This window comes from Pholis gunnellus, assembly GCF_910591455.1.
Source record: "Pholis gunnellus genome assembly, chromosome: 18".
Taxonomy (NCBI): domain Eukaryota; kingdom Metazoa; phylum Chordata; class Actinopteri; order Perciformes; family Pholidae; genus Pholis; species Pholis gunnellus.
Window position 1 is genome coordinate 15,341,137 of NC_136545.1, and position 64,574 is coordinate 15,405,710.

Sequence of the window (64,574 nt, forward strand, 5' to 3'; positions counted from 1 at the left end):
TCCTGGAAAACTCACCTTCTGTGTGGACCCTGCAAAGGGTCCCAAGATAAATCTGACAGGTCTCAGGATTTTTAAAACAAATCAAATAGAAAGAAATCGGTATTTCTCTTGCACAATGATGTATTTATGTTTTTTCTCCCTTTATGCTAATTTATGCTTGATTTTTTTATAAAGTTCTGGATACTTCAGGCCATAAATCACCATCAACTGTGACTAGGTGTGGCAAGTCAACGAGCCAAAAAGGTTGGGAACCACTGGTCTAGATGGCTAGAAAGATGGTGATATTGTTATTGCTGCGGCTGCAAATGTGCCATCAATGCCGAATGTACGATTCTGATCACTTATGTCAGGTGTAGCTCCAGAGTAGCGGTTAAACACGCGAAACAAAAGTGGAGAAAGGTTATCGTGCACCTTGACCAGATAAGGCGCCAGAAAACCTTCTGAAAGGAGAAAAGCATCCGTATTAAGCTTTGAACAGATTTATGTACTGCTGCTGCCACTTTGATCAATCATTTGACAAATGCTGATAGAAGGTCCAAGTGTAATGTTGACCTCACTCCTGCCTGTAGATCAAACAGATCAATAGATAATGTGTTGAGCCTGACCCAACCACCCCGATAACCCAACCAGGTTGGAATCACATCACAATACACACACCACCCATTTACAATCTCATATGTTTGTGAGTCTGTAGATAAACTGAATCTCATCCTGGTGATTTGATTTTGAGGAAGTCATTATTGTTGACACATCAGCCACCTCCTACATAGATTGGAATTTCCCTCCCTTGTTAGTAATGAGTACATTTTCCAGGGCCAGGTGCTTGTGGGACACATTGAGGTTGTGTGAGGCTTCTGCATCTGTCTTGTTGCGATAATGCAAAGTGTACCATTCATGTTTCAGTATATTATAGATAGGAAAATTTACTTTAGTGGTGAATATGCTAATTTTTTATTTTTATGTCTTCGCTAAAACAACATAGAAAATAACCCCTCTCTTCCAACCTTTTCATTTTTTATACAGTTCTTTCTTTCCTGCAACTTTTCTGAGCTTTATAATTACACATAAAAACCTGATTTTCATTTTTACAGCTTCCATGACAACCGTGCGCTGGAATCTAAACGAGGGAAACATTTTTTCATTTTATTTGCCTGCTCTCCCGTCATAAATCAATAGTCTAGGTCTGGTGATTAAGCAGGTTGTGAGGAGTCGGTAAAGGAGCCTAATGATTGCATGATTGAACTCTGGAATGCACTACACATGTCAGAATGTAAAAGTAACTGTGAATTCCTCACATCCATGACCGCAGTGTAAAAGATTTGATATTGTCTCCATTTATTACACGCGTTATTTTTGTACATAGCACACAAAATGAGAAATGCTCTTCTTCAGAAGGAACCACTGCGGGACTATGGAATAGAAAGACATTTTAGACCACTCCCACGTAAACAAGATGCACTTTCCACTGGTGTGTATACAGCTGGGCTTGCACCAAAGTGTCATTAAATAAATGTTTGTCGAGCTGCAAGCACGCAGTCATTTGTATACGACATCTTGAAGACGCCCTAAAACTGGGGCAGCTTTCTGTGTTTGTATGTGAAATTACTCACAGATGATTTATGGGGAAACTCATGATTTATGTTCCACAAAATGAACTATAGGAAACTTTGGGAATTTCTCGGCTGTTAACATTTTGAAAAGAGTGGAACACAATGTGAGAGTTTTAAAAAACTGCCAGTTGCTTGTGTGCAATCTGAAATACAAGAGACATTCAGCCGCACTGCTGGAGCTGCTCAGTCAGAGAGCTCTCATCTTGAGACTTCCTAAAACATGCTCACACACACACACACACACGCGCACACACACACACACACACTTCCCCCTCCCTCTCTCCTCCCTCCTCCTCTAACCAACATACACAGTGTTCTCAGACTGAGTGTGAGTGTCTCACCAGCCAGGATGACTGGAGGAGTTGGGTCTGCATAGGCTGCAGTGTTAGGGGAGAGTGTGTGTGTGTGTATGTGTGTGTGAGTGTGTTTGTGTGTGAGTGAGCGCATGTGTGGGTGTGCATGTGTCTGGGAGGGACTCCTGCTGTAACGCTGCCCCGTGTGTGACTGTGCTGACCGCGAAAGCCATCCTGTTCTCAGCGGAGACTTTCTCAGCATGCAGATGGTGTGAGCAGTCAGGGGAAAAGTTTCGAACGGCTCGTCTGAGCCTCAACTAACTCAATCCACTCTGCATACACTGAGTTGGTTTAGTGTGGTGGTGGTGGTGGGGGAGCAGCAGCAGAAGCAGCAGCTGAGCTGAAGTGCAACTTCTCGCTCGTGTCTTAGCAGGATCTATGTTGACTGATTACCTGACACTGGATTGGATACCACAGGTGTGCATCACCGCACGTCAGAGCTGAGGGATTCAACAAGGCTGTGTGTTTGAAAGGTGAGTCTGCTCTTTGAGTTCCACGGTATGCTTTTTGCCTCTGAGGTGTTGTTATATTATGTGGCAATGTCCCCATCGTTCTTGAGATCTCTACTCACTTTGGCACGGAAGAGGAGTGTGAAGATGCTGTCGGCAAATCGTCTGACTCACCGGTCCAAACCTTAGAGGGGTTGATTGACACTTTAAGTTATGTAATTCCTTTTCTAAGCAGGTATGACTGGAGCATGAACTTCATATGAAATTGCAGAAGTAACACCACATTCTCAAGCATAGAGCAGTGTTTGGCAGTTGCGATGACATTTGCGATGACACTATGGTAAGACACGTCTGTGCTTTTGGTGACACGCACACTTCCAGACATTTCTAATGGATTTGATCACTAATGGTTCGTTTAATGTGATTCATCTCCACTGTGTAGTCACACAACTCCTCCAGCTGTGTCGTAACTGTCCTGAGACTGGAGTAGAGATGCACCAGAGGAAATAAGTTATTTATAGATGTGTCACACCTGGGTGGGCCTGCTGGGGATCTGAGAAACATACGGAGGAAAAAATACTCATTGCTGCCATCTTCATCAAGTATATTAGTGTCTGAAGCAGCATAACTGAAACAGCGATTTACTATAAGTCACCATAGCAATAACTGTTGGACAGCTGGATAGCATCAATTTTCTCTACTTTTCAGGGTTTTAGTCATGCAATTAAAATGCAGTGCACTCATTGTGCTGCTGCTCTGTTACACTAGCATTTTGTAATTCTAATACAGGACAATAAAAGGATGGAATCGAAAAAGGTGGTTGGTAAAATGGCAGGGAGGACAGAAAAGACATCTCTGCAACTTGTGTCCCCCACCTGCTGTGTTAATGGAATAGGACGATGTGAAAGCAAACAAGGCATGAGCTGAGGTAGAAGCGGGGAAGATATGATGACCCCCGAGTGCCAGGAATGTCTGCAGTGCACAAGCTGTGCTGCTGGAAAGACCAGGGATCAGGTTCCCCGTGTCAGCTGCTGCACTCCACCTTTTCCCCGGTTTAACTCTGTGATATCTGTTTATTGAGACGGAGAGGAAGGGATGGAGACGAGGAGGACTGAAACTGCAGCAGAACTGGAGTTGAGATGCAATCAGTCTTTTCATTTAACTTTCCGCCGGAGTGAATTAGCGTGAAAATGTGTCACTTTAACATCTGCTAGTTCACAAAGAGAATCCATAGTAAGGTGACATTTATGAAGGTTAAAATGCAGAGTCAGCTTTCCCCAAACTGCAATAACAACAACAACAACCATAACACCTCTGGGGAAAATGACAACGATCACTGAGTGATTTTCAGTTCGCCCTCTCACTTTGTGACCGGAGCATCTTGTATCTTGTTTTGTCCGGAAGATACGTCCCTGTATTCACCTTTCCTGCATGACAAAGGGCAGCCACATCAGCGGTATCGTTCACTCAGTTGTAGCAGTGTGTCAAGCACATGTAGATTGAGTCAGCGGCCGACGCGAAGGCTTCTGTCCCGTTTCTCCACAGGGCCGCTGCTCAGTTTACCAGACATACGGTGACACATGGCGCGGAGGAAAATGGAGAGGGAGGGGCGGCGATGCTGGTGATGGGGTAGCGAGCGTATCATACCAAAAGGGCTGCATTGTAGACTATGAAGGGGGGGGGGGGGACACACACACATATGGCGTCTAAATCTGTGTGGAGACAAAATAGACACTGACTCATTACATTGATTCACACAGGAAAGCCAGGGAGTTTACTTGGCGTTTCAGCAGCGGGAGGGAAAAGGAGAATTTATCTCTGAGAACCAATCCTTCTGTGTTTGTGATTCATTACATCGCCCACCTTCCCCACCCGTCTACTCTTCCTGCTTTCATCCATCCACCTTCGTGACTCACAGAGGGTTGAGTGGGTTAGAGACCGATGGTGGACTACCCCATGATGAAGGATAGCTTCTCAGATCGTGACCTCACCTCAACCCCCTTCAGCATCATAAATCATAACAGACCTGACTTGTGCGTGTGTTGGACGGATCAATGGATCATTTTTTTTGTTCATGTGTGTGTGAGTACTTCCATCTGTGAGCACTCAGAAGCCCTTCCTCTTTCACATCCTATCCAACGACTAGCACACCAACAGCACAGAAAGAAACATGCCCTCCTCTCACCTCACTGGCTATTCAGCAGGAGTCTAACAGAAGCAGACTGCTCTCGAGGTAGCAGCTTTGCTAGCGGAGGGTTATATTTGTCTTTAACACATGTGGGTCATTGAGGCCTTAATGTGCAGACTTTAAGGGGCAATGTTGCTTCGGGTTATTAAAAGGGTTGACATCAGTGGCTGGCAAATAGAAGTTCATGTTTCCTCTGTTGCATTTCTTTAGATACATGCACAAACAAATGAGAATCCCTCTGTCTATGAAGTGAACACGGACTTTGTCAAATTCGATCTGAATTAGCCTCGGAGAGATGGTCGCTAATGAGACCATCTTTATCAGACTTGATCAGAATAACCGGTAGTACTGTTTTGACCCTCCATTGTGACTTTTCTGCTCAATGCACCATTGACCTTTGCATCATCCAAGAAAGGTTGGCACTGGCTTTACTGGCAAGCACCGGGCCCAATGTGGAGTACAGCAGCTGCTGAACATGCAGAAAAGACTGGAGACTGAAGACAGACAGATGGTAATGGCATTGTTTGCCACATGTTACAGGACAAGAATAAATGTCTGCTATTCATCAGTGAATCATTAAGCCTTCAGACGGAAGATTATTTCCATCACTGTGAACATTGAAAACATTTATCATGAACACAAATTGCACATTACTTTGAGTTTTTCATCAACAACATGTTTTGGAAAAATGTGATTTGTTATAAATCATCAGCAACAATTTACTAAACCGCTCTTCCCCAAAGAGCTATTGTCCAATCAGGATTTAGCTTGTTACATGTTGAAGGGGTGTGCATGGGGCTGTATAGCAAGAAGGCTAACATTAGCTAGCAAGCTATCATTTCAGCCGATGAATCAACTCTCTGAAAGGACGCATTGCTCCGAAGATTACTTAAAATGTACATGATGTCTGTAAAATTCATTTAGCACATTCATGTTTACCATTTTGGCCTGTGATGGTTTAGAGCAACCACAGGATCTAAGTCGGCTGAGTGCAGTTTTCTCTGGACAGAGCGCTCCGTTGCGGCTGTTTGTGACCGGCCACTTCCTGTGGTCCCAGAAGATTTCCTGCCACTGTCCCTACCCGACACCAACGTTTTTTTTTTTTGCAGTTTGGGCAACAGCCTGTAAAATCCCAACTATGGGGATTGAATGCTCTTCTTTATGCAGGCCAAAATGTATGATTTAGGTAACTCTGTTGTATTTTTACTTCCCCAAAAAATCTTCCCTGGCACAACTTTAATTTCCCAAAGGATGAGCCAGACTCAATATGCTTTCCTCCAAAGCAGCCCAATTCAAACAAAGACGTGTCAAACAGCAGTTCAGGCTTTCTGTGTGCGGAAAGCTTCAGTACTTAACCATATGGGGAACAAACACAAACCTCCTGATGCTGTGAGACAAGTCCTGTATGGACAAGAAGGTCTGCATTTCATAGATTTTACAATGTCATCAAACTTCTCTTCTTGTTCAGATCTCTAGATATCCTTTTTTCCTCTGTGTACGGGTATAAGGTTACTCGTGATGCAGCCAACATATGGTGCTTCTGGCATCAATTACACATGAGAAAAAAGACTTCACTGATGTGTAAAGGTTGCTATCACTGCATGCTGAATTATGCCAAACAGTTTATCATGCCACACCACTCGACAAAACCCAGAACCCCCGTTTTCATCATGCATAGGTTCATCATCACAAGTATCAGTTTACATCAAATGGCTGTGTCGCAGGAAACAATCTAAAAAGGATTTATCATACAATTCAGTGCCTTCTCGGCTGTTCTGAGAACAGCTTTCATCACTAAAGACACGTCCAGTAGCTGTATTTTATGGGTGCACTGACAGATGCATATTTTCAAAGCAGCAAGAACGTGTCCCTGATCCCGAGACGGCCTGGCTCAGCATCCATTATACTGACGGACACAGACTGACAGAATACTAATACCAGTGCCAAAATGGAAACAAAAAGATTTGCACCCCTCATAGAAAGTCACACCATCCATTTTATTCTTTTACTATTTTATTCTTTTTTTATTCCACTACCGCAAAGCCACAAATACATTGCATCCTGCTAAGAAATTACAGTGCATGCATGCCACAAAACCTTAGGGGGCTGATTCGTGACTATCTTCGTGTTGTCCTTTTGAGTGTTTGTGGTGTGTGTAAGTGCGTATGTGTGTGTGTGTGTGTGTGGCTGTCTGTGCTGTATACTGAGCCGTTGTTTAGTTTTTTGTAGTGAAGGTCAGGGTGTCTCTTCCCACTGACGTCTTTGCATGGTCAAAGTTCTCAGACGTGCGGTGAGAAAATTCTGCGATATTCTTGAACTGAAGAGACAGAATCAAGTATTACGAGACAAGAGCAGATGGTAACGTAGAGCGTTAATTGCCGCTTTAGAAATGAAACGCTCAATCATGCTGCCATTTTTCTAGAGATCAGACTTGATGTCATCACCAAACTTAAAGAAGAAAATTGGGCTCTCAATTTTGAATACACTTCTTGCTTGATTAGCAGTTTAACATGCATGTATGGATATTTTTTAACAAGCATCTCGAGGCATCTGTTTTTAAATAGATTCCACTAGAAATCTTTCATCTGTCTTGTAAAGTTATATTTCTTTGTTTTAAGTGTTCCCTTTTCAACCTCGTTGTTATGATGAGGAAATGTTATATATCTGCTTATTTTGGAGACTGAGGCGCAAGGGACAGCTCACACTACTAGCCGCACACATAGAGTACACACACCTGCACACACAGGTGCTTTACAGGGACACAGACTACACCTCTGGGAGGCTGTTTTCAATGTGCTGAATGGACGAAAACAGTCTAGTAGTGATCTTGTTCTTGCAGAGACTTTGCAGTTGCATCATAAATGTGCTCACAACCGTATCTGGCATCTTCAGGGGGTTCACTGGAGAATTGTCTGCGAAAAGAATGGCATCATAAAAAATCCAGGTTTGAAAAATAGATCAGCTACCATGACTTTAGCCCTGATTGGGTTGTTCCTCACACTAATCAGGTACATTCATCTATAGACAAATCAATTTGCTTTACTAACTAGATCACTGGGGGTGGGGGCAGTTAATAAAACACTTATTTTTCTTTTCTTGTTTTTGGCAAAAAGTAAACATCCAGAGTACCTCTGTATAGCTCAACCAACCCTCCTCTATTTACATTAAACGGTATTTTCTAGCAGAGTATCGTTGGAGCATTTTCTCTCAGCTTTGGGGTTAAAAAAAATGGAAAGAAAGACCGGAGAAAAGTAATTGCGACAGTCTGTCACCCACTTTTATATATAGAAAAGTGGGTGTAGTTTGTGTGTGGGGGGAATTAACCTGTTGACTTCGTCCATAATGTTTACATTTTGCTCTTCTTTTTGCCGACATTTAATTTATGCAGGCAAACTTTTAGCAAGATATTCATACCAAATCAGTTGTCCTTGTCCCTGTCTGGTGCCAGGCCCAAGTACAGGTGCAGCTTTATGTAGCAGTCCTGTATCCCAATTTGTAATGGTGTTATTACAAATGGGATGATATTATAATAGCACATTTCTTATAGAGGGTGTCAGTCTTCAAAAGCATCAAACATTGTATTTCACTGTTTGCAGAATGTTGCTTGCATGTCTGCACAGTGTTATATTTTCACAGCTCACCGTCACTAAATTGGACCGCAAGAGAGTCACGAGCCTGCAAAGGTAGAGTTATTTAAAGTTTGAATGAGTCAATGGTGGAGGTGTGGACCAGAGTGGTGGACAGACCGATCCACACCACTTGCTTGCCCAAAAGACCAAAAGTGAAATAAAAAGGTCTGATATATCTTCTCCGGTTTGTCATCTTCCAATGCCTGTTTGAAAGCAGTTGCTTATTCCACCATATAGTTCATCTTCATATCGTTCATAAGATAAATGATTCATTCAAGATTCATTACTTTATGGCTGTTGTTAACACATAATTTCCCTATGATTCTTCTGTTTCGTGATATTTCTGCTTGAACTCACAGTGGGAACATAATGTTTATAATGAGTAACTTTCTAAAGGTCACAATTCATCATGCCGTTCCTGCGTCGGCCAAGAAACGCTAACTTTTCTGCTAATCTTTTTCTACTTGTCTGTTGATTTATAGATTTATAGATGATTATGCTTCCTGTCCCTGTGTGGCAATTTATTACCACTCGACTAGACCACAGTGTAATGTACATTTTAAATGGTGTTTCTACTCTTATAGCTCCAAGTTATTCACATTACGAAACCCCTGAGTTATTTACCATTTCACTTTGTAGCAGCACAATCCAGTCCTAGCAGTGCTGTTAACTAGGCCCTGTGCTGGAGGCATGACATTTTAAAGGGGCTGTGGCACCTGATTGGCAGCACGGCAGGTGACTCCATCAACGGATCGTGTATCTAGACTGTGATTTATGCTGTGTGTGTGTGTGTGTTAAGGCTAAGAGAATCAAATGTGTAAGAGGCAGTAGGGATACAGAGGTTATTCCCTCTAATATAAGTGTTAACTGCCCACAAAATGAAGAATTTTCCATAGCTCAGATGATAACTTTCACCGCTGTTGTAATGAAAGCACTGCACACTTTTTTCCCCTCGTAGATCCAGCATTAAAGTGGCGCAAAGATGATGTAGAGAAGGACAAAACACTATTGGGTTAAGGCCTTCATAATGCAAAACAAGTGAAAAACTGCTATTTTTCTTCAAGCAGAGTGGTGAGCGTGTCTGTGCATGCACATGCGTGCAGGACCCGCTTACTTGGACTGTGTGCATGCAGAGAAAGTTTTGGAATCGCAACAGCAGCCCTGCTGCACTTGCCCCAGTGCTGCCTGGAACACTGCTGGGCTGCATCTGGTCCTCATCTGGACCTGTGGGCTGTTTGGACTTCCACCAAGGCAAGCTCAGCCAGAGCCACTGACAACATGGCAATGCTTAACGCTGACAGTGGCAGTCCGTAGCAGTGGTAGCATGTGTCACTTTATGACGCAGAGATTTAAACAATCTATTATGCGTGTGGAAACAACACGTGTAGGGTGATTTAGTGCATGCGCGGTGTTGTTTCAGAGTGCACTCATGTTTGTACTGCGTGCATATGTGTGAAGATTTTATGTATAGCCAATGATATTTGTTCTTTAGGTGACCACTCTGTTGTGGAAAGGGAAATGCAAAAACAGGACGTCCATTTGGAGGACTAATGACGAAACAAGTTATTTTCAAGTCGTCTTTTTTTAACCTCTATTTACAGCCTACTGCACAGTAAACACTGTTCATCAGTTACTGCAACCATGGATATTTTATAGCCATCTTGTGCTGTGGGTTTGACTTTGACAACTCATTTTGACAATGTTAGCAAGCTTCTGCAAAGCAAGCTTAATATCTATCTGGTTCACCATCTTAGTTTAATGTTTTAGCGTGCTCATATTTGCTATTCATAGGCACTAAACCTAAAGTACAACCCACTGCAATGTGCAGCGGTTTGACTGGGAGCTGGGGTGCCTGTCAGAGTTTTGTTAATGCACCAGTCAACCCTACAAAGCCTCTCAGTACATGAGCCCTTGAACAACAATCAACCAGATATTAAAGGCACCAGCAAGTTTGAGTTTATAGTAGAAACCCAAAATACAAGTATGAATCTCAAAAAGAGCACGTTAGGTCCCCTTTAACAAATTAATTTTAGTCGCTTAAACATAACTATACATACTTACCATACAGTATGACTCCAGATCAGATTTCATCACTTGAATATTAAATATTTGTCATATTAAAACTTCAAAACAGTTAAAAAGATCGAAGGGTTCAAAGAGACTGAGAGACAAAATGCTACACAGAGACGAGAAAGACTTGCGGGCCAACATGTGTAGGTGGGTGACACAAGATAAAAGAGATTAGAGATTGGGTCTGTGGTCTTGTTATCTGGTTTATGAATTCCTCCTCACACACTTCCCCTTCTGTTCTTGTCTCTTTGCACTCAACACTCAGTGTGCCTCAAGTTTCACAACACCCCATGACCATGTCTGTTGTAAATATTCGTATTGAATTTGAAAATAAAGCATTTACGAATTCTGCAGCATCTGTTTGTAATATGTTGTATTTGTTTATCTTATGTTCATCTTTTGCCTACTTGGAACGTACAACTTGTGCAAACCTAAACAGATTTCTTTGGCTTTTCTAATTCAATTTTTTTACAGATTAAAGTCGCTGCAATGGACGACCAGTGCGTGTCCCACGGCAGTCCCCAGCGCAGTGGAGGTCAGGCCAGCACGGAGACCCAGAGGCAGGGACGGCCGAGTGTCATCAGGTGTGGGTGGCTCAGGAAGCAAGGGGGTTTCGTCAAGACATGGCACAGTCGCTGGTTTGTTCTGCGAGGGGACCAGCTCCACTATTACAAAGACGAGGAGGAGACCAAGGTCCTGGTAAGGCTGCAAACACACTGAAAGACTAAACTCAACTTATTTTGAGATTATGCCATCACATACAACACATTTCACTGACTGCAGTGTCTAACGACAACAATTATGAAGTCCTTTAATCATGCAGGAACATACATAATGGAACATGTATTAGTGCTATTGTAATGTAATTTATTCATATTAATTAATTGTGCATTATCAAATACCAGAAGTAAGTAAATATAATTGCACAAAAACTGCTATACAACTATGTACTGTCTCAATAAATGAATTTAATCTCTTCTGAGCTGATCAAGCCGGCAAATTGATGTGGTTCCAGCAGTCAACTCACTTGTTAGCTTATAAAACATGATGAATGTGCAGACATTCACTATGAGCAGCTGATCAGATCAGGACGGTGCACGCTGCAGGGGATAATATTTGGGAGTCGTTTGGCTCCCACGCACTGTGTCGGCTGCTGCACCTGTTCCTAGTCAGGCTATTTGATTTTGAACAAGTTAAGCATGCTTGACTATTGCCACAGAGAGACACAAGAGGGAAAGAGTCACATCTGGACACAAAGCCCTTTGCCCAGTCCAGCAGATGGACAGATGTTAATTAGCCTGGCATTTATTGAAGGTTAGGAAGTCCGGTAATTGGGGCAAAATTGTTATCATTATTAGAACTATTGATTCCTATGGACATGTCCAGACATCAGTTTGAAAATATCTACAGAAAAAATGTTGGTATGGAATATATGGAAGTTTGTAAACCAAAAATATATTTCGAAAATATGTTTCATATCATCCTCATGTCATTCTTGCAGAAACGCGCAATGCCTCATGGTTAACGTTGTGAAAGTTTGGTTAGGTTTAGGCATCAAAACTACTTGGTTAGGAAGAAAATCAAGATTTGTGATTAAATGTTAACATAAAAACGTAATATAACAACGTAACTAGTGTCAATAAATAACAAACGTCCTTAGTGGACTTTCTTAGCTAACGTAACGTAGCAAGCAGAAAGTCCTCGTTGACTTTTGGTTTCACTCGGGTGAACAGCGGTCTCCTGCGTGAAAGTCCAGTGTTTCCTGGACCCGTCACTGGTTACACTTGTAAGTATTTCATAGCAGGCAACCTTAAATAATGGACATGGGGGGTTTACAGAGCAGATGCATCTCACAGCCAAATGAGAAGAAAACAAGATCCAACTCTGATCAAATGAGACGGGTTGCTTCGACTGTGTGACTGTAAGTCAAAGTAAACTCTGGTGAGCTTGTTGTCACTGAAGTCAGCACACAAAGCTAGCCTGAAAGAAGAAGAGGAGACAATGAGTGATGCAGACAATAAGGCCGTCTCTAACGTTACTGTAGCCGGGCAGCCTCTCTCACTGAGCATGTGCAGACCGAACAAAGAGGCAGACAGACAGACTTTTCATTCTCATTACAAAGAAAAATCACAGACATGTGGAAGAGAAGGGATAAATGAGTCATTTCAAAGTTGAACTTACAACTGGGACTCGGAGAAATTAGAATGTGTTGTCATTGATTTATGTTACTTCTGTTTTAAGGCTGTTCAGGGATCAGTTGGCTGGGATTGAGTGTCGGGGAGCCAGGCACAACTGAATACAGATTACAAGTGATGTTAAAGGAGGAGTCCATCTTGGGGAAAAGGCTTATTTGATTTCTTGCAGAGAGAGAGATGAGGCTCCCATGATTTTTGATCGAAATTTATTCGAAATCAACCTTATTTGAATAAATTAGCTGTTAATTCCTGATCACTGGGGACTACTCAGTTATTTAGAGTGTTACCCTGTTGCAATAGGCCCTTTTCACAGCAGCCACTTTGACACGTGATAGCAGAATAAACACAGGTGTAAATGATCAAATTAATTATGGCCCCCATTCTAATTAGCGAGTCACAGTCGTTCCAGTGAGCCAGCATGCACAATACCAGGAACCTGACCAACCTAAATGGATCAGGGCCATAATCAACGTTATTAATTACACCTGTGTTTACCCTGCAATGACTTGTCAAAAAAGGCTGCTGTGAAAATAGTGGAATCCAGCTGTTTCACACCAGAAGCTCTGTTCTTTGTCTGCACAAAAAAAAAAAGAACACACAGAGGACCACAACCATTTCTAGTATATTACCCACCCAAACAATATCCTCTTTTTCCAGAGGAATCTTGAACACTTGAGCACAACCCAAAATCTTCATTCTGCTCCTCTACCCACACGTCTTTGTCTGGCTGATTTCCCAGCACGCTCAGCTCGGCCAAACCCAAAGCCACACCATGCAGCAGCAGAAGTCTCGGAAGGTTAAAGATCCAGACCTGAAGGCGGGCCACTGGCCAGATACGTGGAGAGGAGATACTCTTCACTGCTATTTCTGGGTAGCTCCGGTTCTTAAGTTAAAACAGGAGCACCAAGTTGTTTTGCCTTAGTTGTTGGTGCTGTAAATATCCCGAGGAAATGATGCTAATGATGTGGAGCAGTTCTTTATAATAATTTACAGACACTGACAGGAAGCAATTTGTTTCCCTTTTAAATAGTCTTGCCATCTATATTTACCCACACAGATATTATTCATTAATGTCCCTAATGTACCTAACTTCAGTTACTCTTTGATATGTTGTCTATTCTCTCCTACTTATAAAACAAAGCCAACATAGATTTCAGAATCCTCAAACTGCTACTTTTTGGCAGAGAAAGGTAAATTACAATACAACTAGGTCAGGCACAGAGCAGTGTGTTCAAAGTCCTTAAATCTTTGTGACCTCCAAAGCAGCGCAGCATGGATATAGCACAAAAACAACACCCTATCAAGACACGGTACCCAGCACGGTACAAGATTACCAGTCTGGAGTTTCCTACGTCCCGACAGAAAGAATACATGCAGGACAAATAGGACAGAGAGCTGAAGTTGTTCCCATAACCTTTAACACTGACGTTCAAGATCAGGGGAACGAGGTACGTCTCTTACCTCAGCGTGTGTTCAGTGGAGTTAAATCACAGTGGTGTGAAGCCATATCTGGATCAGCTATTAATTAGTTCTCTCACGTGCTGTGAAGTCTCCATTTGTTACCTGTCACATTAGCCTAATTGCTGCTTCCTCAGTGGGAGCAGGAACATCTGGCCCTCCCTGTTGCCCATGGAAACACAGATGCTGATTAGACATGAACAGTCACATGCTTAAACACCAAGGCCACATTTTCTTTTCCTGATAAGTTACCCCTTGTGGTCTGACCCTCCCTACTTATTACCCATTTAAAAAGTAATACTATTTCTTTAATTACTTGGTTTGAAAAGTAATACTTACATTTCTGTTTATATTATATTACTCACCTGTTTCTGATGACTATAAGTCAAATGTCCACCCTTAGCTCTGTTTTTGGTCTCCACCAACTCATGAGGGAAATATCTGTCTCTTTAGCAGCTAAATGCTACACTGTGTTCTATTTTTTTATAGCTTTTTTTTGTTGAAAACAGCGACTACTCCTAACAGTTATGAGTGAACCAAAACAGTAAAAGTACAACAGATACAACCAACACAAATGGCTGAACGAAGCTGTTAGGTCAACCCTCTATGGGTTCGTAGCTACTAACATCATTAGTAATTTGATTACTATTAACGATAGCCGCTTTAACCTAACAAGAAAATAACCTAACAATGAAAATCAGTTGAACCAGTGATGGTATTTGTTGTAGGAATGCTTTATTGGCCAGATGTTCATTAGGTTGTTGCGTCCACCATTTGTGTGTTCATGTGCAATACACATTAAACAGTAGTTATACTGTTCTGAACTTGTCCTCGTAAAATAAAGGAGGCAGTACTGGCACTAATAATGTAATACAGACATAAGATGAGATTTAGTTTTCAATGCTGCTGCTCAGAGGAATGCTGATGTTTGCAGATAACATTATTAGAAAGAGTGCATTATTATTGTCAGCATGGGACCATGTTGTGTCCGATACAGTCTGGCCAAACCTCTCTGAGCAACGCCTGGAATCTGAAGAACGGGAGTCAAAAGGAGGTGAAGGGTCACCGAAAAGCATGCGTAGGGTACGGCACGTGTGGGCTTAGCGTCAACATGCCATCTGCCTGCCCTTACTCGCCCGTGGAGATGTATGCACGCACGCACAAGCATGCATGTACTCGGTCACATTCTGACACACACACACACACACACACACACACACACACACACACACACACACACACACACACACACACACACAGACACACAGATGCATGCTCTCAGATTTCATCTGACTGAGCCATAAACAAAGAGGATTCATTCAGTGGGTGAAATAGTTTTGATTATTGTAATTTAAACCACTTAGCATTAAATCTGTATTCCGGTGAAGTAAGCGAGGTAACATTATGAATGAATGAATGAGAGAATTGTGAATGAATACATTGAACCAATTTTATTATATTATAATGTAAGAGATAAAACACATATTAAAATGTAATTAGGACATTACGATTCTAGTCACAAGTCTTACAAGTTAGTTGATAAATATTCATCGCGCCAGATCTGAACTCAGACAAAATGATCTGAAGGAAAGTACTTTAATGAGAAATTGCAATAAATCAATAATGCAACAGCGCAATAATGCACTGAAAATCCTTTGTTTTCCCCGCTTGAGCTGCAAACCGTTTGACCTTGGCATTTAACGGGAGTAAATAAAATGCCACTGCGATTCCGTTATTATTCATACTGCAAGAGTGTCGTCTTGCTGCCTTCTTGAGGAAACATTAACACTGTACCATTTGTCTGACCTTCGCTGCTGCAGTTGCTCCGTAGTCTCTTTTGACACTGACAAAAACAGACGATAGTTACACTTGTGACTTCTACATTATCGTCCGATCATGTAACAGAAAAACGTGTACTTGTGTGGGTACTTTTATGGTGTGAAGGTTTCAGTGAGTCACGTCACATCCAGGCGTGATCTGACTTGAATGTCAGAGGAATGTGGACAATAATGTGGACATTATCCAAACACCCCCTCTTGTGTACGTCACTAAACGCACCCCTGACATCATCTTCTGGTTACAGATCCAAACACAAACTTTACGTCTAAGTGTTACATTAAGTCTGTGTGCACATGTTTGGGGCTGGGTCACAAAGGTCAGCATGAGTGTCTTCTCTTCTCTTATTCCCGACAAGAATATTTAGGAACAGCCATTTTCTTCAGCAGGATTAATACATTAGAGCAAGAATGAAATTCTTGAAAATCTTAAGACAGTTCTGGCTGTCAGTATTTCTAGTACGTAGGCTTAATACAGAGACTACTCCCTGTTTGGTGTCTAATGTATTGATGGATGGAAAGGTCTCTCACTGGACATGCAAGAAGTTCCTGCAAGCTCAGTTTTCTGAGCACTTTCTCTGTCCTTTATACCTTAGCTGGTGTTAGAGTACTACTATATATTCTAGGTATGTGCAGGTGTTGATGTATTTGTACAAGTGTGGGAGCACATTTCATCACAATAAGTGAGTGTGCAGCTGGTGCAGGAGCTTCTCTGGAATTACATCAAAATTCTTCACACACAACAGGGTTTTCAGTTGGTATCCCCGGGCAAAAGACCAAGTCTGACTTACAATACTTCACTTTCAAATGGATACATGTATTAGCCTGTGTATTATCCCACAGAATATAATTAAGTGTTGTTTATTGTCTTTAGCTTTGCGACATTTAACTGTAAGCGGCTATAATCAATTCATTTTTAATTTGAGAAAGGATAACATGGCAACTTGTATGTGAAAAGGGACTTGACTCACAGTTTTGGCGGTTCTCTCTACTGAATCATTTTAAGATTTAGCTTTCAGAAAGGGATCGTTCAGATGTGTCTGGCATAATGTGGTACCAGTTACTAACCTGTAATGATATTAATAAATAAAAAATGAGCTGAGGAGAGATTACAAGTCTTCTAATATCCTAATTCAGCTGATGATTTGCCAAATGTTTCATAACAAATGTGGACAAGCTAACAGAGACTTTAAAGGTACTAACTGGTTATTACTTTGTGTGGCCGCCAGGTCACTGCTCAGTCTGCAACAGAAATGAACTGTCAGACAAAAATGTGTATCAGTAGTATCAGTTTATGCCATATAATCCATTCCACTGTGTCCTCTCAGACGCCCTGGAGGAAGAGCTGAGAGCAGAAGCGGGCATCAGAAATACACAAAAGATATCTGTTATAATTATGTAGTCATCTTCATTTCTGTTTGCTGGGGAACATTAAATCAAAGCCATGCTTGAGGTTTTATAGCACGAGTATAGCGTGTCTCAGCGAGCTGCTCCAAAGCTTTAGAGAGAGCTTAATGGGTAGCAGGAAGGAAAGAGTTTAAATTATTACTAAGGGTACATCAAGGGAGAGCACATGTGCAAAGGGACATATCCAATACACACTGTATGCACACACGCAAACAACAAATGCACACAAACACATAGAAAACGGGCAGTCACAATGCACAATACACAAATGTAATCCATCAAATAAATCCAAAGATGTTTTGAAGGTAACTCAACATGTGACCTTGCTGTGTGGCAATACACCCATGCAAAAGTCCTGGGTCATAAAACTTAAATATTTCTGTTGCAAAGGGATTACATGTGCTGTGAACAACAACTGAAGTACAGCAGGAACTCTATACTGATACAAAGTAGTGTACCAAATTACTATCGCTGCTTTCTGGGATTTTGTTGCATCCATGTTTTTTTTGTAAAATGTATTCTTCTCACACAACCACAAGGTGACTTTTTATTTAAGCTATAGATCTTTGCAAAATGGTGTTATAACTGATGGTGTTATTCTGGCGACTGTACACAGATATTCATCCAAGACTATAAAATATGATGCATTCGTCCGACATACAAATCTTGTTTCAATCTGTTTCATTCCTGTTCTTGAGATTTCAGATGAGCTAAATGTCATATTATCACTTCAGAAGACATATCAAGACTTGATTCTAGTGCTACTTTCTTCTTCTTGGTAGCCGGTTATCTTTGTTGTTTGTCATCTAAGGCTCCAGGCAGTCTGCTTTGAGATGTCACACAAACAGAATGGGACACGACCACACTACAGCGGTAGAATAGTAAATGAACATGAAAGAGAAGTATGGCTTCTCTCGGTTCCCTGTGTAGCTGTGCTTCAGTTTTAAAGGTGGGACTATACTTTAACCAAGGGTCCAGCTGAACCGGCTGCACACTAATTTAACTGGAAAATAGCTGCTGCGCAGGAATATGCCTCCTGCCTGTTCTGTGGTGGGTTATTTGTATACTTTGCAAGGCAAAGTAGTGACACCTCCTGCAGCTGTGCTCTAGTTTTAAAGGTGTAGATCTATACTGGAAGTTCAGCTGGATATGCCATAGATTAATTTCACAGAAAACATGTGAACTCATATCTTGAATTAAGTGCATGTACAAACAGTATTGTACAGTGCTTTACATAAAAGGGTATACACATGCTTAAGCTTGCACATTTGCAAAGTGAAATGTCATCAACTGTCACAGTATTTTTGATAAAACACCTTTTTACGTCAGTCACAGATTATACCAACATAAAACTCATCATCATCAGTATGCAGTATGGTATATGATACAGTATGATATAGTATGATACAGTATGCCTTTGAATTGACACAGCACTCTGAACATGTTTATTATTAGCTTTATTATTATAAGATTAATCTATAAAACGCAAAGTCAAGGGAGCCCTCGGACTTTAATAAGGTTAAATAAAGACATAGAGTATACGCACTGCACACAAGGAACCTTTATTAGTGAGATAGTATGTGTATCATTAGAGTGTACATTGTGTAATACTTCTCCATACAGTATTGTATATAACACGCATGTCATGTAATACGTTGTCAAAATATAAGCGTGAATGAGTTCATGTGTCTCACAAGGTCAAAAATGATCTACTATTTGTTTTAATGAATTGGAGCAGAGATAGTGACAACTACATTTCATTAACATTATTGAACCATTTCATTCATCTTCTGTTAAGGTTTTTTTTATTTGGACTGTGTACCCTTCGATCTCTTTTATTTTATCTTTATAAGTTTTCAAAGTAATTGCTTTGGCAAATACAAATAAAAACGTTATTTCTTAAATCTTTCCTTACATTTCATGATTTGAGAAAGCTCAGATTTAGGGAGTTTTTTTTATGGGAGCTTTTCTCGGAGGACGATAAAAGATGTCTGTATCAGGCCGGCAGCAACAGCAGCAGCAGTGATAGGTATTCCTGCAAGAGAGTAACAGGACATCGGGTGTTTTCCAGCTGCTTGCACATAAATCGCTGTAGGCTTTCTTATTTTGTTTTTGTCTTAGGGATGTAGTTTTTGATGGATTTGCTGTGTGAGTCAAAGAAGCTTGCATTCTTGTCCTTGTCGTCTGCATCTTTGAATCCTTGTCCCGGATCCTGTTGCACATTAGTTGTTTGCAAGAAGGTCCAGCGGTATCTTCATAAAGTCTGCCTGCACTAAAAAGCCTGATTGTGATAATTCATCCAAAACACCCAGAAAGATAGAAATGTAATGATCATTTTACGCTGGTTAGGTTACTGTCTGCTACTCTCTGTTTTTAGCAAACACTTCACATACTCTGCTCAAGGGTTACAGCCTTGTTTTGTGGTGTAACTTTTTAATTCCCCTCTTGTGAATTTAAGTCGTCGCTGTATCATCTTCTCATGGTTTATCATGGATAACTTCTCACGTCGTTAACACCCACAATAAATCCACCAAGTCAATAAAAAATGTACGGAGAAATCCTCTATTTTTTCCACCCTATTGTGTTTGACTGGCAAATAAATTTTTGTAGTGAATGTTATGCCGTCGTAGCTGTGGGTTTACTGAGATTCTTTACTGTGGCTTTTGAACAAGGCTCAGCCAGTCAGAGCTGTAGATCAGAGCTACCTGTTTTATAACTGTGAAATAATGATGACATTTATTGGATTGATGGACTCAGTGGAGTGATCAGAGCAGAACAACCGCTTGTAACTCTTTGCCACTTGAGTAGACAGGTCTTATAGTGGAGACTCGAATAGTGAAAAGAATGAAAAAAAAAAGGCAGACAGATGTACTTACACGCTTACTAGTCCACACAGGGGAAAAAAAATATAGGTAACGTCTCAATGGTCTCCCACTGAGTCTGACTTCCTGTGTCTGAGAGGTCACTGACGCTGGAGAACAGTAATTATTGGATGAAAGGGCCGCTGATCAACCAGCCAAGGTTTAACGAGCGCTTAAATGACCTGTTACACCAATAACTTCTGCTTAATTGACTTCAGTGTGAGCATTTATCTGTTCGCAATCTAAAATCAATTTCTGCTACGCAATATATTTCTCTGTATTTCATTATTGTGTCACATAGCCTGTTTCCTACAGTCATTCATCAAACCAGATCGTTAACAAAACCAGGGTTATCTCTCAATTTAAACATCATACTTGCTTAATTTGATTTAGTAGCCCGCTGCTAGAGACACAGTCTCCAGGAGAAATTCCAGTGGGGCAGTCGTTTTTATTCTTAAAGCGGCTATAATCAATGTGTTTATATTAACAATTGATTTACTTATATGGAGAGGGGGTAGCTGACAGTGATGAATGCCCAGAGAATTATCACACATTCAGTTCACCTTGTAGCAGTTTTGAGCTCATGCATTTCTGATCTACAATATCACTGTATTGGTTCACTCTTATCATCATTTTCTGTTTCAGCAGGCTCACTACCTGCTCATAACTAAAAGGACACACAACGTTAGCAACTGTTGAACATTAGCGTTTAGTAACTAAAGAGCCAGATATTTCCTTCAGGAGTTGGTGGAGACCAAAAACAAAGCTAAAAGGAGAGTGAATATTGGACTTACATTTATCAAGTTGCCAGAAACACCACTCCAAATGAATGATTATGTTGCTCTGTACATGCTGGTTGAGCAAAACTTTAATTTTACACAAGTCATTACAAATGACCGTTGCAGATGAAGGTAAACTTGCTTGATAGATTAGATTAGGTATCCGACTCACCCATGAGCACATCTTCTTTATCATGCAGAGGACACAATGTTAAAGGTATTCTTAACTCATTAAAAGATGTAGGCATTGATAGCGGATAGCCTATCATATGTCACGGTGTACAAGCTGGTTCCACTGTGTCTTCCTATCATTTTATTGAGAAAGCCAACATGACCTATTATTAAAACATCCAAAGCTGCAGATAACAACACTACGACATCCACTATAACTGTCAATATACTCCAAACAAACTTCAGAAACAAATATCTGGTTCATGACCAAAACTGGCTTCACATTTGGATTTAATTGCCACAGTGTGTGCAGGTTTTCTGGTATTTGCCTGCAGTCTGAGGAACCCCTCCAAATTTGATTTCATTTGGAGCGTACTGTTGGACACGGCCTCGGAAGCAGCCTTCCTGACAGGCTGGGCTGCTGCTTACAAACCTGAGCCTCCTGCTGTCGCTTTCCTCAGACAGAATCCTCTGAGCCTCCTCCGTCCCAATTGTGTGTGTGCACAGCTTTCTGGTTGAGAACAAAAGATAAGTGGGTTTGTGTCATTGCAGCTTTTCCAAAAGAATGACCTCATCATTGTTAACAACAATATAAAAATGCAGAGAACACCCCAAAGTAGTTTTATTTTTTATTTTTTGTGCCCCGTTGGGCTGGGCCAGGCTACCGGACTCTTTGCTCGCTAAATATTACTCTGTCTGTGGTTTGGGTTTGTCTGCAGCAAACAACAGACCACCAGGGAGGATGTCGGTATGGAAAGTGTGGCTGTGGCTTAGAAACAGAGGGAAGGAATATCACACTGGTGTTGTGGCTGTACAATATAGAGGGACTACACAGTTCTTTTTTAAGAAAGCACAAGTCCAAACGTTACATAGTCTATCTCACCCACACACGTTTCATTCAAGTCATCTCCCGTTTCCCTGGAATCAGTACATGACGAAAGAAATTTGCTTTTTCACTGAAAAAAAAACTTCTTAAAGAAGCTTTTAATCCCAAGATACTGACGCTGAGCAGATTCTGTCGCTGACAACAACATCAAACAAGATTTCTCTCCCTCATTCCTCCAGTTCGGAGCATGTCTGTCCCGTCTTTATAACCCCTTTGAAAGCACTTCATCATGGGGCTTCAGGTAGGGTTTCTACTTCCTGGATGTCACAGTTATGGCTCATTAAAGGGCTCTCTTTTTCAGCAGGAAGGAAACCGACTCCCTTCAGATCCTGTTAATGTGTGTCTGTCCTTAATACTTGTGCTGTCACCGATGCACATCTTGTCTGCGTTAACATTAGCCCAGATAGAGGGCACTCTAATGGCTGTCAGATGCTGCGTTGTGGCTCTGACGTCCAAGTTGTTAATCAGGGGAAAAGTCACAGTTTGAATGCATAAATGGTCTCTTGGTAATTCTTTTCAACACACGCAAGCACTTGGTAAGGTTGTCACAATGCTGAGTTTATAAATATGTAGTCTCCCACTAATATTCAGATCCTTTACTTTAGTATGGTTGCAACTAATGATTAGTTTCATTATCAACCAATCATTGTGTGACCAATAGTCTAAAACCTAAACAGTTTGCTATCATAAAATACTAATAAAACAACCAAATACTCATATTTGAGCAGATGGAATCAGAGTTTAGAGCTTAAATAAATGCATTTCACAATGAATTAATTTCGGTTAATCAGTTGAAAGATTCATTAATCGAGCGTGCCTGTAAAAAGCAGCAAAACCACAATGAAAATAGCACTTTTACTCTATTACAAATAAAAGTCAGACATTCATAATTTCACTGAAATAAAAAGCTAAATATACTTAAAAGTGACAAAAGTAAAAGTAATAATTAGGCAGCTGAATGGCTCTTATATGATTAATATATATATATATATATATATATATATATATATATATATATATATATATATATATATATATATATTTATTTTTTTACTACTGATGCAGCTGGTTGAAGTGGACATTTTAACTGCTTTATATCGTGTTGGGTAATTTAATAAATAACAATGTATCATATTTCATAATGTGACCATGTGTTTTGTGGGTAAAATGTTAATCAGCAAAGTAACACCGCTCTCACTAATATGACCCTAAAATGATCTCTGCAGTCAGTGAGTGCTTCGGTGTCTTATGATGCTCTTTGACGACTACACACACAGATGTGGCTCACAGCCTTTCTATCAGACAGGAAATCTCACCGGTAAGGTTATTGAGAGGTTGACTTTGGAAAAAGCTGATGCTGATGCTCCTGCTATTTAAAGAAGAGAATCGTTGGCCTTCAGTGTCACACAGATGATGTATCATTGTGGACAGAGCTGAGCAGTGAGACGGCGGTCCTCGATGCTCAATGCTGCCACTTTGCCACATTTTATAACTGCTGAGCTCCATCATCCGGACCCGTCCCCTGGTGATCTTGACAATGCAAAGTCCTTTAACAAACATGTCAGTGTTTTAAAGATACTTCTCCTGTGATAATGTGGGAGAGTTGGTGTGCTGCTGAGTTTAGGAACAAGAGAACAGGACGGTTGTGCAAAAATAATCTGTACCATACAGTGAAAATAAATATTCCTTACTGAAAAATATCAACAAAACAGATTTACTTTCCGAAAGACAGTCAGTGTGACTCAGCATTCAGTCCTAAATATTTGAACTAAAAATACTCTGTTTGGGATATTGCATCTGATCAGTTTGCTCTTTCTTCTCCACAGGGAGCCATTTTATTACCTGGAAACAAAGTTACAGAGCATCCAACCAGCGGCGATGAAGGGGGGAAATTTCTCTTCGAGGTCATTCCAGGTAGGAAAAGATGAGAGCAATTGAATCACTTGTTATCTTTACTGAGGACAAAATGATCATAGCGATGTTGACTAGAGGTTGGGATCACTCTTGTCTGCAGCAAAGACATTTGCATGAAGTCATAAACTCTGTGAGAATCATCTAAGAAAGCAATTATTGCTGCTTTCAAAGGCACGCAACGCCATTTGTTTGTCTGCTGTTTGCATATGTGAAGAGTGATAGAGTTGTAAAATGTGATAAATGTAACTTTGATATATACTGTTAGTAATTTAAAGGGATATTTTTGTCGGAAATATGCTCATCAGTTGCCGAAAGTTAGATGAGAAGATTGATACTCTCATATTTACACACTTAATATGAAGCTTTAGCCAGCAGATGGTTAGCTTAGCTTAGCTTAAAGACAGGAAGCAGGGGGAAATAAACTAGCTTTGTACAAAGGTTAAAAAACAGACATAAGTCTATCAGTGCCTTTGTATGTTAAATCCATACAAATGTAAAAACCAAGAGTTAGAAGTTTTTGTTTAACAACAAACACATGTTTGTGTTTGACATAACACCCCAGATTACCCCTGTTTATAGCCTTTATGCTAAGCTAAGCTAACTGGCTGCTTTCTTGTAGCCTTGTATTTAACGGACAGATATGAGAGTGGTATCGATCATCTCATCTAACTTTCGGCAATAAAGCGAATAAGTGCACTTCCCAAAACTATTCCTCTAGTTTAGGAGCTTGGCTCACAAGCTGACTTAAACCACTGACCACACACACACACACACACACACACACACACACACACACACACACACACACAGACGAACACTTGCACAGATGCCAGGAGACTGTATGGAAACGTGTTTGAATACAACACAGAGGAATAGTGGGGTATTTTCCCAGGCGGAGCGATGCCAGGAATGTGAGTCTATGGAATAGATATTTAAAAACACACATATACACTGGGGACATAGAGACAGCTGTAGCACCAGTTGATCCATCCACAGTAAAACACTGCAGAAAACGCCGGATGTTTGCAACGACTACTGCATTTTATTTATCTTTCATTTCTCTCCACTGCACTTTATCTCAGAGGAAACCAGATTATATATATATATATATATATATATATATATAAGACATTTTCTCACATGATTTGTGGCTCCCAGTGGACCACACAAACTCAAAAATAGTGTGACCCAGCAGATAATGGTGCAGATAACACTTGTCAGTAAAAGATAAATTAGAGGCTGAGACTGAGCCAAAACTAAATAAGTAATTTGGGCAGTTGGCCAGAACTGACAGATGAAAAGTCCAGGTGTGTCGCAGATTCGCTTGAGAGACTTTTGATGGTGTTTTTGTTTTTGGTTGTGAATGACCTTGCTGGTTTTTGTTTTTTATATAGTTTCCACATAAGATGAGGAGTAACAGTTCCCTGCAGAGATAATTTCATGCACTTTCGGTTGCAGCCACAGAGAAATGAGGCAAAGTCAACTTGTCAACTTGTGATTAATAGTTCTCACGGTTGTGTTATAGAGAAACAACACAACAGTTAAGTTTCCATAATGCTTGTGTGCTTATGTCATGGTAGAATACATTTTGATGTATCAGCACACATGGAAGAGAGTTTTCTATCCGATATGATTGACAACATCCAGGCGGATCTAAAAAAAAGTGTCCAAATAATCAGTTATGCTTTATGCATTTGGGCAATGCTCGGTTAAATAAAAGCTGTTTTGCACAAAACACGTATTGTAAAAATAAATGTGTCACCTAAGGAACAAAAGGGAAGTTTCACAAACAAAACTTTATATCGTCACTTCTCTTTTTGATACCCATGTACTCCAGCTGAAAACTTCAAATAAATAAGTGGTAACATTGTATTTCTATGCTGTTGACAGAACCATTGCTACGGTCTGTAAAAGAAAAATGTGTGTGCCACATAATTCCACACTCAACATTACTTAGAGATGCATGCAAGAGGCTTTGGTGACATCCAGAACAAATTTCCCTGGAAATATAAAGATGACAATTTTTATTTTATCTCTGATCTGGACCCTGTTGCCAGGTGACATCAGTCCTACTCCCATGCATTTTGAATTGTGAGGTAGTAAGACTTCAAAACAGTACACTAAAGAATTAAACACATGCCTCGCTGGCTCGTTGTGCCCCCTCTGAGTCTCAGTTTCATTTCCCCCCATTCCAGGTGCTATATGTGCCGTAACATATGAAGCATGTGAACAGAAATTGGTTTTCTGGTTACATCTACGTTTGCTTTCCCTCTGGAGAAAATATGTGTCTTTGTATTGCTAGCTTTTCAATTTCTCTTGACTTATGAGACTCAGTGATGTGTTTACCGGGTCTCCGCCACTACAAACTGTTTTCATCTGTAAAAAAAAGATACATGAAAGAGGGGAAAGGAAATTTGAAATCCAGTGAGTCAGTCTTCTCTTTAGCAGTCGACATTATTTCCACTGTGTGCTGCTCCCAGCTGCCTTGTTCCTCTCACCTTAAAGGTTCTCATCTGTTGGAGTGTGTTGGTCATCTATGTTGGATACGGAGGTTTTTATAGCAGCTTATTAAATGGTTTGTGGCACATTGTGATGGTGAATGTGATCAAATATCTGTTAGAGAGAAGTTTAAAACAGCAGCTCGTGCCATTGTTTCAGTACTGCATGACTTCGAAGCAGCCAAGATAATAATGTTTTACTTTCTAATACAGTTACATGTTTAGGGATTGAAGTACAAATAGTTGTTGAACAAAAGTCAAAAGTACTAACAAATGAATACAGATCATGTGCTTTGAAAGATGTGCTAACACACAGCAGTTGCAGTATTGTTATGCCATTAGGGAATAAATACTAAAGATGAATAGAGATGATTTTTTCCCACTAACTCGTATCCGGAAATGTTCGTGGTGCATTTAAGTTCAAATTCCCTGGGCGGTTACCTGTTGCCCAATATAATGAATGACTTCACCCTCATATCTCCGTTTTTCTTTTTTAAACCCAGGTCATAATTGACCATAATCAGGTTTTCATTATTGTATGAGTAACATTTGCATAAAGTTGTCCCTATTCAGTAGTGTTGTTTTCTTTTTTTCCTTCTTTTTTGAATAAAATGCTGTTAGATAGTATACACACAGGTAATTTCCTATTTATTTACATTATTTGTATTAAGAAAATAATCGGAATTATAGTTAGAGGTGGATCATTTTATCAAAGTGTGAATTTACCTTTTACCCACAAGTGAGAAATGTGTGAAGGGGGTAAATGCTAATGCAATGTGTAACAGTTGCACAAGTAGAGAGGAGTTATACCAACACATCCTCACCCCCAACTAGTCAAACACTGCAGCTTGGTCAGCAAACTGAGCAAGACTGACTTGCTTGCGTCTGCTAAGATTAGCTCAGATTAGCCACCAGAAGCTACTCCAGACCAAGTAAGGCTCGTGTTCTTTTCATCTGAACAACTGAGATTTTGTTATTTCCTCTTTCAAAGGTTACTTCGTCCCATTTTGACATTTCTTGAATTCCAAGTATCTGTTCTTGGTATTATTGTGTAGTTCCAGTACACAAGCTCTATTCACAGCTATGGTTTCTCTATTTGCTCACACTTCACTCCACTGGCCACAATGTCTGTAGTAAATGTTCTTCTTCAAACCATCAAAGGCCCGGGCTTGTTATGGCTGTGTCTTAAACGCTGTTAAATTACTCACTCAGGCTAAAGTGTGACTACCAGCATGTTCACTACAAGGGCCTCACTGGTTGTTAAAACGCAGCGAGGACTCAACAGTCTTGAAGAGAGTTTCTTTGAAATACACTAAACTGCTTTCGCCATTCCTCAACCTCCACTACGCCCTCATACTGATGGAAAACAAGAACATGTCTTGTTGTGAGACGGCAAATAAAGAGGTCTCAGAGAAGCAGAGCGAGCAAATGAGAGGAAAACACAACACATATATTCCACTGGTCTAAATGGGGCTGTGCAGTTTGAACACAACACACGGACAGTCTCTGGCAGACAGACAGACGGGATGTGTTGAGGGGGGGGGGGGTTTCGAGCACGGGAAATGGGGTGGAAGTCGGAGTTGTACAGAGATGCCCGTTGTCTTCTAAGGGCGCTGGTGAGGTCTAAACACGAGCCGGCTATCGGGTGACTGCCAGGGGCTTGAATAGCAGCATCAGGACATCTGCAATGGGAGGGAGACTCTGCTCTCAGATCAACACACAACTCTGTATTTTAAGCTTTTCTGGAAAGTTTTACTCATTTACTTGAAAAGCTTGAAAGTACATGAAGTGTGCACAATCAGATGGGTTTTTTTTCTATTCTTCTCTCTTGTTTTTGTTTCTTTCACTGTGCAAATCCACATCTGGAGGATGTGTGTTAAACCTGCAGAGAGAATCGCAAGAGGAAGAGAGGAGGAGGGCTCGTGAAGCAGATTCACCACATGGCTAACAATATTTAGACTGGAATCATGGTTATGTCTTCATTTTGCAACCGTCTGACTGAGACACACAGGTACAGACACAATGGGGCTATTGTTTTGCTCGCCCACACTTTGAGGCTTAAAGCACCAGCGGAGTTCCTCCCATCACACGGACACGTTACAACACGTGCAAGCACACATGGGCCTGAGCTAAAGAGAAGAGGAATAACAACCAAAATGCATGAATACAGCTGTCAACATTTCTGTTTACGGCATTCAATGGTTAATTCCCAGATTATCTGTGCAGGAGTTTATGCCGTGCTTGAGGATTACATTAGAGGACATTTTCTGTGTAGCCATATTTGGATGCACCTGCAAACTATTTCTGCTACTTCCAAAGGGATCACAGAAAAAGTAACAGTTCATATATCTGGGATACATATAACATATAACACGCTGCTGCTCAGGATCGGTGTGCAGTGTTAACTGATGTCAGTGAATCCTCCCAGGAATGTCAGGTATGATCTGATTACAGCTGTGTGATATAACAAAACTCTGGGTTTTTGAGAACGCAATAGAATGAGCGGGCAGATCCTGCCTTTAGCGAATGATGAATTCAGACAAAAAAGGCAGAGACTCTTCATCTATTTATCCGTCAAAGCTGCATAAATACCTGTAGCTTAACTGTCACTCCCCCTGGTCCAACTGTTATTAATCATCCCGATCCTATAAAACAAGAATCAACACAGGAAACACACCCTGCTGTGTTTTTGATGGAGAAACAGTGTGCCCCCGTATCCCCGAGCTCTAATAAACTGTGGCTGTAGAGTTCAGTATATCTCTCTCTCGTTGCCCCAGGCTCAGGCTTTTTGCTCACCCTCTCCGTTTCTCTTGGTAGCCCTGTTAGAGTGGCTGGTCAGGCCACAGCAAGTCACACCCCTGCTGAATTATGGGAATATTTCCCGAGCTCATCCCCGGAGGCCACCGTCCCTTTATTCATGAGAGGACCTTGGGATCATGCTGCCATGGTGCAGGTGGACGGCCTCAAGCAGGAATGCTGTTTCCAGGGACGAAGAGTCTATGACACATACCTGAAGAGTAGCGGTTTCCTCTTTTACCAGTATCAAAGATTATGGTTGGCTTCAGCTTATAGTACAAAGTAAAGTAATGTCCAGGCATATCCTCATTTTGAGCGTGAGTTGTGGTGATGCTGAAGTGAGAATTTCTAAATTAAGGTGCTAGTGCCCTCATGTGGATTTCTAAGGCGTTGCAGTGCTGGGGATAATCCTCTAATCCAGCTCTGTCAATGCTAATCTTCTTTTGTATTGAACAGAAAGGAATCCAGTTTCATATGATGACACGAAAGCAATGCACTAACATTGTATAATTCAGTCTGTATGAATTCTGCAAAAATGTCGTCTTTGTGCTGATGTTAATGTGAGTTAATGTCTACATGTACAATTATGACTATAAAGAGCATAAGGGAACTAAATACATTTACAAATGCTTTGCAGAATATCATTTTTATTGCATATATTAAGCTTATATTATATGAGGCTACTTTGTGCACCTTGAGTTGGCATTTTTGTCAAACCTTTGTTATATTGCTTATTATTGCTTTGCCATCAACACAAATCTCATTAGTGATAAAATGTATTGAGCATATGTAAATGCATCCATGATTAATCCTCCATCACGATCCTGACATGTATGTCTGATGGGAAGCCTATAGGTGGCCACCTTGGTGACCTCTGCAGTGACTTATGAGTGTCATATGTCACTGAGGTGAATGTCTAATTTACACCATGTGACTTATGTGATTGACTTATGATAATCACGCTGTAAATATGATGTCGGCAGGTGAGGCAGAGTGTGAGTAAATCAGACTCTGACAAGCACAGAGGGGATGTTCGGAGAGATTTTTAGAGCACCTTCTTATCATTATTAATCTAGTTAATGAGCGAGAACTGAACACAATCTGCCCTTGTGTGATCAGTCTGGAAATGTGCTTTATCAGGATGGCCTGTTAATCTTACCTGAAACTATATAGTCAGACTTCTAATTAAAAAGTAACGACTGAATGACTGCTATTACGGGGTGAAGACAGACGCGCAATTATAAGACCACGGACCGCTGTACTGTTCATTGTGAGGAAGCCAGAAGTTACTTGTAAATTGGCATGTGGACTTTAAGCACCTAAAGTTGATGATGGGAAGATGGATGGGTGAATTAAATAAAAGATAAATTAAAAAAAGGCCCAAGCCAGCATGGGGAGGGGGGGTTATGGGCTGAGACTAAAACCCTTCAGGCGTCGGGGTTTAAGGTTAAGGAAGCTCCCACTGGAGTAATTGAGAACGCATATTAATCTTTGGTCCTGACACTTCACTGTCAGGATGTATGAAGGAGGTTTTCAAATAGGCCCCCATGTCACATTAGTCATGGATAACTTCTGGTGCTGGCATTGGCTGTATGTGTGCTGTGTACGTGTGTGTGTGTGTGTGTGTGTGTGTGTGTGTGTGTGTGTGTGTCCTTCTGTATAAAGAACGATTCGACGACCACTAGTGCAGCTTTAACTGCAATCATATTTTTTATCATATCATGCTATGTGTAGCTCTACTATGCACACATTAAACTGGTGTTTATGGAATGCCTAAAAGACCTTGGACTATTTTGATCCGACAACAGCCTCACGGCTTCATTTGCAGCTTCAATTTCAGTTTCTATTTTTGCTCACAAAATCTTAGACTTCCTATTCTTCATTGTGTATTCATTCATGCATTTACAATACAGAGTTTGGGTTTTTGATAACACCGTTCTCAGTGTGCAGGCATGTCACGCTCCATGATCTTTTAAACATGTGGGTATGATCAGGGAAATGGAGGTTTGATTCTATCGCACCTTTTAACAATGAGAACATTCGAAGTTCTTTACATAAGACATAAAAAAGGCTTTAAGACAAGATAGAAAAGAGACACAAGACGATAGAAAAAGACAGGATTATAAAAGAGTTACGTGAAATATAAATATGAACAAAATTAATTAAACAGGAGAATGAAGATTACAGCACAGCGGCAGTACAGACAGATCAGGTGCATATAATTAAAACAAATGAAACACTGTCATAGAAATAGTTAACATAGAGCAGATTTCAAAGGAAAAGGTATGGCAGTGCATATACAATATACAAGATAAGACAAGCACATATCAAAGGGAAAAGAAAGTTTTAGTCCCACAAATAAAGATCAAAGAGAAAAACTAAAATGTCATAATTCAAGTAAAATGCAAGCTCAGCTATTGAATTTCAAGGAACGCTCCACACAGCGATAATAAATGAAAAAGCTCCAGGAAATAAAATGAGTCCTGCAGCTCCTACACCCACTGCACTGCCATAGATAGAATATATATTAATCTGCACACGAGTTTGATCAAATTAATCTGACACACAGGGTATAAACAAGACGCAGCTCTCTGTTTCAGACTCCATGTTTTGATGTATTGATTTAATTAGCAATTGGATGCATAGAGCCCACACAGCTTCTAATGCACCATAAATCCAGGAGGACTAAAGCAGCAGTATCGAGGCATGCATTAAGAGGGAAAAGCAGTGATTTATGGATATTACTGGCAGAAATGACGAAACGGGAGAAGCAAGAGTGACAAGATTGTGTTTTGCAGATAAAAGTCTCTACTATCAACATGTGTACGTCCCTCGCTAGTCTGTCCCTTCAGAGCTTGTGTCCTTTCCCTCTCAAGAATTCCCTTTGTGATATGACATTTTCAAAAAGGTCAGAAACTGAACTTCTCTTCCCTCCCTCTCTTCCTCAGTGTGTGCGTGTTTATGTGTGTGTGTGTGGACATGTTTATGCACATCCATATTTTCCCAGCGTGCATATGAAGTCAATAACCTGCTGTCTGTGACACAGCAGCATATGGCCTCCTGGAGGAGTTGTGGCCTGGCAATCTGCTTCTGTTGACATTTGTCATATGGGGCCTCTGAGATTCACATTCCTTGTTGTTGTTTTCTTGATGTCTTGGATTTATGATCCCAAGCACCCAGCGTTACAGAGGGCCGTGTCAGACAGACACATGCAGTGGATATCAGCAAAGAAGTGAGAACATAGTAACACAGCAACAGAGACGTTTTTTTCATATTGAACTTGGTCATGATGTCAGTCAGTTTTATGTTCCTTAATATTCTAAACCCACAATCCAATAACTAAAAAGCTTCTTGCACTGGTGACACATTCAACGTTGAAAACAATGAAGCCAATGGCTTCATTGGTAACATTTTCCCCCGGGGGGACCTCAGGGGAAAATATTTGAGATTGTGTTCATAGTGAATTGTGTTGACATTGAAGTAAACAGCATATACTGTGTGATTTTTGTTGACATGTTAGTGGCGTGGCTCTATGACTGTGATGGGATTTGGTACACACATGTCCCCCTCAGGAGGATTTGTTTTAACTTTAGTAATCCCATAACATTTCATATATCGCTATACCATCAGGTCAGAATTTAAAATTTGGCCAGTTCTTTGGTTTATAGTTATTTACATGCAAGCGTGGCTGCTGCTGCCTCGTTGCCAAAGCAGAAGCTTGGGTTGGGTGCAGATAATAGATGCAATGGAGGTTAGTTTTTATATTTTCCTTATGGAGTTCTGGAAAACCATTCAGTGTTCCAGAAGGCGAAGTCAGGACGTTGCTTAGCGTGCCTTTGAAGAGGCTGGGAAATGCTGACATTCAAACTGGGGAAAAAGTTGGAAGTTGTAAGAAGCAGTTTGAAAAAAAAAAAAACCACATCCTTTATTCAGGAGAAAAAGGAGGACAATGTTGGAGTGTGAGAACATTTCCTTGGCAGAGGCTGCTGAGATAGTTAGAAAATGCATTACAATTTGGGGATTGTGTCCACAAACAGATCTCAGAAAACTCCTTTCTTCTGAAAGCCTGCGACAAAGTGCTGGAGAAAAAAACTGGCTGACTGTCAAATGGATTTAAAAGTAACAATGCAGTCGCCTGCTGGTTCTCAAAGCAGAGGCAACATCTTTTTGACCCTCTCACAGATTGTTGCAAGGTTCGGAGTTTGCAAATCCTGACTACATGTGGCTTTGTGGATTAGGAGAAGGTCACTGACCAGGTTTTCCCAAAGTATCATTGCAGGAGGTGCTGTGGGAGTCTGGGCTGCTAGAGCTGCAGCAGCAGAGGAGATCTTCATAATGGTCATTGTTGAAGGGGGGCATTCAAATCCTTCCGATAAGTATGCCTCCCTTCTGTGTGGGAATTTCTCGTTACGGCAGACGGTCTGGACAGTGTTGAGTTCAGTGACAGGGTGGAATCTGCAGTTTGTAGAAGATATTGTCCTTATAAGGTTATCTGATGCTGAGTGTGATGGCTAACATTTCACAGTTTGAAGTAATGCCTGTTTAGAAAAGACATGAACTTTCACATCCAGCTGAGAGGAGAAGGCTCCAGTTTTTTGGGGGGTTATGGAGTGAGGCTAAAATCAGAGAGATTGACTCTTGTTGTGAGCTCAAATGATTTGAAAGAACATTTTTGCTTTCTTGCCAAAAGTTTGAAAAGAAGATCGATACCACCCTCATAGCTGTCCTTTATATATGAAGCTTTAGCCATCAGTTAGCTTAGCTTAGCATAAGATGGCAACCAGCAGAGATTTCTGGAAGTCTCATTTGACGGCATAAAACACTTTCCAGTCTTCAAGCTAAGCTAAGCTAACCGGCTATAGCTTCGCATTTATCAGTCAAATATGACAGTGGTATCAATCTTCTTATCTCGAAAGCAAGAGAGCAAATCATTTCCCAAAATGTTGAACAATCCCTTAAGAAAAGATGCACCATATGTTTCCCCTCACTTCTGTGAAGGCACACTATGTGAAGGCATGTGATTCGACAGTCTTGTTTTGCAAGAGGGAGGTGACTACTTTGTAACAGCACATAAACACTGATGTTGTCAGTATCTCAGCATCTGCAGTCCTCTCGTGTGTCTCTGTAACAACACAGTGTGCCGTTTATGTATTTTAGCGATGGAACCGAAGCTCGTGGGAGCTCCTATAATGACTCAAACTGCGGAGTGAATGATGAAGCCCATTTTTCATGAAGCTATGATTGATCAACCACTAAATGGGAAAAGACAGCTGCAACAACAACACAAGAGCATAACGTGTAGGATGAGTGGATACGCAATGTTGCCTGCTTCACTTCTCATGTTGTGCATGCAACAAGGTGTTCACGAAGCTGTCAGATAATGAAAAGATGATAAACTAGCGGCTTGTGGTGGTAAATGGTTTTCTACCTGAGCTGTGAAGGACAACAAATGGTGCGGAAGATATTGAGAATGAAAAATGCAGTTGAAGAAAACACAACCTTGGAATGTTTCACACATTTATTTGACCCATATATACAATTCTTGGCATCTCATCCAGACTCTCATGCGATGAGCTGTTGATTCAAAGAGATACGTGACAAAAAGCAGGTCGGGGAATTCAGCAAGTCCAAACAATAAGCTGCATTCCTTTGTATGTCGTTGGAATATCCGCCTCATTCTCATCTAGGCTCCTGTGAGAGAATTCCAGGCCTGCTTCTTCCCGTGTGTGCGAGAGTCTGCATGAGTGAGAACCTCTGGAGGAAAATGCACTGAGGCCTGCAAACAGGCCAAGTCTCAGGCCAAAGAGAGAGACGGGACAGGAAACTCCGATGCTTACATAAAAGCCTTATTGAGGGGGTCGGTATTTGACATGTCACATAGCAATGTCCTCCATTAGCTTCCCACTCTAGCCCCCGTCCACAACCCCTGCTCCCATGTATCAGGTTGGCGAGGGCACATTTTGGCCTCCGGTGAGGTTTCAGCTGGGCTACTACAGTATGTTTGTCTGCTGGGGACACTTGACTTGAATGTTCAGACCAACGGTATGTAAACTGATTTCTGTCTGGATAAACATTTAGAAGTCTCCCCACAAGCCGTTTTTTCCCCCCTCTGAGTTAAATCCAACAGGTAGTGTGTCGGTCTTAAATTTGTATCACCCTCCAAGTCCAAGTTCAAAGGGACACTCTCCATTTGACGTAAGCCAATGATGTGTGGTTCGCCTTCAAGTCTGGGTGAGATTGAAAAACGATAAGGAGGCTATTAAAGACCTTCCTCCAAGAGGGAGGAACCCCAGTGTCTCAGGGCTTCTTGGCCACCAGTAGCAGCAGCCTCATCGACCCTGCACGGCTGTATTTATAGAGCGCTGTGGATGAGTCATTTGGCAGAGTGCCAACTCTTCGTTCACCAGATTTACAGGTCTCCACTTTGGGGAGGGCTGCTTGATTTACGGCGCTCCCCTCCCCCTCCCCCTCCCCCTCCCCCTCCACCACCACCACCAGCTCCCACCCCACGCCTCTCCCCTTCCGTCAGAGACCATCTTGCCTTCAGCTTGCTGTCTCACTCGGTTTCATTCGGGCCGCTCACTTCTTTCGCGTGTGCGACTTAGAAACATGCTTCCTCTGCTCTTTCAGCTCCTTTGACAGAAGTGCATGCAGAGGAAAGGCTTCCTGAGAGGCAGACATGACTAGCCTCGGCCTGACCTCGCCTGAGTGCTGCTGATTGGTGTGTCACATTGACCTGCCATTGACTTGACAGAATGAAGTTTTAGGCGAAAGAGTTACAGTTAAATAAGAGGAAAGCGAGAGGCAAAGGACAGCAGGAAGTGGTAGCGCGGAGTGAGTTTGAGCAGAAACAGAAGTAGATACATTTATCTGTGGCCCCGAACAAGAACAGATGAAGAAGTGGCACCGGGGGTCCGGCGGTGAGCAGCGACAGCGTGGCTTTTGCTCCCTCAACCTCCAGCTGAGAAGGGGGCACGTCTTCCTCTGCACCCCATGGATCTTAACTCCAACCCAGGTCTGTCTCTTTACACAACAGTAATGCATACTAACACGTTTGCATCTGGTTTGGAATGACGGCAAAGATATAATTAGACTTTTGCACTGTTTTAAGTGTCAGTTCCGACTGGAGGAAGGGGTGAAAGGATTTCTCAGACAGCTTTACTTGTCCTAAACCTAAGACTCAAAGATACTTGCCGCGTTGCAAATTGCTCTCCGTTCTCATTGAGAAAGTTTATTTTCCTTTTGCTGGTCATTCATCATGTCAGCAGATGGGTGTTTTACAAGTTACAGTTCATAGCCTGTGTTTATTGCAGCTGTGATTTCAGATGACCAGTTTATGATGCTTGCATTCCTATTTTTGGTGTCGAAGTGACACCGCTGCGGGATACTTTTTATTTGTAGACAGCACCCAACATTTGCAGACCTGCTCTGTGACTAACTGAGTCTTTTTTTCTTGCAAAATGTTTCATATGCAATGATTTCTTTTAAAAGTGGGGCTTATCCCTGTGGTGCTGCTTGAAAGGATGAATGGCCATTCATTAATGAACTACGCTGCAGTTTAATTATATATATTCTGTATAAAACTCAGATACTTAAAAAAAAAAAAAAAAATGTATAAGTATCAGAATTGATGCATTGATTTATTACTCAAATTCTGCAGTACATTACCCACAATGCAACTCAACCACCAACAGTTCGGTCAGAGATCCGGGCGTGGTATGCTAGTAGCGGCTAATGCTGCCTCGGGCCGCTAGCCTCAATCAGAGATGCGATGAGCGGGTCACAAAAGGCTTTATACAACTTTGTTCACATATGCAGCCCGACACCAACGAACCACACAGGGATTTCTCTTCAGCAGAGTACTGAGAGCAACTCTAACAATACACACTCCATTTTGTGTGTGTTTTAGTGCACTGCACCCTACTTATCATGACATATGAATTAAGAAAAAGTTACATATTTCAATTTCAGAAAAAAGAAGACTAGTACAAAGTTCCTATGCACACGATTAACTTTTAAGTGTTAAGCAAGACTGACTTCACTGAAATGATGTGAATGGGATTTAAACATCTGAGCCATTGGAATAAGTTGTATAATATCATAAGCTTTTTAGACCATATAAGTAGTACCTCCCAGGTATGGTTTTACTAGCTTTAAAGAGAAAATCTTGCCAGAGGAAGGAAAATCATGCTAAGCAAAAAAACATTCCCATAGCTGGATCACATTTCACTGTGCTTCACTGCTTGAGGCAGATAACCGAACACGCTTGTGAATTCATGGCTCCCAGGCTGCCTGTAAATCCATCATGGTAAAGACGTTCTCAGGCAAAAAATCTGAAGCAACATATGCGAGACAGGAGAAACACTGTGAATGTTGCAGCAGAAATGAGATTTCAAGAATCCTCGACGTAGGTGAGGAGGAAAGAGAGAAAGAGGTGTTTTATATGTTTTGAGAGAAAGCACGTCAGAAAAATCTGCTGGTTGAATTCAAAACATATTTCACTACTTGCCTGTTGGAAAAGCAAGTAATAAATGACGAGACGATAAAAGTAAATGATTTGCCAATAAGTGGGCATACCCTAACAATATTAACTACTAGCACCGTTGTTGTACTGTGACCAGCTCTGTTTGACATTCATTGTTTTTAATCTTTGACTGCAATAATGAAGTGATCCGGTGTGTTCACAGGGTCGGATGGGTTGATAACAAGGAGCAGACTTGATACAATTATTGGACCAAAAATTAATCGATTCGCTGTTTGAGTAAATGTTAAGAAGAAACGCCAAACATTTGCTGGCTCCAGCTTCTAAAATGTAAGAAGTTGCTACTTTTTCGTAATCTTATAATATACTGGATCCCTTTGGGTTTTGGACTGTTGGATTACAAAGCAATTTGAGAACATCACTTTGGTGTTTGGAAAATTGTGATGTATAGGACCAAAAGATTTATGAATTAATTGAAAAAAGCTGCAGATTAATCACTAATCGTAAAAGTGTTAGTTACAGCCCTGAGACCACTTCCAGTTTGCTATAACGGGCATCAACACGATATACAGTGAACAACTGTTAATCTATGCAGCACTGTACACTGTTCCAAAGAACTAACCGAACAACATCAGCAACAGTTCAGCAACACACAAAGGGCCGACCACATTGTCAGCATTTCCCTGTCTCACCACTTAGATCACCACCAATCTCCCCCCCCCCCCCCCCTCCCGCACTGCAGCAGCCCTCCCAGGCCGACAGTGCTTTGGCCAGCTTTGTCAGAGAAAACAAGGCGGATGTGGAGCGGCAAAGCAGACAGGACTGCTGCGATGGCCAAAATGAAAGCGAGCTTATCTCGTCGAAAGTCCATTGGCCGTCTAAATAATTGGACGACGAGGCAACAGGAGGTTGTTGTTTTTTGGGGGTAGGTGCATGCTTCACACAGATATGTGTGCAGAATCATACATTGAAAACATCTGGCACAGACGGACACAAGCGCGAGTTTATTACCCAGTGACGGGGATGCTTCCGCTCCGGGATCACCAAAAAATGGTGTCATTTATATTCCACCTCATCAGTTACCAAGAAGAAATATGAAGTGGTGGAAAAGGCTCATGCAGGGTGATGACTGATGCACGTCTATCTGCTCTCCATCAACAATAATGTTCACCTCTGACAGGCCCCTTCAATCTCCCAAAGCAATCAAGCAAATGAAAATGTTGATTCATGCTTCTATGACACATAACCAGTGTGAGTTCATCTTGAATTCATTACTTCAGGTGAATGAAAATCACAGGAAGCATTTGTCTTAAAACTCAGCTGTCAGGATCTTTTTTGTTGCATCTCTCTGTCTCTCTGTCTTCACCAACAGCATATCCAGCCAGACTCAAGTGGTTTGCCGTTTCCCTTTTGATCCTCCCACGTTGCCGGTTCTCTTTGGTTTCTCACGAAGGAAGGACAGAAAACGTAAGCAGCCAAACAATAAACCAGAAGTTTCAATAACCCCGTCTGAAAAGTTCAAACGGCTTTCCCAAAGGCCAGGCTGACTCAACCTACCAATTTTGGCTGTGGGGAGTGCAGGTGTGCATCTGCCCCCGAAGCCCTCATCAGCGCTGAAAGGTGATATTAGCAGGTATTAGTGAGCCGAGCAACAGGTACTTTGTCAAGTCCTTGTTTCATTCTCTGGTTTAAAAAGGAGGTTCAGTCCCTTCGCAGAGGTGCCAGGAAGCTTGTCTACGTCTATTCCTTCCAGGTAATTAAGATGAAAGCTGTAACATCTAAAACAAAGCAGCAGATTGAGGGGAATGACATGTTCTCCTGCAGGAAAAAAAAATCAAATTTTCTTGATGAAACATCATCCTACAAAAAAAACATTTTAGCAGTTGCATCCTTGTCTACATCTGTGTGTGTATGAAGCTTAGCACTGACAACGTCCCGTATCAAAATCGAAACAAATGTGGATATCGGACAAACATTGTGGGCGATCATTCGGGTCACAGAGTACACACCAAGTAGGAATTCCTGGCATGTACGCCACACAGATTTACAGTCTCATGGCCGCGAGTGCATGATATACACACTTGTCCAATCGGGGATCTGTCACAGTGAGATGTGTTTATGTAACCGCGAGGATGCATACATGTTTCACACGGACACATGAATTCATATAATATGGTGAGGATACCCGGCCAAAAGTGCATTCAGAACTTCTGCCAGGTTGACTTTCGAGAGCTCTCCGGCAGAGCCACTCTAGGGTTTTCCTGTTGGATCTGTATGTACTGCACCTTTCCAGTAGCTTCTTCTAAAGTATCAGTCTGCTTGTATTACTGATGTAATGTTTCAGCCTCCCAGCATTTGCGTGCAAGTGTTCGAGTGACAACAGCTGCCGGCCCTCACCAAAACTCAACACTCCTAACATTTTAATGGGATATTAAGCCCCCCCGTTCAGTAGTCACCAAAGCTGTGAGTGGTCTTAACCGTTGACTCCTAAGGATTTTGGTATTTTAACAAACCTCAAAGTCTTGTCATGCATAGTTTAAAGATGTTTGGAATTAATCTCACGTCATACTGCAAGTCACCACAGAAATAAATAGGAACGCTTGTGGTTTCATGGCAATTAGCGAGAGCTGCTATAAATGTCAGTTGTGATTTATTATTACAATTTTCAGTTTTGGGCTGTTAACACTTTCAAACTAAGTCAAACATTAATGGATCATTCCAGGATTAGTTTTCTTTAGTATTATTCTTTACATTTACTACAAATCACATACTTTGCACTCCATTCAGCCATTTTCCAACGCAAACATTTTATATTTTATATTTGTTGATTCACATTTCCTGCCTGAGGGCTGCCTTTGGTTTCCATTTCAGTGAAGTATGCACACCAACTTGAGGAAACTCAAGACTCTGTTAAGATACAGTATATTAACCGTCCACAAACATGATGTACTGTATTCTTATCTAGTTAGAGGTAAATTGGAAAAAGAAAAAGATTGAAAATGAATAGACAACGCTGGGTTTGCAGTAAATGTGGTGAAACAGAATAAAAGGCTCTTCACTTTTCCATCTGTATTAGTCTCTAGTCTTTTGAATTATCATGCCGACTTATGTTCCAACACAAGCTCTGGACTCAAAGTCGTGTGTGAGCCGTGTTTCCTTTTCCTAAAGTTGAAATTGATTCCCCTTCCATAATGGTGTATTTACAGCTGCCTTGGCAGCACACACAGACACAGCTCTTTATTTAGTTGGCATGAAATCAGAAAGGAGACATTCTGCTTTTTTGGACTGACCCACTGCTTCCCCCCCGACTTTATGACAACTCATTAAAACTGTATTCACTCAACAGCAAGGTATCATGTTTGCCTTTCAGCACCAAAGAATACAGAGAATTTAGAGTTGATGTGGCCATTATTCTCCATTTTTGCGGCGCCGTGATTACCTTCCTCCCTATGGGCGCCTGTAGAGGGACAGTAGAGCCAAACAACCTTTGTCCCCTTTGACCTCCCCACTCCTTTTCACTTTGTTACTCATTCAGCATCAGATGGTAATGGATAGCCATAGTAACTCTTTGGACTCTGTGTTCTGCACCAGCCAATGTCTTTGGGGAGGCTAATGTTGTGGTGTCTGCCCTCAGATTATGCCGATTAACAGGCAAGGACCACCGTAACACCAGGAAGAGAATTAGCCATCGATACCTTACTGGGAGTCTGGTGGAACAGGACACCCATTAGAGATACAAGGGAAGATATAGCAGAGAGAGAGAGGAGCTCTACACCAGGAGTCTGTCAGCATGACTAATGTGTTTAAAGTTGTAATGACAGTTTAAGGTATTAGGATACGAAAGAGTAAGATTTGATGACTTTTTTACATCCTCATCCATCATAATGTGGAGATGAAAGGTGTAGTTTGTCACTGCAACTAAGTATTACACTTTTAATTATCAAGTCAAAACCCAAAGATGTTACATTTTCAATGATTCCAAGGCAAAAACAAGTTTATGAAGTAATTTAAGAAGTAGGAACAAGAGAATGTTTGGGTTTTTGCTGAAATTATTTGTATTATTGTGAAAATAGTTGCTAAACTAATTTCCAGTCGATTAACTAGCTATTGACGGCATCTCCCGTTTTCATTTCATTCTCAACCATCAGGCGCTTTATTGTCGTGTAGAGCTGCAAGTAACAATTATTGTTCATTATTGACGAAGCTGTTTAGTTCATTAAATGTTCAAATTCGAAATCTCAACGTCACAACAAATTGTCCAAACAGTCCACTATTCACTAGTCATTACTTTAACTGTGCCTATGTTAGTTTAACTTACTTAATTAAAGTCTGCATTAATTTATATTTAACTTGTTTATTCTAAATGTTTGAATACAACACCAAAACAAAGTGATACTAGTAATAATAGTAGTAATAATGTGTATTCGCTCTTACTACCACATGCAAAAAGTCAATATTATGACATTATTATGCTCTAAACAGTTTGCGGTTGCAGATGTTAACAAAGCATTGCAGTGTGAATGGGGCATCCCATGTTTGCTTATGGGGTCATGCCCTGTGTCAAACCAGTGGCCTTTTTCAACCCAAGCCTTCAGAGAGATCTGTCTATTGTTCCCATTACAGTTCTTAAGAGAGGTATGTGAGTGTGTGTGTGTGTGTGTGTGTGTGTGTGTGTGTGTGTGTCTGTGTGTGTGGACTCCCCAACCCCCTCTTCAAACCTCACCTCCCTCCCCTCCTTCCCTTTCTCTTTCACACCCTCTCAGCTGTGCTCACTCACTCACTCACTCATTCTGAGCCAGGCCAAAAAACTGGCCGAGCAGCTCCTCCGTCAGGAACCCCCGTCCTCAAGTTAACCCAGGCGGCCGGGACTTTGCGACCCACTCAGGGAGCCTCGTTTCTGGATTGCCAGAGATAGGAGCGTGGAGGAGACATGGAGATGGTTCATCAGGCGATTCATAGTTTACCACAGTATGGATTATGTGATTTACTATCCTCACATCAAGGTAACAACAAGTGTGTTCTTTGACTGTTTTGAGTCTGCTGACAGCCTTCTATCTCTCCACTGCAATACAATGGGTGCATTTTTCGAAACACATCTTAACTACAGACTTCTTTGTTGCAATAGCTGCACTTTGGTGAGGGATTAGATCATCAGGAGGTGATATCACTCATGAATGAAACTGACTCTGTGTATGAGAGGCGCCTTCATTTGTAAACCAAAGATGAAAAAGGAAATAAGAGTAGTTTTTGTTTCCACTTCAAATCCTCGTCATCGTTCCGCATGACTGAACACACATGTTTACATTGTCGCTCCGCGAGTGACTTCTAGTCCTGTTGGAGGTATTTATGGTGTGTGGACTTCTGAGAAGACTATCATTAGACACAATATTGAATCTCAACTTGCCCCTGCTTGCATGCAAACAAGAAGACTCTCGCAGACAAGAGAGAGCAGACAGTGATGAAGTCATGTAATCTCCCTCTGCACACACACACACACACACACACACACACACACACACACACACACTGGGAAAATTAGGACATATTTTTGTCATTTAAAGCTAAACTAGGTAGTTACTGCGTCTGCATTGTTTTCTGGGCCCGCAGCAGCTGCTTCCTCCACTTGGCGAGCAGCACAATCAAAGTCTGGAAGAACATTTTCACAAGAAGTCTCCCACAAAATGTATTCTGCCTTTGAGGATACTGAATGTTTTTTAGGTAGTTTATAATCCTTTAACACCCACTCCCTTTGGGGCAATGTCTGCCAAAATTAAAACAAATTGACCATTTTTTATTGTTAGACTCTTGCAATGAGGTGAACATAAGGTTTATCACATTGTTGGACTGCTAGACTGAATATTTTTTATGGGTTCAGTTGAATACCTTGTATTGTACTGCACCTATAGCTCATTTTAACTACATGGTGGTCTGTTTGAAAATTACCACATTAAAGGAATAGTTTGACATTTTTCAAAATGGGCTTATTCACTTTCTGGCCGGAACTAAGATGAGAGGATTGATCATTTTGGTATTTGTTCTTTAAATATGAAACTACGGAACAGGAGACAGTTAGCTTAGCTTAGCATATAGAGTGGCGGCAGGGAGAAACAGCTAGCCTGCTCCAATATCTTGTATATGTTAAATATGTACAAAAAAACAGAAGAGTTAAGTCAATAACTTGACATTTTAAGGTTACGTGCCAGACAATTGTCTTTGTGCTAAGCTAAGCTCTTGGGTGTAGTTTCATTATTTAAGTGACACATTTGAGAGTGGTATCAATGTTTTGGTCCAACTCAAGGTGAGAAAGAGAATACTAGATTATTGTCCAACTACTCCTTTCAGCAAAAAAGACAATACGCACAGTCTGTATGTTCATATTTATGTAACATTTTATAGTGCATTTTTATATTCTAGCAGTTAGTGAAACATCTGGTGCTAGCTACAGTGGATGTAAAAAAATTACAACTGTTATCTTCACAAAATGAAAGCATTTATTCTGTGATTCCTACCATCCAACGTAACACTGCGTGTTGTTTTACAGGACTTCCTTACAGAGGTATACCGGTCAGAGTGAAGTGTATCAGGGCTCCAGGTATTTGTGAGCAATTACAGCACAGTGGGATCCTTTGTTGTCTCCCACCTGTTTCTGAGCCATTAGTTAAAGACTAGTCTGCTGCTGAGTTCGGCCACTTATTAAGGCTGGTGGTCAAACCTGGAATGAACAGTTGTTAGCTCTTTGAACCCAACTCAGATAGTCATTATGACAGGGCAGCTGTAAATAATGGAAACATTAGAGATAATTTCATATGATGCGAGGTTGTCAGTGATATGTTAAGGTTTTGTGTGAGGACATTCAATTCAGAGGTAATGCAACAACAAAAAAAGACGTATGTTTTCCATTTTAGCCATATATTTCCTTTGTTTGAAGCTGTATACAGTTTTGAGGTTGATTGTATTAACCATCTGTCTGCGATTATGCTGTGGCATGATCCAGTTGGAGTAGTTTCCTTTATGTAAATAGCAGAAGTTAAGTAAACTAAGTCGTCACGTTGGCAGGAGAGCGTTGTGAATAGAATTACAGTTGAAATGTGAAAGGGTGAGCCATTTTCCTCTTTTCCTGAACTTTTTTCACGAGTGAGTCTCAAGGTGAATAAAGAATCCTTCCTTAATACAAGCTGTCCTCTGTCCTTTGTAACGCTGACAATTGTTCACCGCTGAGTTTATAAAAGTTTGGAGCGGTGTGCTGAAGCGTGGCGAATCAGGGGAATTGTGACAGCTGTCACGGTTGTCTCTTCAGGTACATTTGCGCTTTAAGCGAAGATCCTTGACTGTCTCTGGCAGCAAACCCCTGCTGGGATTGGTCTCATTTAAGAAGTAAGGATTTAGTGGGTTTTTTTCAAAAACACAGTGCCAGTCTGAGAATTATGTGCTGGAGAATAATACCTAAAGGCAGCATCGCCACAGCCGGAAAATAATCTGTCAAAGGGGAGCCTGCGGTTATTTTATTCAGTGGACAGATGTGGAGAATCTACCTAAAGGCGACAAGATGATATTTGGGCTAAATGCGTTTGTCTTTCTGCAGCTAATGCTTAAATGACCAAAATCCCGGCTGTGAAAAATGCAGACCAGGGATTGAAAAACTCATATTTGTTCGTCACAGGAATGTGGTTTCGTTTTTCTATTATCTGTTTATCTGATTTCACCCTGCCGATAAATCATTGATTGACCTGTATGTGTTTGACATCAGGAGACAATGCTGCAAGAGTTATCTGAGAATGCCGTGTGTTTGTGATTAGGCTAAAGAGTTTCCAAACAATTAGTACTTTTGCAGAAAAAACACTTTTATAGCATTTGGCAAAAAGAAAAAGGTACTGGGAAAGAAATATAAAAAACTTGGAATCATCTTTGCCAAGAATGCAAATGGCCCACCTGGAATAGCACCTATGTCATTCACAAACTGATGACTCAATTATTGCAGCTGCTACTTTGGTCTGCTTTTTCTGTAAACTCCTTTGGTGGATAAATTAAGCTCTTGGGCACATAACTCAAGGCAAAAACACACCTCTCTTCCCTTATTAAATATCTGGACATACACGGAAAGACAGACGGTATAATTTTGTTGTCACTTGTATTGTCATCTGCTTCAAACAGTCTAAGAATGGATACCAATTATATCGGGTACAGGGCTACAGATTTGTCCATTGGCAGAAAAATACAAATATGTAGTAAGAGATCTCAGGAAACAGCTCTCTCACAGGTTTAGAAGGTCTCGTCTCGGAAGATGTCCATGTGCCAAGTGAGTTTGACATATCTCCCCGTCTTTATAAACAATGTGGATAATTCAGCCACTGAGTAAGAATGTTGAGCATCAACAGGAAATGGCAGGGGGAACAGGAGTGTGTTGTAATAGCCATGGTATGCTGTATAATCCTGTTGCACGCTTGTTTAATAGCTTCACAGCCGTTGTTTCCGAAAGGAAATGCTGCCGCCTTTCAATGCAAGTAATGGAAACAGAACGGGCTGATTGGTTTAAAATGTGGACAAAAGCACTCACAGGGGCACCGGGGGAATCACAATCGCTTTGCATGACAATCAATGCAAATGTGAAACTTTTGTGTTTCAAGCTGGCCAATGTGACTAATTGGTGTCACTGTGGGATCCATCTGGCAGATCCACTTCACTGATCAGCACATGACCATTTGGCATTTTGACCAAAGGTCAAAAATATGTGCACGCTCGTCTTCTTACAAGATAGTGGTAGTAGTGTTTTTATGGCTTCATAATGAAAAACAGGTTGATTGTTTTTATGAGCATGTTTTGACAAACCATGGTCATTGTACATAGCACATGTTTTACAAGAAAGTACATTTTCCCCCGCACAGCCTAATAAATTACTGTTAAAATAGCCTGCACCTGCTGTGACATGGTAACCCGAGATTGTAGTTAAATAGACAGAAGTCTTCCTTAATTGATATGAACCCTGCATAACTGTCTCTCAAGAACCACAAAATGCCAGCATTATTATTTTTCATATTTGATTATTGCCTCTTAGCTATTAAAGTATGCATAAACTTTCTGAAAGTTGTCAGTAAATGTCAAAAATCTAAATATTTCCTATTGCACTACAGGAAAAGAAATGTTCTGAACACTTAATTGGACATGTTTCGATTTGTTTAATTATACTTGATTGCTGTTCTTCACAAATCCACAAATTACTGAAAATACATCAAGCAGCTATACGGCTGTGCGGTGTGACATTTAGCATTATTATTACCATGAACATGGCCACTGCGGTTTATTTCCCATATATATACTAATGTCCTGGTGCTGTAAATTCTCACTAGAGCTGCAAATGTGTATTAATCAACAGATGAAAATAGTCCCCAAGAAATGCACAATTTACTCCTGTTTGACTAACATGTACTAAAAAACAACAGTGCCCCACTTATTATTAAGTAAATTATTTCTCCCTATTAAACATAAGCCATTCTTAAAGATGCCAACATGTTCAGTAGGAACATAGGCTTTTGGACTGATTTGCTTCAGACCCTTAAAAAAGCTTGGCACAGCCCTGGTAGTCTCTCTCTCTCTCTCTCTCTCTCTCTCTCTCTCTCTCTCTCTCTCTCTCTCTCTCACACACACACACACACACAATTGACACACCAACACATCGATATTTTCTCCTCTCTCAGTCTCTGAATTAAATCTTCTACTTTATCAGCCGATGAGTTTGTTACTCGAAGGACTTCAGGTTGTTAATCTAAACGTGAAGCGCCGTCTTTTGGAGCGACGGAGCTTTTCCACCGGCTGAAGAAACTCACACGTGCGAATAGAAGTGAGAGCTGCACGTTTGCCGGGTTGATTGGTGCCTCGTTTCGCCTTGACGGAAATTCGGTGGAAATCTGTTGCGCGTCGCAGGTTGAGGAAGCGAGAGATGAAATGACACTGTAGATGTGATCCCCTGCGCGTGAGAGGTGAGCTGAAACTGACTCTTTATGTTTTAGTCCCGAATGTTCAAATAGAAAACATTTAAATCGCTTAAACACCAATGTTTTGCTGCAACATTAAAGACCGGGATGTGATTGACGGAGTTAATCAATTGCGTCTACTCCATGTGAGGTGTAATTAATGGGACTATGGAGTCAATAGCATAGTAGTGGCTAATCACTGGATCAGGAGCAGATAGCCTGCTATTAATAATGACTTGATGTCAGATAACGATTATTGGTCAAAACTTAAAAATGGTGTCTCTAATGTGAGAGTTGGTCTGTGCGAGCTTTAACACTGTTACTGCAGACACAATATGAATGGACTGAGTAATAGGTGTATATTATGCATGTACTGGCTGCAATGATATTTGGACACCTTACAAGAAACGTTCATCTGCTTTTTTTCAACATTGTGTAATCTGTGACTTTCAAACCTGATTTTGACATGAACAGAAAATGTCATAGCTGCTCTGTTAAAAAAAAAAAAAAAAAAAAATCACAGATTCATAATGGATAATTTTGTCTTGATTCGTTTTAAAAGTGCAGAAATGTGTATTTTTACTGCTTTATTTACGGCTGCAACTAATTAATATTTTCTATCAATCTGCTGGAAATATTCTCAATGTGTTGTCTCACACGATGTCAAAAACAAATGCTGTATATCACTTTTAAGTGGGACAGGGCATATTTGTTGATCAGCTGATAAATTCATTGTCTAATCATGTCAGCATAGTTGGAACATTAAGTCATTGGAGCAGTTTGGAAATGCGAATAATTAGCAGTAAAATAAATGTTTAGGATAATTACTACATTGGCATTTCTCGTCATCCTCAGCCAATGAGCCAAACAAACTTGTTTCCTTTAATGGGACCAACAGTGGCTTCTTTCACACACACACAACTCACTAAATAGATACATGCTAATATGCCCGCGAGGTGAGGTATCTTCCTCATCCTTGTCACACTGTCTCTGTTCATAAAGAGGATAAACATTGTGAACATGTAGAATAGCACGCGGGCATCTGCTGCCCTCGTGATGAGATCTCATTAAGACTGACAGAGAGCATCAATATCACTATCAAAGTGTGGCTCTACATTCAGCTGTACGGGTTATCCAGATGAAAACACTGACAATTCAACGTGAGTCTGGATTTTTTTTTTTGCTTCTCTGAAGCTGGTTCACATCTGGAACTGAGCAACAAGTCTTGAAGCCCACACCTGCAAACATGTGTGTTAATTCATGATAGTGACAATGATAATAATTACCTTACATTTAAATCATTCGTTGACAGATATGTGCGCTTGCATGTGTACCAAAGTGTCCAAAAACGACTGGATCTTTTGGTTTGCATCAGAAAACAGCTGAAGTATACATTTTTGCTTCATTAAAAGTCATTAGGACTTCATATTGGTGAAGTGTCATGTTGTGTTGTAGCAGTCTATAAATATGTTTCAAAGGCAACACACAGATCTCAAACCTGGAACAAAATCAATGGAGCAGGAGGACCTGGTGGTCAGTCATGAATAATTCAACGGTCGCGTGACACACCATTTGTCTCTTAAATAGCTCGTCTCTTCCTATAATAGAGCAGGTGCATCCCTGTGACATGCCACGAGTCCTTGTTTGTTTGTTAGTTTGTTTCATCCCACTCAGGATGAAGTGGAGCTGTATAGATGGTTCTGTTGTCATAGTAATCCCCGCATCCAGATTCGTTATGTGAAGCCCGGTCCAGACCCTCCACTCCGATCTGTCCGGTCTCGCATGACAGCAAAGTGCTCGTGGCCATTATCCGTTAAGTCGAATCAGGATAGCTGAGCCTGCCTCTAATGGACCACACGCTCCTGCCCAGAGATATAAACATTTCTTTTTGATTTATTACTGCAGGAGGGTTAATTCAAGGGGCAGCATGTGTGTCCAAAATCGCCGTATTTTTCAGAGACACCTACTGGTTAAGTTCAAGTACATTATCGTGTCATCCAAGGACGTTATGAAGTCAGCCTGTACCCTGTTCACCTCTAGTGTCCTGCAAAATGAGTCTCAAAATGAGTTTTTTCTCTGAGCCAGACGTTTTCACTTCAGTTGCACTTACATACAAACTGTCCAGTTTCATTCCTATCTAAATTCTGGTGGTTTCACAGCCTGATTTATTCAACATTTTAGTTCTAAACACATGGGGAAATTGATTTTCTACAGCTGTTGGCAGTATTTTCTGATGGCAAAAACAGATCAAAAATATTCCCTCTGTAAAAACATTTGTCTCTAATATGTCTGCAACATAGCACATATATTTGTCTTCATGTTATCAACTGGGAAAGTTAGTTAGATTGTTTACCCTGCTGACCTGTAGTGTCACCCCCTGGAGTCATCTTCTGTTAAAAAATGTCTTTTGCTTATTGTTTACTTCCTGAGGATGTTTGAGCTTCACTGGGCAGAATATTACGTGTTCAGAGTTTGACACTAGAAGGATGTTTTCACATTCAGCGTGTCTGAAAGCTGCTCAGTCCCGTAAATCTTGATTGCATTGTACAAAGAGATCCAGAGATTTCTCTTTGTGTCGAGAGGTTTTATTCTCCACGCATTCACGATGAGAGTTTTGCCACTGGACAGACGTCTGCTACTATCTACAGGATATTGTAATCATCTATGTTTCTGTCTCTTTTTACTTGAACAGGGGGAGACAGAGAGCGGATGACAGCCAACCATGAGACCTACCTTCTTATGGCCAGCACCCAGAATGACATGGAGGATTGGGTGAAGACGATCCGCAGGGTCATCTGGGCGCCTTTTGGTGGAGGTCAGTATGCACCCACAGCCCCTGTTTTTATGTGCCGACTGACTTGTAATGAGATTTGCATCTGCTGTTTGTTTTTCATTTGGGTGACTTAAGTGTGTGTGTGTATTCAATCACTTCTGTCTCTGCTAGGTTCTTTTGAGCAAGGCCATCAAACTGCTGGCTGTGTGGTCTGATCCCGCTGACAAAATACATCTGTTACATTGCAGAGAACGTGTGTAACTAAAGGACTGAAAGTACAAAACTTCAGTGGCCTTGTGCACAATGATAATGGTGCAACCTGAATCTATTTGTGGGTGCGTGATAGAGGCGGGACTTAGCAGTAAGTTCCAGGTGCAATACTGCATTTATTTGACATATTACAGGGTTTGCTCTTTTTTTTTTTCCTGCAATATTTTAACCATCTAAAACAAGTATCCAGAGTCTGTTGGCAGGTAAAGCAGCAGGTTGCCTCCTCTTTTCCTTTCAGTCCATATGTTAGGTGTCCTGCCACATGCCGGTTGCGTCACTACAATACTTGACTTCGCCATGACGCAGTCGCACGCGAGGAATGTCTGTGAAGCTGGAATTTACGCTCTCGTGTCATCATCCTGCCTCTTTTGTTTTCTCTTCCCATCCATCCCGTTCATGCTAATGCACAGAGGACATTAATGTGTCCAAATCAATTACATGCATCAAATATAACAGAAAAAACAATGTCGATGTAGCTACCATCAAGTGCGCTGGGGCTCATAGCCGAAGTGCACGATGTTGCAATTGTTCCTGGGATCAGTGCGGTGATTACCGAGTGCCCCGCTGCACCGCTGAGGCTTGTTATTGACTTAACTGGCTGACATTGTCCCACATTGTGTTTCGAGCGGGGGGACAAGTGCGGCATTTGAGACCGGACGGGCCGTGCAGGCGGCTCTCTGTGACGCAGTGAATGGATGAGGCTGAGCTGGCCCCTCTGTTTTCAGTGCGGGGAGTTTGATGTCGATTGCAGTTGACTGCTCTTCAAAAGGACGAGCCATTTGCCAAAGATGCCACGAGAAAGGTGGCTCCAAGTTGGAGCGGAGCCGGACTTTCACACACACACACATATACAGAGCACACACATATTCCAGGCTTTCACATTTTGCAGTAGCAGCAGAGACTAACTGAGCCCTGATTGGCTGGTCAGCGCCCCTGAAGTGTGATTACAAAATTTGTGTTCAGAGAGCGACAGACAGGGAAGGGAGCTTGTGTTTGAGCTCGGAGCTCCCAAACGTTTGCCGTCATGTTGTGCTGAACACTTGCTATGATGTTGAATTAATTACTGGCCGGCTTGAACAAACAGCTGGACAAGGGAGAGTTTGAAGTCATGTGCAGTTGTGGCCTCTCCATCTGGATCTTTGGAGATTTATTTCATGGTAATTACCAGTTGTTTATTTGTAAAAAGTTTAACTTTAGCTGTAGTTGCTGTTAGATTAATGCTATATAGAGAGCTATTTTGAAATGTTCATAATCCTAAAACACATAATGTGTATACTTAACTTTTTTATTTCCAGCCTTGTTCTCTAGAGCTTCTATGGGAGATTTTGTATTTGTTGGTTTGGACTAAAATTTTCACCACAACCACCTCCTATCACTCTGTATGTCAATGTTAGTCTGGCTTTTTGACCTTCGACAGCCACCGTTTTTCTACTTAATTTACAGTTCATATTTAGTTCACCGCAGTGAAATGTACTTCACAGTAAAATGGGATGTTTTCCTGCCTTCTGGTTGTGGATCAGAGTTGTTATTCAGTATATGACTCAGATTTGTTTGGGTCAGTGTCTAATCTGCACACAGTTGCGGCTGTTTCGTTTCACTGTATATCTCCAAGAATATGTAACATTCAGCAAAGTAAAGAAGACGTTAATATCAGGATTATATCGCATATGTGAGGAACATTCATTCACCACACCACAGAAGAAGAAGATTAAAAGACAGATAGGAAGCTCCAGAAAGGGTGAAAATCAGGCTGTGTGTTGTGTTTGGACCTCCCTCCCGTGTGTGTGTGTGTGGGTGTGTGTGAGTGTGTGAGTGATGGTGTGTGTGTGTGTGTGTGTGCGTGTGTGTGCAGCAGTCGGCCTGTTTTGCTGCGGTAATCTGAGAGTGTTGAAGGAACCTACTGGGTGTTTGCAGAGTGGGGATGTCTCTCTTATGTGCTGAAGTCTTTGCAGTCGTGGTACAAGCCAGCAAACATGCATATAAACACACATGCATACTGTTCATAATCGCTCCACACACACACACATAGTTACATGTGATCCAGGGAAAACATTCCCAGACTCATGACTAGAAGGTCTGGAGGGATGACCTCATTTTCATCCAGTCACTTTTTCTCTCTTGTTCTCTGATGCTCTTTTCGATACGTGAGGATATTCATCTTTCTTTGCTCTGGTGGAGCTTGACTTATTTGTGGTTCACTCTGAACCAAGATTTGGGAAATGGATACACAGCTTCAAATATGTCTTTGGAATTTGCCACCGTTTAAAGTTTTGTCTTATTAGCGTTGCTGTAAAGATTGAAGTGGAAAAGTCCCCGAAGCGACCGACCCTGAGGAAAAAGACTCCGAAAAAGAGCTGCTTATTTCTGAGCAGCTTCTTTCTTTTTGATGTGAAAGATGATTGAAGAAAAACACTTTCTGTGAGATGGAAATGAAGACCGTTTGACTGACCTGCTATCAAACCGATGCATCTCTTTTATTGCTGCATAGCTTTTGTTTTCCTTTCTGCCAAATCTGAGGCTGTTTTTTGGAAAATGCTAGAATGCAGACACGTTAAATTCTGCACCTCAGGTGTGTTATCGTATCACAAATGTATCTTCCGGAAGCTTAGAAGCTGTGTCAGTTTCAAGAGGGGTGAGTGTGACAACATACCATAATATTAAATGGCGAAAAATCAACTAGAAAAGCTGCAAACTGATTTCATGCGATGTACCAATACACCGTTACAGAAACAGTGATTTAAACTACATTTTCACATTAACACTAGTTGGTTTGAAGCTGCTTTTTGCTGTGTCAAATGCTGTCAAAAGCACGTGCATCCTGGTGTAAGCTCAGTCCAACTCCGTCACTGTGCGGTACCTTGTCGTACCACGTGTGTGCATGTGTGTGAGTAGCCTCTGTCTGTCTCTGGAGACCGGAAAAGTATGCAGATCCAAATCTCTCAGGAAGGCTGCCTTAATCCCCTCTTGTGTTGCATCCACATGAGACGGCTGCAAATGGAAATCAGCCTTTCTTTCTTTCTTCTTTTTTTATGGCTACTCCCTCAAACAAAAGGCGAGAGGTACTCAGCGGGAAGTTAGAGATTTGATCATCAGACTAAGGCTTTGTGGGTCTACATATTCTTTTGCTTGGACTGTCTAGCCAGCCTTATCAGAATTATTATTTTTTTTCAATCAATTGAACGTGCTCTCTTTGATGTGCCTCAAGCTGCAGATGCAAGGTTATTGGTTTTTCAAATTCTTTGAAAAATGCTCTTTTACAAAGTAATATTGTGCAGGATATAAAATAGTATTGATATTTCAAAGGTTAAATTATAATTTCTGTCAGTTTGAAATCATGCCCTCAATGATTTTAGCTGTAAAGAGAGAAACATATTGTATATATCTAAGTTAAAGACATCACTCACTGCACCCTGATTCCCATATTATAAATATAACGATATTTTGAAGCATTGCCATTTATCAATGTCTTGTGTTTCAGGTATCTTCGGTCAGAAGTTGGAGGAAACTGTGCGGTACGAGCGCCGGTTTGGGAACAAGTTGGCCCCTATGCTGGTAGAGCAGTGTGCGGATTTCATCCGGCAGTGGGGCCTCAGGGAGGAGGGCCTATTCAGGCTGCCCGGACAGACCAACCTGGTCAAAGAGCTGCAGGATGCCTTTGACTGTGGAGAAAAACCTTCTTTTGATTGGTAAGGAAACCATAAGCGTACCGACCGGCTCCTCGGATTTCAGTGCATTTTAACGTGAAGTTGATATGTTCAGACTGTAGTCTGGTGAAGTTCTGCACATCTAGAACCATATGCGTGTTCCTGTTGGCCTCAATTCCTCCAGATGTTTACAAATATTTTCGACATATATATATATATATATATTGTAAAACAATAAAGATATATCATGGAAAGAAGGATGAATGTTTCATTTGAATGTCATGCATTTTCTGTCTGTCCTCTGTGCGACTTTGTGTTGACCACTTCAAAGTTATGTCATTTAACATGACAGTTAAATCTGTCTGCGCTCATTTCACTTGTATCAGTGCTAATATTCTATTTTTGAAACAATACCTGTGTTGTGGCTAACTGGAGGATAGTTGTGGATGTGTTGCCTTTACCGCACTGAGGGCGGCTGGTAAATCGGAGAAGAGGGACTTTTTTTATGAATGTCAAAAGTTATTGTGCTACCGTGCTCCTTCTCATCCCCATTGTACCTCTTCAGTGCAGCATTGTAAAACACAGCAGTACCAAACAGTGATCTAATGTCTGACACTTTGATGTGGTAGCCGGCGGATTTAATGGTAGTTCTCGGCTGCTGCTGTTGTGTTTGCTGACTCACAGAGACACCTGAACCAGATCAGTCGTTATGTTATTATTTCCTGCGCTTTTCCTGCCACGATAAGTCAAAATGTTGCTGTTTTTGTCTTTTATAACATATCAACATATTAAATCTAAATCCATCTTTTTAGTCTTTTTCGTCAGTCCAACATTTATGTGGCCAAATGCATCGGCATTGGAACAAATATTTAGCAAATGCAGGCACTGAACACATTTTGCTAGCACACCCTTTGTCCACCCCCACAGGTGTTTTCACTTGCTTGATTAGACCTCTCAGGCTGTGTGGGTGCGTGCAGATGGTTGTTTGAGTGAGACGTCACACCAGACAGGGGAAAAGCTCAGTCATTCATGCGTCTTCACATAATAGGCCAGCACTAGTAGAAGCATGATCATTTAAGGGATAGTTGGGGAGCTAACAGCCAGGAACACGTAGCGCTGCCCGTGTTCTCTGTACTGTGCCAGCAGAACAAAGAAAAGGTGTCAGGATTGTTCCAGCTGCCTCGTTGGCTCATTAGTGTCTCTGAGCCTGAAGTGGAAATCCTCTTTGCCTTTTGGCAGGTCATCGAAACCGCCCCAGTGTTGTTGTTGTTGTTCCCTCTGTTGCTTTCCTTGTTACCTGTCTGCCTTGTTGCTTATGACCTGTTTGCTAAAATTGATGATTCCCCCACATAGAGTTCTTCAGTGAGCCCAAATATCTCATCTGAAATCCCAGGTTTTTGGGGCATTTTGATTCGGCTCCCAGCCAGCCATATTTCACAACCAGATAAGAGTGGTATGATTCTTCTTTCCGATGCCAAATCATGAATAAGCATATTTCCCAAAATGTCAAAATATTCCTTTGAAGTTCTACACTTGATTTGCGGTGTTCCGATCATGAAAGTGCTCTTTGTTTTACGCCGCTTACGGTTTTTACATTATTTGTCCTTGCTGATGATGATTTGTGTTTGCCTCAATGCCATGTACCCATACTAATGAATAACCTCAACCCCTTCCCCATTTCTGTCTTTTTGTTCCCTGTGCAGTAACACAGATGTGCATACAGTCGCCTCTCTGCTGAAGCTGTATCTCAGAGAGCTGCCGGAGCCTGTCGTGCCCTTCCACAAGTATGACGACTTTCTGGCCTGCACCAAGCTCCTCAGCAAAGATGATGAAATGGTAAGAAAGGGCATTTGATGACTTTCTCCTTTCCTATACCTTTTGTACTTACTTTATATACTTCATAGCAACCGAATTGAGCACTGAAATGCTCTCTCGTAAATCATCCAAAGTCCTGCTCTGTGGCATTAAAGCCGGACTCTCGCTGCGCGGTCATCCGTCCTCTGCTCTGCTGTTTCCGTACGGAATGACTTCGTTGTGCCCGTCTTGACTTCTAACATCTAAATAGGATTTCCTTCACACCATAAAGATAACGCTTCACAGCAGGGGGACAAGTCTTTGGCTTCCTCACAGTGTAAACGTCTTTCCTTCATTTACACTCAGAGCTCTTGTTTGTGACTTTGTGTATCCATGTGATTGGGTGTGTTTTTGTATTTAAGTTTCAACATCTCAAGCTGCCCTGCCTTTTAAACCTCATTAAAGGAGGAACACAGTAAGCTAAATTCCCAATATTCCTTAAAAGATTGTGAGATCACTTCAGATTCACCCTAATTAAAACTATATAAATCCTCATTTTGTTTAATACTCTTTTTATTTGACTATTTTTTTGTATTTTGTTAAAAAAAAAGCAATGAGTCATGAATCCCTGTGGTAATAAAATCTTCTCATAAAGACAAAAACACATTTCCTCAGCTCAAAGAATAAGCATCCCTTTGAACACCTACCTCAGAGAGTGATGGGAATAATTAGTACTTTTTAGATGACAGATGATGAATCTTTTGTTGTATTTGTTCCTTTTAAAAAAAATCAAATCATTGCTTTCTTTAAAAAGATGAATGAGCATGATGAATCGTTGAGAGAAACATTGATGCTCTTTCAGTTTTAATAAAAGATCCGTGATCAGATTTTGTTCCCTCTCTTTTTCACTGATTGTTATTTGGTCTGTGGGTGTTATTGTTGTATTTGAACTTGTAGTACGAATTTCCATACATTTTTGTTTTTGATGGAACTTACTTCAACTGAAAAGTATCTGCTTCATCTGCAGGGTGTGAAGGAGTTGAGACAGCTTGTTGAAAATCTACCTCCAGTGAACTACAACCTTCTCAAGTACATCTGCAGGTATTAATAGATTGTTAATGTGGGTGATATCTCTAACTTTGATCATTACTAAACAGTGATAAGTTGATTTTCTTTTTTTCTTTGCCAGATTTCTAGATGAAGTCCAATCATATTCAGGAGTGAATAAAATGAGCGTCCAAAACTTGGCCACAGTCTTTGGGCCGAATATCCTGAGGCCGAAGGTTGAGGATCCAGTCACTATTATGGAAGGTGTGTATTCTTGCTGGTCGAGTGTCTTGACATTTAGTTTTGACCGTAATTGAATGAACATTTTTTAAAGTAACGTGTGGTCTCATGTTGTCAGGCACTGTTCTGGTCCAGCAGCTCATGGCCGTTTTGATCGGCCGCCACGACGTGCTTTTCCCTCTGGATGAAGACAGCCCCACGGCCCTCGAGCTTGCCAACAACAATATCGAGCTGCAACGGCAGCAAGCCACCACCTCTACCTCCGCCAACACCACGGTGTCTCAAAATGCCGAGAACAACAACACGCAGGTGGTGCGACAGTGTGTTTGGGAAGCACCCGAGTCTCCCTCGCACCGCCAGCAGGTGGACAACGGTGGCTCCCCGCGATCAGCGAGCCCTCGTAACGGCGTCATAGGACGCTTCGACATCACCCGCAGTCCACCGCTGACCGTCAAAAAGAACCCGGCTTTCAGTAAAGGCAGCGGGATTGTCACAAACGGCTCCTTCAGCTCCTCGCCCTCTTCAGACCCCAGTCAAGAAAAGAGCCCGACTTTGACCGGTGGTGGGAGTTTGCCCATGCGTCGTACTGGGACGCTCAAAGGCTCCGGCACGAAAATGGGCACCAGCGGCGTGACGAGTGGAAGCAGCTCCGCAGGGAACGGGACTGGAGTTGTGCGCATGGGCATCTCCAGCACTGACGTGGTCACAGGGGGTGTGAACGGCCGCAACGGTCTCTGGGTACCGAATGGCTGCGTGACGTTGCGCGAGAACAACAAAGCGCGTGACTGCCCCCATGGGGATCAAACGTCCAACCAGAACCGCTTGTCCACGTATGACAACGTCCACTTAAACCATCAAAACCTGCATCAGCAGAACCACATCACCAACGTGTGTCTGAACAGCAGCCACGAGGACAAGCAGAGCGTAGACAGCGCCACCTGGTCCACCTCCTCCTGTGAAATCTCTCTTCCCGACAACTCCACTTCCTGTCGCTCCTCCACTACCACCTGCCCTGAGCAGGACTTCTATGGAGGCCACTATGAAGACCTGGATGGACCAGCACAGGAAAAGGAGCGTCCCCAGTCAAGTAGAGGAGGCGAGGGGGAGGGCAGAAACAGCAACAGGGAAGGAAGTGGAGGTGGAGCGGGGAGGAGCAGTCAGGGGACCAGCAGCAGCAGTAGTAATAACAGTGATGGTTACACTGTTGGTAATGGACCCGGTGGTCACAGTGCTTTGCACAGTTTAGTGGCCAGTCTTAAACAGGAGATGCAGAAGCAGAAGACGGAGTACGAGGCCAGGATAAAGAGGTGAGAAATAGTGTGTTTTTGATGACATTAGAAGGAAATGGCTAAAGATAAATGAACATGGCTGCCGGCTCTAGCTTCTTATTTAGTGCACAGCTGTGAATCAAATAGGCGTATGTCCCAAATGTCTCTTTTCCCTAACCCTGTGCTGACCTCCTCTGCAGCTTGGAGCAGCGCAACCTGGAGCTGGAGACGGAGATGTTGGGCCTCCACGAAGAGATGGACCAGGAGAGGAAGAAGTACACCATGGCGGAGATCAAGCTGCGCAACGCCGAGCGCGCCAAGGACGACGCTGAGCGGCGAAATCAGATGCTGCAGAAAGAGATGGAGCAGTTTTTCTCCACGTTCAGTGACCTTACTGCGACTGGCAACCCCCCAGCCGCCGACCCCCGCCGGCCAGATCGTAACAACACCATCTGGATACAGTGAAGGAAGGGCGGGGAAATGCTAGCCAAGACTGGAAATGGTTTATTATAAGACGTGAACGTTACGAGGGCTCCAAACAGGATTTGGTTGTTAAGGGAAAAGTCGGGAAAGTTGCATTGCAGAGGTTGATGGCATGTTTTAACTTAAGAAATAGGAGGTGTAGGTCTAAGGCAAGACACCTGTATAAATGTAGACATCACCTGGAGTGATGCCAGACTGACATCTGTAAATACTGCATTATTTAAACAGCTCACAGACACTCTCTAACTCAGAAACAGTGGCAGTAATCACAGTACACCATGGTCTGTGATGACAGTGCTATTATTATTTTTACTTTAGCTCCTGGAGCCGTATGGAAGGGAAATGTAGAGAAAGGTTGTGTTCAGCAAAAACAACCTGAAAACGCATAAAGACCATGCAAAACGCCTCCCTGTCATAATTCACTTTTAAAAATCTAACCAAAAACATCTTATTGTTCTATGTAATTCTGTATCTGTCTCATGTACATAGAGGGAAACAATGCAGAAAAAAAAAACACAGTCATATGTATGTAAAAAGAAATGAAAGTAATACTTAAATGTTTATCTGGTATTTAAGCAAAGTTATCAATGTGCGATATTTTATATTAAGATTTCTCCTTGCACTTACGTGTTTGTTAAGTCTCAGCAAGGTGGTACTGAATGTTCTGTCGGTCAATGTGTGTACCATTTTAAATTGGATAATATTACTGTGTATGTGCCTGTGCTTCTGTGCTGTTTCATTTACCCCATGACCAAAAAAAAGAGCCTGTAATGTAAATATTTTATAGATAATCGTAGACACTACTTGTTAGTCCGCACTGTGGTGTGACGCATAATGCAGATGGATATGGCACGTATTGAGTTGATACGGATTTAGGAAAGCTCGTAACGATAAATTTGAAGACTTGCACGATGGGTCATTGGCACAAATCCCAGATCAAATAATTCAGAACGTCCGTCGACAAATTGTCCCTCTCCCTATTAACAGATGTGGAGCTGCTGTCTTCCTTTGAATGCTCTTGGGAATTACACTTCACGTTCTACCTCCGAGCATACGAGATTGAAGTTTAAAAAAATAGTCTCCTGTCGTCTTCTGACCATTTATCAATTGCAGCGACAAAGTACCAACTCAGAGTTGTGTTTGTGGGTCATAACTGTGAAGAAAGTGAATTACAGCATCAAGTGTGTCAACATTGAGGACTTTGAAAGCCTGGTGGCTAAATTCAGTAGCGAGCATTGTGTGCATGATGGTGCTTTGAGTCCGTGCGGGCCGGTGTACAATAAGTGAATGTCTGTAACGTGACTGCATATTGTTGAAGTCTTTGTGAGTGTATTTATGTAGCTTTAAGCCAAATGCACACACGCGGTGTGGATTTGCTGATGGGTACAAAACATCTTGAGTACAGACCTGAGCTGGATTTCTCTCAAAAGAAGCTGCTGCTGGCTACTCTTCCTCTGAAGACCAGGTCCCATTTAAACCTGCTGCTGGTCAATGCAGGACATCTGGAATGTGCACATGAAGGGGGGGGGGGGGGGGGGGGGAAATAAAAGTGCCTGAACAACTGAAGGAGGGGAGGGGGAGCCTGCGCTTCTCATTTTGCACCCTCCACCGGGAAATAATAGGCTTAAGCCGAGCTGACAGCGGCACCTAGTTCTGTGAGTTCAACACAAAAGAGCAGATTGTGGACACACGACGGGAGGGACGGGAGGACTGGGTTAGTGGAATATTTTCATGACATGATACTTGATACGCAAGATAACTAATTATGAATAAAAAAAGCATTTTTATTTGAGTCTCCCTTTGTTATTTACTTTTTGAGCGTCTCATAACTGTTTGTGTTTAACAGGTGTGGAGAATATGTCCTATTAATTATGAGTGGATATTAGTGTTCGCACCAATTACTATTTTCACTATTGATTAATTTTGAATAAATAATATGAACGGCGGGTTTATAACGCAAAATGTACAATCGTAAAGCAGCAAATCCTCACATTATTGTAGACTTATTTCCAAGTGACTGATGTGTGATAATAACGTATTTGGCATGAGATATACCTGTCGGGCAGCGATATTTATAGACACATATATGACATTTTTTACAATATGTCTTATAGGATCTGTTTTGACTCGAGAAAAGTGGCAGTCGATATGGATAATAGCACTTTATCATAATTTTATATGAACATGTCGTCTTTCAACACCGACCATAATTGCCAACCCCAACCAGAGAAGGTATAGTTAGAACAGTATGAAACATATATGGAAATATGTAATAGTAAGCAAATCTATCCATCTCTGTTATGTTGCACATTAAATAGGAAAGGTCACTGCACTTGCTTTCATGCTGCACCACCAGGCAACATGTTTATACACATTCTGTCTGAGAAGTTGCTCATAGATGTCCGCCTTTAAATCAGCCTGAACCTGAATTAGAGTCTGTGGCGGTGGGACTCATTGTCACTGTGACGGTTTGGACATATGGTTCCTATGCAGAAGAAGGCCAGAAAGAAACACAGGAAAAAATAAACAGGTACGCTGTAGTCCAAGATCAAAGATTTTGTTTTTATTTTCAATCACATACATATACTATTTTTACATACACAGTTCCTTTAAAATGTTGTGTTTACAGTAACAGCTTTCAGTATTTTTTTTTCTTTTTCTTTTGCATTTGTTTTGACTTTATTTGAAACGCTATAGCCTGAAGCTTTGAGATCAGCGTGAAAACAGATATCATTGAATTTTCTTTTTTTTTCAACCTGACAATGTCAAAAGAATGATTCATTAAAACAGCACGGAGTAAAAGAAAGAAGAGAGAAGGTAATTGTAAAAGAATCGAAGAACAACATCACCTGATTCAGATGAGCTATACAGGGTTTCATTACTGTAGAGTTCCACATTTAGAGACTCGAAACATTTCAGCATCGCATGACCCTTGCAGTAGCTTGCCTCCCTGTCTGAGTGCAATAAAGTTTTTATTGCATTGTTGGATTGTTGTTATATACAATATGACTTGAAAGAAAGAGGTGAAAATCAATAAACTGGGGGTCACAAGTACTGAGTCCAAAGATTTTATGTTGGCACAGCTGAGTACGAGATGCATCCTAACTTGTGATGTTGGCAATAATATTATGGCTGAATGAGACGTCAGCCATCTTCAGATTCACAAATAAATGGCTGACGGACTTGAAAATTTGAATCCTGAATCTGCAAGAGATTACTTTAAATCCCTTGTGACAAACAAATAGGAGCAGGATTAGTAGTTGACACATTTCTAAATTCTAAGGTCGATGTGACTGAACGTGAATACACACATGAACTACTTCCAAACACACGACTGTACCGACTCTCCATCAACATTCTTATAAGCGATCCCACAAAATCTTGCGTTGAAAGAAAGAAAAAATGTGAAAACATGAACTGTTCAATAATCCGTCTCGATCACATCTTCCAATTCAACCTTACAGACAGTTTGTGTTGAATGCTGGTTAATTTGAAATCACACGTACACACACACTGCAGAGCAGCAGTGAAGTGAGTGAAACAATTCATTTCTACATTCAGTGCTGGCGACCCAGCTGTTAGAATCATCTCTACTTCAGGCGCATTACACAGGATCAAAAGCACCTTTTTATTACAACAGAATTGTCTGGAGGGACGTCTTACAAAAAGATCACATTCAGAGCAAAATAAGACGGAACATGTTTCAGTATTTGGACTCGAAAAGAAGAATGCAGTTGGGAATGGATATGAATGCCCTGTAGTAATATCTGCAACAGTACAGTTATACCGTATCTGTGGTGTAGGAGTCGACTCAAAACACTTAAGACCCCTTTTTTTGTGAGGGATTCGTCTGAACATATTTCAAAAACACAAAGAAATTTCAAAGTTGCACCCTGTATTTTGAAAGATTGCCCTGGCCAGACCCTGAACAGAGCGCCGAGCTAGCCGTAGCTTATTTCCGAAGACGCCGCCCTCAGTCACCCTCTTAGCTCTGCTAAGGTACTGCGAGTCGGTGTGTGTGTTTCACTGCACACAAGCCACAGGCAGGAAGAGTGTTAACAAAGTAGCTATTAGAAGTTATTAATATCATTCTGAGACATCGCATGTACAGCGACAAGGTGCTTTAGGTAGACTCCATGCAGAAAGTAAACCACTGTGCTGTAGCATCTGAACCAGAGATACAGTTCAGATGTCAAATAACATTAGACGTCCAACTAAACAGTGCTGTTGTCACACCTCTAGGATGTTTTAACAATGTCATGACATGGCATTGAACCGTCATTCTTAAGTAGCGGACATTTGAGTCATGCAGTTCCCATAAACAGGAAAGAGAAAGTAATGTAAAGAGTGTTTTGACGTGCTGGAAACAAACAGATGTTTGATTCATGAAGGGATAGTGTAAAATCTTATCTTTGTCTGTTGTCAGTTGCCTGATTGTCAAGTGGTGACGGAAAATCTGATCTAACTATGCATAAAGCGGAGAGATATCTCCAAAAACAAATACAGCTCACAGTTTATAGAAAGTCTTTCCATCCGACGGAAGAATTATTACAACAGAAATTATTCCTTTGCTTGTAAAATGTTGTTTTTTTTTAACCCAGCATCTGTTAATGGTTCTTTCACCATAAACCCACTCAACCCTGCGTGAGAACATGGAACATGGCTGTGGAAACCAAGACAATGTGAACTATTTAACTCAGAATAAATAAGACATGCACGTAGTAGACGAGTTATACTGTGGGTCACCTACTTCTAGTTTGAGTGTTTTGTATCTAAAGCATGAAAAAGAAAAGCTTTAGTAGCTGTAGGAACACCTTCAATGAAATCAACTATTGCAGACTCACAACTGTAGCTAAAACTGTTGTTGTTGTTGTGAGCAGTGGATCTCATGTTTTGAATGGGATGGACTTTAGATGGTCTTTTTGGCTCTGGGTGAAATATCAAAGGATGGATGTAACCTACAGTGGTGGGCTGTAACTGTAACTGTTCGTTTGCTCGGGTCCCAGTTTGTGAAAATCTGCTCACATTATTTTATGGAGATTCAGTTTGAGGAGAAATTAGATTAAATCAATATGCGAAATGGCAGAAAACCTTTCATGTTGTGTAAAAAACTAGCACAGGTACGTCTTTATAGCCTCACAATCTGAAGAAAGCAGTTTGATTTCACACCACAAAAAGTCACCGTCACTGGCTAGATTAAAGTTAAAGCGCCAACATCTGGCCAAACAGTGTTTTTTTTTTAATGTTTCCACCAACATTGGTGGATTGGGGATTCGGATAGTTTTAAGGCAGAAAAAGAAGAAGCATATGAAAAAAATACCCAAAATAATACAATTTCTGCACTTGCAATGCTTCATTCCAAAAGGCACTTGCCATATTCAGGTTCCATCCATCAAAATAAATAATTCAATAAATAAGTTCTTCCAGCTGAGAAATAATGTAGTCAACATAACTGTTGGGTTGCCTCTATCCAGTTTTATTGACAAAAACATTTTTGTTTTTGTGC

The 64,574-nt window shown here is 41.3% G+C and overlaps 1 protein-coding gene across 1 annotated transcript; it reads left to right on the forward strand.

Moving 5' to 3' along the window:
* The first annotated feature begins 2,037 nt into the window (after positions 1–2,037).
* On the forward strand, positions 2,038–60,577 carry arhgap24 (Rho GTPase activating protein 24). Its single transcript, XM_079179696.1, has 10 exons — positions 2,038–2,436; positions 10,774–10,998; positions 23,718–23,805; positions 50,242–50,364; positions 54,071–54,278; positions 55,940–56,072; positions 57,058–57,131; positions 57,220–57,341; positions 57,436–58,624; positions 58,786–60,577. Exons 2-10 carry the CDS (start codon positions 10,789–10,791, stop codon positions 59,048–59,050), a joined length of 2,412 nt encoding a protein of 803 aa, XP_079035822.1. The 5' UTR covers positions 2,038–2,436; positions 10,774–10,788; the 3' UTR covers positions 59,051–60,577.
* The last annotated feature ends 3,997 nt before the right edge of the window (positions 60,578–64,574 follow it).

Bases quoted from the DNA above. Each gene is read 5' to 3' on its own strand.
- arhgap24 (XM_079179696.1), top strand. From the start codon at position 10,789: ATGGACGACCAGTGCGTGTCCCACGGCAGTCCCCAGCGCAGTGGAGGT. The intron at 23,806-50,241 runs GTAGGAAAAGAT...TTACTTGAACAG, and splicing joins TCTCTTCGAGGTCATTCCAG to GGGGAGACAGAGAGCGGATG. The intron at 58,625-58,785 runs GTGAGAAATAGT...CCTCCTCTGCAG, and splicing joins TACGAGGCCAGGATAAAGAG to CTTGGAGCAGCGCAACCTGG.